This window comes from Bacillus rossius, chromosome 6, assembly GCF_032445375.1.
Source record: "Bacillus rossius redtenbacheri isolate Brsri chromosome 6, Brsri_v3, whole genome shotgun sequence".
Taxonomy (NCBI): domain Eukaryota; kingdom Metazoa; phylum Arthropoda; class Insecta; order Phasmatodea; family Bacillidae; genus Bacillus; species Bacillus rossius.
The window spans coordinates 30,259,700-30,319,105 of NC_086334.1; the positions used below are offsets into that span (position 1 = coordinate 30,259,700).

The 59,406-nt window shown below is 36.1% G+C and overlaps 2 protein-coding genes across 4 annotated transcripts; one reads left to right on the forward strand and one right to left on the reverse strand.

Moving 5' to 3' along the window:
- Nucleotides 1–3,317: 3,317 nt before the first annotated feature.
- On the forward strand, nt 3,318–30,777 carry LOC134532970 (protein XRP2-like). Its single transcript, XM_063370056.1, has 7 exons — nt 3,318–3,546; nt 4,816–5,025; nt 11,331–11,503; nt 16,135–16,291; nt 18,709–18,865; nt 23,654–23,809; nt 26,411–30,777. The coding sequence occupies exons 1-7, from the start codon at nt 3,461–3,463 to the stop codon at nt 26,534–26,536; spliced, it is 1,065 nt and encodes a 354-aa protein (XP_063226126.1). The 5' UTR covers nt 3,318–3,460; the 3' UTR covers nt 26,537–30,777.
- Nucleotides 30,649–53,106, reverse strand: LOC134532968 (conserved oligomeric Golgi complex subunit 6). 3 transcript variants are annotated; one of them, XM_063370053.1, is made up of 11 exons: nt 52,762–53,106; nt 52,073–52,476; nt 49,013–49,176; nt 48,436–48,667; nt 48,010–48,134; nt 47,613–47,833; nt 43,151–43,311; nt 41,564–41,794; nt 34,838–34,999; nt 33,227–33,388; nt 30,649–32,393 (listed from the first exon to the last, which is right to left on the reverse strand). In XM_063370053.1, the coding sequence occupies exons 2-11, from the start codon at nt 52,292–52,294 to the stop codon at nt 32,157–32,159; spliced, it is 1,917 nt and encodes a 638-aa protein (XP_063226123.1). In that variant the 5' UTR covers nt 52,295–52,476; nt 52,762–53,106; the 3' UTR covers nt 30,649–32,156. The 3 variants fall into 3 exon arrangements, with proteins under 3 accessions (XP_063226123.1, XP_063226124.1, XP_063226125.1); XM_063370054.1 differs by lacking the exon at nt 52,762–53,106 and having other exon boundaries at nt 30,649–32,342; nt 52,073–52,754; XM_063370055.1 differs by lacking the exon at nt 52,762–53,106 and having other exon boundaries at nt 49,013–49,156; nt 52,073–52,162.
- Nucleotides 53,107–59,406: the final 6,300 nt, after the last annotated feature.

The following is a 59,406-nucleotide window of genomic DNA, read 5'->3' on the forward strand; positions in this document are numbered from 1 at the left end:
TGTTAACTATGGTACCCTTGCAGGTAATTATGATAGATTAATGTGTGATTTAACTTATATAAATATATTTTTTATCTACTTATGAAAATATTTTCTAAAAAGTTCACAAGTAGAGCAATGTTTCATGTAAATATTCAATAATAGGCTGCTAGGTGCTAGATGCATTAATGTATACAATTGTATATTGTAACAACTTAAGGCCCTGCCACAATCAAAATAGTATTAACACAGTAATAGTTATAGCAATAAGCGCTTTCTTAACAAAAAAAAACTAGTACAGCAGCCTGGCTACAACCAACATAACCTTAACCTCAGTCTTTTGTTTATTTGGTTGTTTAAGCCTCCAAAAATTAATGATCCTGTAGTTGGTAGTGAATTATATATTTTAAAAAAAAAGTATTAAAAACAGAATTCAAGGCAGCACAGAAATTGCAAAATTAAGTGCAGATATAAATTTTTTCTCTGCAGGAATTGGACCAATTGGACCATGATTTTTATAGCTTAACTTCATCCTGCAAACATAACAAAATTAAATGTTTGGCACAATTTAGTAGACATATTTTATTTATTAGTAAAGTTCTCAAATTACAACATAATAGGGCATTCAGGGCTTCTGATTGGCCAAAAAAATCAGTTTTAGAAATAACAGTGTATTAAGCAATAGTTAAACCAAAGCAAACTCTAATTATTATTAATACGAAGCTTGTTTCAAGCTTATCAATGTAGCTAGTTAAGAGTGAAATACGTGGTGTTTTGTGAACAGTTTATGTTGATTGTTGCTGGACCTTTAATGTTATTTAACAATATATTTAATAGTATTAAATTAAAATGTTTGTTCCATTGGTAGTTCTGCCTTAACTTTGTTTCAAGCATGCATTCAATAAACTCACTAGTATAAAGTTTTATTTTGGATTATTGAAGTTTGCAAGTAAAATACAATGCTACAAAATCAATATGTATGATACATGCTATATTATGTTCCATGCCATTACATAAACACTATAACAATTGCAGCTATTCATCTTCACGGTTCTGTTTCATCGGAAACCCGCCAGTTTCCAGGACGCTGCTGCCTCAGGGTCCAATCCAGCCGAAGTCGTTGTCTGTACTGAACTTCTGGGAAAAATTGCCAACCGTCTTCGATAGATGCTTTCTTTGTTATTGCAACTGCACTGAAAGCAATTGATGCAAGAAAACCGGCCAATATACTCTTGCGCCATGTACCAAAAATACTTCCAGCTGCAACGGCTCCAAGTACATAGTTAATCTTATCATCCTTGTGTCGGAAATTGGTCGCCAGACAGGTGGTTGCAGTAAATGCAGCAGCCATCCCCACAAATGGAAAGGTAAAATGTCCAACTCTTCCCAAGATCTGTACAGTACCTTTTGGGTGAGAGATTAGCATGCAATCTAAGAAGGATGTAGCCAAGCCTGCGATTCCTGCTACTTTAGTAGTATATAATAACTTTTTATCACAATCTTCACCTTCTGGTGTGTCGTAGTATTCGTAATTCATTTTTATCAAATGTAACCTTATGTTGTTAATTCAATCGACAATCTTCATAAGGGTTTCCCAAAGAAATACACCTAGATAAAAAACAGAACAATAATGGGTGCCTTTAAGAGAACACAGAAATACGAGGAGTAGGGAAAGCCAACCTTTGAAAAATAAATAAAACTTTACATGCCGCTCTATGATATATTTTGAAATGAAATATTTTATTCTATTTATTTTCAATTTTATGGAACTCTCAAATTGTTATTTCTTTTAAATATTAGAACGAGAATTAACTTTTTTGTGAAATATTTTGACGCCGACCGCCAATGCTCCTCTATGTCGCATAGACCGCTATGCCTCATCAACGTCTCCTAGAAGCGTGTGCACCGAACGCGCCCGTGCGCGCAGCTAAGTGTAGTGCGTGCGACGAGGCGAACGCCGTGCAACGAGTGCTGCGCCGGCGGAAGGATCCGGCCGGGTGTGGCATATCCTTCCGCCGCACTACAACAAATTATTTTGATTATGTTTTCCACAGGGTTTTATTAAACATTATTTTTCAGTAATTAATAATTAAGTCTTTGCTAAATCATGTTTCACTGTGCGATTTGTCCCGAACCTGGCCGGTTCAGTTTCCCGCGAAATTCACACGTTTCCGCGGGAGGGCTGGCGGGGGAGGGGGGTCGCGCGCGGCGACACAGTGAGTGTCCTTCCGGGAGCTCGAGAGGCCGGCAGCCTGCGCGCACGCGGAACCTTCAACCTTTGCATTCACCGACATGTAGTTTTTCAATAGTGTAGTTTCTCTTAAACCTTTTACGTACAGTTCCGCGGTCGGCCTACATTTACCATGAGGTACTTAACTTAATTCATCAGTGCTCCGAGATGAGTGTTCTGCGTCATACGTAAGTACTGTGGGGAGATTATGTGGATTTACGTCGGCGCTTCACGCCCAACCTAGCCTACCGGCTACCTAGTTTTAGCCCGCACGGAGCAGCCAGCAGGCGACACGTGCCATCAAACTTTATAACGAGTCAGTCCCTGGGACACACCTAGGCACCCCATAGAGTCGCCGGAGACACGGGCCTACGTGTTGCTAGCCCAGTTTAATTAGAGTTAGGTCATAGTGTAGTGTATTGTGCGTCAGAAATCATGTGCCATATCAGAGTGTATTTTTTGTAACTATCGCATCACGTGTACAAGTCCGCCCCTCACGCGCATAACAATCGTGAGCCGCCACTGAGGAAGTGAGCTGCGCGTGTGACTAGTCGCGTCGGGCAAACAGTTACGGCCAGAACGGGCAGCACCATGTATTGGGCTGTGCTGTATTAAATTCACCAACTATCTGAAGAAGTTTTGTGTTATTATTCAGGCGTCCCGAGTGGCCTCAACAGCTCGGGGGGCCCTACTGCGTTGACCCCTACCTCTAGCCACAAGGCCGAACCCTCCCTGAGAACACGAACCTAACCAAATCACGTCTAAATAATCGGAGGTAGTGGGGACGGCGTCAATATTAAGTGTAATATTTACTGTGTGTATTACCTGTTATTCCCGGTGTTGTCAGGGCTGGAGTGGAATAGGATTGAGGAAAAGATACTGGATGTGAAAAGAGGAAAGGACTTGAGAGGCTTCAGAAATTGTTTTGATTAGGTGGCCGGGGGCCTCCTCCTTTCCAACGGGCAGAAACCCAATCGCAAGTCAATCAAACAATTTAACCTTCCAACAAGTTGGTCAAATAATGTTGGAAGATTGTGACGTCACCCAAAACTTCACTAACGTAGCCATTTTTTTTGACAGGTTGGCTAACTTGAGGTCCCATATTGGGAAAGTTTCTAAATAAATGTTGACGTGTGATAGAATCAACCAATCAGAATCATAGTCCATGGCGTTTATGTTTACATTGTTTTCAATCGTGCACATTGTGTTGCGTATCGTGTCAAGGCGGAAGAATAACTTCACGGTAGTAAAATGGGGTGCCTGCTCAATAAGTCTAGAAGAAGTGATTATAAAGTTTCGAAAGAGGATTCGTTTATAAAAAGAAAACAGTATTCATGGTAATAAACTAATAAATACGTAAGATAGTATAATGTAATTAGTTGTATGGCATTTGTTTTAATATTGTGGAGAATCAATATTTTATTTCTCTGTACGGTGACATGAAAAATTAATTATTTTTTGATACGAACACTTTTAATCCATTTTTTTTATATATATACTTGAGGAAGTCTGTACAAAATGTTTGTGTACCTTTTTTGATATATAAAATTTACTTAGATGTTATTTGCTTTTTTATTATTTTAAACGTCTTTGTTACAGAATGCGTCTAAAATTTCGTGATAAACACATGTAAACCATTTGAGGTGAAAAATGTGTATTTCATCATCTAATTTAGAATAAAGTTTAGATAACTTCTAATTTTACAGTTGGGTAGCATTTAACTTTAACTTTCATTCAGTGCAAAAATTATAATGAAGCTATGGCACATTTCCAACCGCATAGCAGTAACGATTATTAACCCTCACAGCAAATATAAAACTGTGCTTTTTTAACCATTCAAGAAAATAAAGTGTAAAATACTCTTTAACTTAGCAAAATTGAATTTCACTGTCTTTAAACAAATGAGTAGCTTGCTAAATATAGTTTTTAAAAGGTAAAGTGTGTACTGAAACACTATGTCATAGTTCATCACAGTTTTGTGTACTTTTAAATAGTGAGTTGAAAGTTATGCAAAAATTTTCGAAAGTTATTAAAAAAAATTACAGAACATTTTCTTGTATATTAAATGTTTACTTTGCATTACATCTGTCTTACAAAGTTGCTCGACAACTCTGTGCTGGGATCATAAATTTTATGTTTTTGCAAAAGGAATTATAGTTAAAATTCTTGCAGCGCCGTTTTCCTTGAATAAAATAGTATTCTGAAATACTTTTGCAGAACACTAAAGATGTTCCTCTATTTACCTTTAAAATAGTGTGTCTAAATTTGTACTTGTTAATGAGAAATCACAATTTATAGGTTACATTACAATACCTGTGCACTGACACGGCTGTTGCAATTTTTCGCGTTCCCATGTGGGGTCTGTGTGATTATGCTTTGGTCAAATATGTAAAATGGTTGATTAGGTTAGGTTAGCTACATTAAAAATACTTTCAAATATTTCTATATATTTGGTTGGGTTTCTTTGTAACCACAGTGTGCAGATTGGAATGTAGGCCTAACTAACCAGATTTCACTATGTTTTATGGTGGTAGATTGTTAAATACATTAATTGGAAGCTTTGAATGGAGTAAATCTGTGACACGTGTGTTTCTCTAATGTTCCAGGGATAAGAGGCAGATAATAGACCTGAAAGATTACACAGTTGAAAATGTAGAAAATGAAGAAGTGTGGCGAATGCCAGGGACAATTCAGGGACAACAGTTTGTTATCCAGAACTGCAAAAATACCAGGATGTTTATTTTTGATCATCTGAACTCTGTTAATATTGACGAGTGTACAAATTGCCAAATAGTGCTGGGAGCCGTTAAAGGAAGGTAATCAGAAATTTCTATATTCCTAGTACAATATGGTGTAATACTACATACTACTCAACTACTACTAACTAAATAATTTTATTTTAAATGATATTGAACAATACTTATTTAGACTTTTAGGTCCTTTAGAATTATCTACACAGTGATCTGCTATATATCTAGTCATATGATCAACCTTAAATTTATGAAATTGGTAATACTGTGCATAGTTTAGAATGAATATGTATTGGTATGTTGAGTAGAAATAATCATTAGAATTCAAAGTGAGCAAAAATGTATATAGTATATTATGCCAAGTACACAAGCAGTTTTATGCATTTATTTAATTTCTAATTACAGAAAAAACATTACCTTGACTTACTGCACTAATTAGAAGGGCCATATATAATTTGCGAAAAGATTTCGGGTTTAGCTGTGTCAGTAGATAAGTTTCATGCAGTTGCACGTCTACTTGTCTGCACAAAATCTCAGCCATTCAGTGTGGAAGCCAAAACTTCCCGACTGGCTTGGCCAAACATAGCAATAACTTCTCTTTCAGCTATACATTACAAGGAAAAAAATCACTAGCGCGGGCAGAGGCTGATGCCGTTGGGTGGGAGGGGGGGGGGGGGGGGCAAATAGGGGGATTTATCCCTTTTTTTTTTCCTATCTCTTCTAAAAATCCCCGTCAAAAAAAAAAATCTGTATCCATCACTGAGTGTGGACGCACCTATTTGCAATCCAATGAGAGGTCAGATTTATTCATACAAAATACCTGCCCTTAGTAATAAGCCATACAAAAATCACATAAACTTTACACAGCACATATAGGTACATACACTTAACACAATTATTACCATTGCCTTTCATAATACATTGAATTCAAAGTTGAATAAGCCAATAGTAAGCAAATTCAATGTTAAGACACTGTTACCTTTCCCTTAAAAAGGAGAGGGATGTGCAAGACATTATTCGAATCTGAAATTTCAGGCTTCCGTGTATGCATGCCTCCTTTACGGCACCAGGGGGTTTATTCTAAGTTTCTCGGAAAAGAGTTCCCGATCGTGATTCCACGATTATCGGAAGCTTTCTACAATATGGTATTCTAAGTTACTTTCATCAACTCGGAACCTTTCGATTCTCGGAAGCCAACGATCGGTATGTTTCGAGTATACAATTATTGCTGTCGAAAAGCCTTTGCCGATCGGGAATTAGCAGCCAGTTGAAATCATGGCGGATGCACGATTTATGTGTACACAAATAGTTATACATGGTCGAAAATAGTACATTTTTGGGCTTGATCTATATTTACGATATTTTACGTAGGAGTCAATTGTGTTTAAAATTTTGTAAAAGGAAATTTTTTCCCAGTAGCATTGAATATGTATGTTTTTGGGGTCCTATTCAAGTAGTTGACCTAACAGTCACGAGAGGGCAGCAGGGCTTGCGGGTGTGCGAGGCAGTAGCGCGCGCTGCGGCGAATAGGACTACTACAACACTTAATCAGAATTAAGTTTCGCGTCCATTACCGTTTCCCAAGTGGTAACAGTAATTACTGAAGATATTTGTACATTTATTATGTATAAAATATTGATCCATAATACATGTACAAATATCTTCAGTAATTACTGTTACCACTCAGGAAACGGTAATGGACGCGAAACTTAATTCCGATAAAGTGGTGTAGTAGTCCTACCGGCCGCTGCGCGCTACTGCCTCGCACTTCCGCAATCCCTGCCATCTAGTAACTGTTAGGCCAACTACTTGAATACGCCCCAAAGTCACGAAAGTATTTCTTCATATGGAAGCTACTTCTAACCATATACATATCACAATGCCGTTTTATAGAATGATTTGATATGACGTATATAAGTAAAAGAAATGCATTCCATTTTTTTAGTTTTACCTTCTTTCGGATGAGTCCTTATCATGGTTACCGCTTTAAGTTACAATAATTACGTAATGTAAGTAGTGTTCCAGATACATAATAACTAAGTGGGAATGTAAAGACGTTCTTTCTATAATAACAATATTATAACGAAGATTTTATGCAAGTAAATTGAAAAATAACCTAACTTCCAAAATACATATTCATAATTTATTCGCCTGTTTCAGATATCAAAAGTTTCAACAATAACTCAGCGTGTGTATTTTGTTGCAGTCGTGAAATTCGATGAAAATTTTCTCAGCAAGAATTGGGGGTGCTCCTCCATAAAATAAACCAACATTTTAATTTGCCTCTCACTCACACGAGATCGCCGAGCAGCCATTATTTCAATAATACAATGACCGACCACGTGCAAACAACTCTAAACATTTCATACCAAATATCCCGTAAAAATAATTTAAGAAATAAACATGTTTTCGCTTGCTCGAGCACTTTTAAAATTACTTTTTATAAATACTTTTATCAACATTGAAACATCTGGAAAGTATATTGTCTTATAAACTCTGTGTTTTTATTTATAAATTTGTTAGAAATATAAAGTGTTTTTTGTTGTTATGTTGCAGTTTTCAAATCTCATCTTCACTGCCAGAAAAATTGTAGAGAGGGAAATCGTAACCCGAACTTTGCCGAGATAGTTAGGCCTCGTAACGATACCGCGTTTATAATAGCAATTTCAGTACCTTTCGATTACGATCGTTCGGAACCGTGTGTTGCCGATCGGCCAAAGAGCTATATGTCGGAATCGATATCGAAATGTTCCGATAGAAAACGCTGGAAACTTAGAATAAACCCCCAGGTCTGTAAACATAACAAATGCAATTTTAGTAGAAGTAGTATTTTAGAGAAATCACGCACTGCGAGAGCTGAATATCAAGGCAAGCAAGAGCCTTAATGGTGACAGTGCCTGACCACCGCACTGGCGTTCACCCTGGCACAATCTGTACTCAACAGGTTAACGACCATGCTGCAAAAATAAACTAAACATGCGTGGCTCATCATTTCATAAAACAAAACTCCACATTTTATTATGTTCTACTATTGCCAGTTGAAAACTTAAACAATGAATGATTCTTTAACATTTTGCTAACTAAAACCCTCACGTAACACAATATTTACATTAGCTTATATATGCCAAAATACTATTTTATAGCATCCAAGAAAACAGCTCTGCCAACAACTTAAGAAAACAATAGGCTATTAACAAGATAACATTAAATTCTACTTTAACCTGAGAGCCTAGCAAACTAGACTATTTACATTAAAATTTATATATATATATATATATATATATATATATATATATATATATATATATATATATATATATATATATATATATATATATATATATATATATATATGTGTGTGTGTGTGTGTATACACACCTATATATTTTTTCAAAGATTATTCAACATTGATTATTTACAAATTTATAGATGTTATTTACAAGTGTATGGAATATAATTTATTAAAATATAAAACGCCTTGTGACTGAAGGACGGCCTCAGAATCCACCGTGATATGTTATTACGAGGTTGTCAACAGAATGCACCACCTGCCAATGGTGTTCCACTCATTATTGTACTTGCCTCGCAATATTGAAGTAAAGTCCCAATGATTTCTCCTCGAGCTTGTCGACGTCCTCTCTCTGGGTGCCACACTTAGTTTGAAGCCTCATCCGTTGCAGGGAATGGCTTCTGCAGCAAGTCGCCCGCGACAGAAACGCGTCTCCCGGCCGCAAACTTGCTGAGGGCGGCCTAGGCTAATTGTGGTGCTTTCAGCGAGTAACGGAACCAGCTCGTCACTCGCAAATACTGCAACTTGGTGACCAGTGTCACAAGTTGTCCCACTCTTTCCTTAGAACAGCACCTCTCTTCTGTTTCACAAGACTCAATATTCCCTGAAGTCTTGAAACTACAAAGTGTCCATCCTCTCGCGACTTCAACTTGCGGTCTGGGTTTCTACATACTAATGCAAACATAACTGGATACAAGCAATGTACTTCTTGATGTCTTCTGCTAATTTACTGGGAACATGTTCAAGGTCTGATAATGTTAGTTATTGTTTTCTTGCCTGCACCTCGCGAACCTCACTACTGCCGCCTGCCCTCGTGACCTTAACTACTTGTATGCTTGAGCACTTAACTTTAGTAAACGAGGGTAAATTACCACTTGCTACTCCTTACTACCACAGTCTTCAAACTACTGCATCATTTCTCTCACTGTCTGTGACCAGTCTACTTCTTTAACTCGAGCAATTTGTACTTTAACTCGAGCAATTTGTAGTCAACGAGGCTCACCAGATACTAAGACCAACTTCATCTGACGTCATCGGTGGGGCGGCGGCAGCAGGCAGCTTTTTGACAGTGTAGCTTGCGAGGTGTTCTGGCAGCGTGACAGTCTTCGGCGTCGTCCACTTAGCTGCTTCTCTTTGAACGGGCTGAGGAGGGGTTTATATACCCTTTCAGACAATTTCGATACTCTCGTCGACACTACTAGACTAGCCTGGTCAGCTGCGTTCAGTGAGCGCTATTTTCGCTTCCGACCACTGGGCGGGAGTTCCGAGGATTGCTGAAGTTCCCAGACCTCAACTAGGCAGTGGCCGCAGTACCCAAATACCCAGCGCACTCCGTGCGTGGCAGGACAGTATCACACTTCATAGGGGCACACACACACATTTATGTTCGGGTTCATGGGTACCTGTCACAACACAGTTACTTTAACTTTGTTCAACAAGCTTTGAAGCAGTGCTCAGAAATTAATTTTGTTATATTAATACTCAAGCAAAAATATTTGGAGCATATCTCCTGCTCAAATCATTTGGTGATGGATAATGTAACATCCAGAATTTTATCAAAACTATTAAGGCTACCTAGTATTGTCAATGATGAAGACATTGTAGTGGGATTCTGGGCTGTTTTCTTATGGGGGCTTTAATATTTTGGAGAAGTCTTACCAAGGACTTTGAGAGAGTGGAATAGCTCCCAGAGGAAAAGGATTTTTAGGGGGCCTCTACCAGAATATTGTAAAAATTTTTTTTTTTTTAAATGGCATTAATTCAACCTGGAACTTAAACTTTGACCATGATATTTCCAATTGATCTTTAGAAATTTTGATACTACAGTTATGTCTGTAATAAAAGGAACCTGGAACTTCCACTTGTAGTCTATCATTCCTCTGTGCCTACCTCTGTGCACTCTAGTTCCTAGCTCTCCTGGGGCTCCACCCTGCCTTGATCACCTTGAACAGCCTTGCCAACCTTCCTACCCTCCTCCCTGTAACGTTTCCTACCCTAGCTCTTTAACCATCTCAGATGGCCAATGCATCTCACCCTCTTGCCCTTCCTTTCTCCTCCACGTACCCATGACCCATCTCCCTGCTCTGCGCTGCACTTTCTCCAGCTTCCTTATCTCCGTCACCAAACCACTGCCGTATACTCCATCTTCAGACTGGAGTAAAGTGTTTGAATATATAAATAATTTAAATGTCACCACAATTGTAGTTCTGGTTATGACACCTCAATGAATCTTCACAACATGAAACTTTTATAACAAATGTTGTTATATACCTTCAGTATATATTAAACAAAAAAGGTTTAAACCAATCAGTTTTCCGGTAATTATGAAGTTTACTATTTCCATATTTCGGGCTTGGTTTTGGTTAAGTTTCTTAAAAGTGTGAATTTTCATTTGCTGTTGCTGTTCACAGTAGACTGTTGGTCACATTGCACAGAAATCCAGGAGGTGCAACCTTTTTTTGAGTGCCTAGTGTTGTGAAGATAAAATGTCCTTCCATTAGTGGACTTTACCTTGGCTTGCAGGTCACAATTGCTCAAATCAATTATGGCAGAACAAAACACTGCATTCGACTTTACACACAGCATTTCACAATAAGAACATTAATTTTCTTATTAACAATCCGTTAACAAATTTTATAATTTTAACAGTAAAAGTATCTTGGATTGTTCATGTTGAGTTCAGGTTTTAAGAACTGTTAAAAGTTTTTGAAATAATAGGAAAAAACTTAAAAGCCTAAAAATAAATTTTCTATGTTATGTAATATTGCAGGTGAACGAATTAAAATAAAAGTATCTGCATATGATACATATTTTATTAGTACAATATACTTAGATCACCATTCAATTAGAGGTAAGCTCTGCCAAAAGACCATTGCTTTGCTGTCTATTCATGAGTTGATATTAATTAGTATAAAATAATATCTTTGCAAATAATGTATGTAGATTGGCTACACTAAACTTATTAATGTGGTAAGTTTGGTACAGGAGTAAGATTAAGTTCTATGCTATTGTTCCCTTAAGTCTGTGCTCACTGTGTTAGCATGTAAGCGTAGACTTGAAACACACAGGTACTCTCTTGCAGCGTGTTTCTGCGCAACTGCACAAACTGTGTGTGTTTGGTGGCTTGCGGCCAGTTCAGGACTAGAGACTGCAGGAAGATGAACATCTTCCTGTCTTGTGCGACTCAGCCAATCATTGAGTCCTCGACCAATATTCACTTTGGTTGTTACCAGCTTCACTACAGTGAACTAGAAGGTCAGCTCACCGGCATGTAAGACTTGCTGTTGGAGGCACGCTCCGTGTTGTATGTGTGTGTGTGTGGTTTTTGCTGCCGCGACACTGCTTCTCTGGCTTCCCGCGTAGACCTGCACTGCCTGCATCAGCCACTGTTACGTAACATGTCGCTGCATTTTACACCTTTTTGTGTTCTTCCACCTTTGTCAATAATACACATGCGTGCTTTTTACAAAGCAATATTATAAGCACTATAAAAAAATTTTCACTGTACAAATTTAAAATGGTATCATTGCTTTGAAAAAAACAACAGTTGGTGTCACTGTCAGTTTGACAGTAATACCATTTTAGTTGAACATAAGGGAAGAAAGTTTATACATATTTTACAACGTTATAAATATGATGAATTATTTTTTCTTTTACTGTCATTATTTTGAGACTATGTAACATTATGTACCTTTATACAAAACAATGGGTCTCTCACTATTTCAATGACTGCAGGACAATTTTATACTTATTTATTTATTTGTTATTAGTGAACGCCAACAGACTCAAAAATGGCTGGCACTATTATTGTTGTAAAAACAGCAATTTTATTCACATTTAAATACTAAAACCTAAGTCCCTGCATGAAAAAAATTGGATACCCAAAAAATTAGTTATTGTCAACACAAGTCTCGAAAAATGATTCTCAACAGTAGGGATGATTCCTGTTGTTTATTTTTTGTTCATTTAAAATTTGATAGTTTGAAATCATCAAGATGCAGTCTGTTTTGTTCAGATGTGAATAGAGACCAAAAAAATCCTAAGAGCAGGTACAATTTTTCAAGGGCACAAAAGACACTCAAGTGATGTGTGGCATGTTATCAGTAAACTTGTTTATACATGTAGGTTGAACCAGAGTAACTAGTACTTTGTCGTGCGAATCCACTGATTTAATGAAATTTGGCAGGCGCTAGGGCTATGTATGTATGTATCTCCATTGTTATGTTGTACGAAAACTGAAAAATTGTTAAAACAAAACGACCTTACAACAAAGCATGCAGTAATAAAATGTGGTGTCTGGAGTAGCTAAATTTTAGAAGCAGACTTGCAACACAATAAAATTAATTATGAAAGAATTTGATTGATGTAAATACTGGAAAATAAAACACATTTTACATTTTTAAACCTAAAATAGTAGTAAAAAACATTACCTACTCTATATTAATCACCTAGGGTATGCACGTGTATAGTGGAATTGGGCCTAAATAATTAGCACATTCACACAAGGTCAAATAATAGATTTTTAGCAAAATAATGTTATAATTGCAAAACCTAATTAGTTTTAATTATTAAAAAAAACTGAAAGTTTATAACACTGCAAAGTATATTAATAGTGAAAGCAGCAAAGTGAAAAGCGATCTTCAGTAGTCGGTAACTTAGCAGCAGTACGTGCACAGCTATTTTTTATATTTCCAGCTGAATAGCAGCACAAACGTTGCTAGTTGAATTTTTTTTAGGTAGATTTAGAAGAAATTCTACCTATTGTAGCTGTTACTATGGTGTGACTTCCAGAAAATTTTTATTTAGTTTTTGTTTCATGGTCCATAGATACCAAAACCATCATCAACTCAAAAGTTTACATACATATTTATATCACATTTTTAGGAACAGGATAACTGCCATAATTTTGCACAAATCACTTCCATACTGATACATAAAATATAATCGTGGGCAATCTAGGTCGCGTTCCTTAATGGGTAATATCTGACCAAAAGAGTATAAATCCCATAGTATGATGAATATCTAAATACATTTTTGATGACCAACCATCACTGCAAGGGGTGGAAAAAACAAGGGTTGTAGGACAAAATAATTAATAACTCCTTTTGATTCTGTTCAAATTATTTGTAAATGGTATAATTTTCATCTAAAACTTTTGTCCCAAACAATTTTTGATAATGCAAACAATTATTGCAAGAGTTTAAAAAAACCAAGTAGATATAGGAAAATAAATAAATATTCACTACCATGTATGCTATTGAAACCATTCTTATTTTTGTTTAATTTTCTAAATATTGTCTAAAACTTGTTAAAATAGTTATCTAACCAACTATGTAATACTGTAAGGGGCAAAAATAACAAGGTTTGAAAGTGTACTATAAAATCCGTTATAATTTATTGTATGGATCCTAAACTTTATCTAAAACTTTGGCTGAAACAATTTTTGATGAATCGGATTATTGCTTTATTGCCATAAAAGCAGGGGTTGAAATTTAAAAAAAAAATTCTAAACTTTCTTAGTATCAAATCCATTCAAATTTATTTCAAACCAACTTATTATCTTAAACCTTGGTGAAAAGCAAATTTTTATATGACTAGGTTATCAGTGTAAGGAATGAAAAAGAGTTTTAGAAGGTCAAAAAATTGAATAATTACCTTAGGTGGCATAATATGTAATTCGTTCTGTGCTATTCAATGCTGGATGCATTGAGTTAGTCATTCATAATATTTTCGCTGCATGAAAAATGTTTAGTCAATCATTTTGTAATATTGGAGAACATAAATATGTTATGTACATTAAGTTCCTAAAATTTTCCAGAATTTTATAGAAGTTTCCAGAATTTTTCCAGAAGAAATAGGTACTATAAAATCTACCTATGCCTGTAGGCTTTGCTGAAAGGGATTTTTTAAAATTTAGGCTAATGTCTTGGACCTACATGTTCCTTTTAATTTCAGTGTACTTTATTTAGTATTTTACTTCAGTTTTATAATTATGTGAGCAAAATATTAATATATTGCAAACATAAACAAAAAAAATGAGGGCAGACATTTCAAGCGTAAACAACAGTAGATTATCTAGACTCACAGTAACAACCAAATAATAACACACTAATTACTAGTCAAAAATTTTCATGCCACACAGCAAATCACACTCAAAGTACACAAACATGTGTGATTTAATTTCAAGACCCAGTGTAAGTATTATTCATTATGTAACTCACTTCTCCATGTTTATTTACAAGCAGTAGTAGCATTCACAGACAATCTTTATATATATATATATATTTCTTGTGTGCGTGTGTATGTCACTGAACTCCTCATAGACGGCTGGACCGATTTTGATGAAATTTTTTGTGTGAGTTCACGGGGATTCGAGGATGGTTTAGATTCACAATTGGATATTTTATCTCGATTCTGAGTTAAGAAAAAACTAAAAAAACATGCTTTAAAAGCAAAAAAATCATAGGTCATAGACATACAAATAGTGAGTTAGTGTCATTTCTCTATGTCTGACACATGATCATACACATAGTAAGGTCTGGCAAATCAATATTTTTCTCCTTGGTGAGACCAATCCGCTTAGAGGCACTAATAACAGTTTTGTTCTTATCTTCGCCAATAGATAGAGCTGCCTTGAATTTTAAACGCACCATCGTTTGATGCGTTTGTCATATCTTTAATTTTCGTTTGTGCCGTATGCGTTCCTATACGATGCATCCGATTGCGATGAAATTTCGGTGATTTGTTATGAGCATGCCCATGAAGGTTACTGTGACGGTATAACTATTTTTCAATAGTTGGAGCACGAATCGTGTCAAAAAATGTGTTTATTTCATTTTATATAGCGGCACTTCGTCTGTTTTTGTTGTATAAGTGCGCACGCATGACACAATTTATTTAAATATAAAAGAGAGACAGAGATAGAGTGATATATATATATATATATATATATACATATATATATATAGAGTGAGATAGCGACTGAGAGATAAGTTGAGATAGAGCAAGGTATAGAGAATGAAATGGGTTAGATAAAGAGATATACCTATAGATGTATAGAACTATATAGACTTATATATAGAAGATATAGAGATAGTGGGAAGTATTTATGTAGATATAAAGAGATAAATATATATAGAGAGATGGATAGATGATTTGTATATGTGGAACTACTTCAAACATTTTACAAAACAAAACTGAATGATGCATTGCAATGCAGGCCAAGCATTAGCTATATAATGGAATCTTTTCAATATTAGCAATCTCTTATTATTCAGCTTTTTTCTATATTGCTTTATAAAGTCTAAATTACATACAGACCAGGTAAATAACTATAAACTGGCAGAACAACGTCTGTCGGGATCTGAAAGTGATATAAATTAATTTTCACACTTGACATTCAAATTAAGAAGACAATTACTAACTACACCCTGTGTTCAGCCCGGGCAACGCCGGGTATTGCAGCTAGTTAATTTGTAAAGTTTACTATCTCTTTAGTGTGAGTGATACGTCTGGTTATACCCATACCCTACTGTAAAACAACAATGATGACTTAGAGGGCAAGAGCCATGGTGCCACAAACTCGCAGCCAATAGCAAGTCGTTTTCAATGTTTATGGTTGCGTTTGAGACTTTTATAACTCGTAATAGATTTAAAACCAAAGTGCACATGGAAATCGGTTATTTTGTGATTTTATTATAGAAGGTGATGACTAGGACAAATTTCATTTTCGATGAATCATTCCTATTTAAAGAAACTAAGAACCATGAGTTTACTGAATCTTTACACTTTATTTGTGTTTTAAAATATGTTGTTTGACCTCTGAAATCTTCTTGTGGTTTAACATTGATGTTCAAAATAAATTTGGGTTTGAATTGATTGTTTAGACCATTTTCAAAAAGCTGGGTTGAGCTGCTTCAACAACAACTGGAGTGACATACATGACTTCACGCCGATGAGAGGAGAGACTAACTGGTGTCTCTTGCCGGACACCATCCATATTGAAGACTGCGTGCCTCTTCCGTCCTGCGACGAACCTCGCAAGTGAGTCGGCTTGTCTTCTGCTGGGTGTCTGTGTGATCAGTCACCATTCGACGACACCAAGCTCAGGAACTATATAGTTCCGTTGGCTGAAACATGCTAAGATATACCATGTGATGCTAAGCTGTGTTCTTAATTTGAAATTATTTTAGTGTTTACTGCTGCTTAAATTTTTGGAAAGCTTAGCTGATTACTGTTCTATAAATTCCAAGAAATGTATAGTGATTTGTCATTGTCACTGATTGTCACTAACATTCATTTTTTATTGAGAAGAAAATGAAAAATAGCTGAAGGATAATTGTTTTCAAATTGATTTAGTAAAATAGTTTTAAAATACAGTAAGTCCTCTATTTACGTCGTACCGATTTACGTCGTTTCGGATTAACGTCGCTAATGTTTGAGTACTCATGTTTCAATTTAAGTTGTCGCCGATTCACAATAACGTCGTTTACAATGACAGTAAATCTTTATTTTAACCAAAACACCGTATATAATTCGTTTATAATTCTTTGTTTCCTTCGGTAGTTAATTTATGCTATGTAGCGTAAGCTACACGTTCACCGCCTTATCTTATCATACATCATGAGGGATGCTTCCTGCTCTTACTTACAGTATGTACTATATATGTGTTTTTATATTTCAATCAATAAAGGTAATAAAGCAGCTGGTTAAATAACCATTCTATAAATCTGAGAAGTACTAGTTGGACTTGTTTCCCACACTGTCAGTTGTCATTTGCTGATAAAATTGCCCGTTGTCACGTCTGTATGCCAGCGCTTCCGACCGACCTTGGGCCGTGGCCGGCCGGTGGCATGAAAAATGGCTCATTTTGCGTCGTTTCTATTTACGTCGCGGTTTTCAGGAACGTAACCCCGACGTAAACCGAGGACTTATTTGATTAAAATAACATAAATTTGTTTATCTTCTAAGGGATGACAAGTAGAATATTTTATGTCCTATAAATATTTTTTTTATATTATCAATTAAATGCTTTTTTGCCGACCAATGAACAGCGAAATTTGTTTTTAATACTGAGAAATTTATTTTAAAAATTATTAAATACCAAATTTAATAATTGTAATTTGTAATAAACAAATCATACTTCATTAAAGAAAAAAACATATTAGGTAATTCATGTAAAAGATAAAAAAATATTTGGCTAGAATATCCTTTTTATGTGATGCATATTTTAGAGGTAGTTGTGTAATGTCATTTTAAGAGGGCTAATTTATTTTCAGACTGTTAATACAGCAAGTTTAGAGAAAGTTGGCTTGCATATGTACTTACTAGCTAATAACCCGCAGTTTTACTTGTGAAATTTCAGAGTATTGCTGATATTATTTCACTGTGAGAAATGGGATTTATTCCAAACATTTTTACTAAAGAAATGGACACAGTAAATTGTCAGATGTATAAAAAATTTAGTTCATAACAAAACCATTTAAGAAATATATTTACTTAAGTTGTCATGCATAAGCCCTTTTTAATTATTATAGATTATCTTATTTTATAACATGCTTTTGCCCGTGACTTCATCTGTGTGGACTTCAGAATTGGATACAGAGGTAAAATTAATCATAAAGATATATAGATGAGTCTGATTTGTACTGCAGTTTTATGTTTCATTGACACAGTAATTGCAGAATTTACATTGTTTCTTCACACTCATAATTTAATACAATATATTTCTGTGGACAACATTATATATTTATTATTTTTTGCCAGTATGAAAGTTTTGGATGCTCGATACACTTGAACAACCACATAGAGCTTAACATGCGAGAAGCATGGAGTGTCCAAATTAATTCCTGCCACTTCCAATGTTTGGCCCTGGAACTTATTGTCATTGTAAATGCTAACTTTAGCAGGAATTGCAGTCTCTTGGATTATAATGGCAAATTATTGGGAATTATTGGTATGCGGGTAATCAACACAAAGCGAAACCTGGCTGTGATTACGTTAAATTGTATGTAGTTGCAAAACAGTGATTGTTTTCAAAGGTTGATTTCAAAAGTGTTCACGTAAGAGTGAGTATACTTTAAGTGTCGTTAGACTTGTAAGAACCTGCATCACTTACATTACTTGTGTCGAGGGAGGTACAAGGGTTCACTGATCACAGATGAGTTCGGGGAGGGGGCAAAGATATTGTATTTTATCTATTTTAAATATTACAACTTTTCAGTCTGAACTAGTATTTGTTTTACCGTGTGGCAAGGTGTGCAACAATGTAATTTGTTTTTACTTTTTGTTCCAGCACCCATGTTGTAGTACACAAACCTGTATTTATTTAAATATTGCACAGACAGCTAAAACTCAAAAACTTGCATTAGTTTGAAAATCTATTTTTTGGTACATATTTGTGAGCTGTAGAACTGTTACAGGTTTTACTGGTCATTGAGATTTGACAAATGTGTTTGCAGAGTGAACATGTCACTTTCGTGTGACAAGAGTGTGATACCATTCACATGGGGCCTTCACAAGAGGCTTACAGGAGAGTCCTGTCTCGTGGCCTTTTTCTCCGATGGGCAACAAGTTCAACGAGCCAGAGAATTCATCAGCTCCATTAGGCAAGAACATGTAAGTGTCAGCACATTAGTGTTTGAAACATTTGTTGTAAAATGACAAACAGCTTTTTGTATCCAATTCATAAATTGGGAGGCATTCAAATAGCATTGTCATTAACAGTATTGAATCTAAATCAAAACTGAAGAATCAGATTCTAAACATTAATCAAACCCTATATTAAATCTGTATATTTTAGGAATAGACCCAATATTTGTTTAAGTTAAGAATTTTTTTGCCAATAATCATTGTTAATTTGTTTGTTTGGAAAGCTGCAAAATGCTACTTAGTTATTGTACTAATTTTCTGTTTGACTACGATTATTTAAAAATATGATAAATATGGTACATTGGAATGTGATTTACTTTGGGAATGGAAAGGTTTGTAACAAATATTGAAACATAAAATTTTAGCACATGCTAAATTTTTTTATTGAAAGACAAAATTTAAATTTATTCACCATATAATGTTATGTAAAGGTTGCTAAGAAATTGTGTTGTATTTTGTCTCACGGATTTGTTAGTCCAGTGCGCCAGCAATTAGGAAGTTTGCTCACTAGCCCATCAAATTTTAGCACATGCTAAATTTGTTTATTGAAAGACAAAATTTAAATTTATTCACCGTTTTATGTTATCTAAAGGTTGCTAAGAAATCGTGTTGTATTTTGTCTCACGGACTTGTTAATCCAGTGCGCCAGCAATTAGGAAGTGTGCTGTCTAGCCGATGAGCAAGCTGAATGGCACGAATAAACCAATTAAGGAATACAGTAAGTGCTTTTGATTATCTGTGCTACTCAAGGAAGCAATGCCCTAGATAAACCATAATTGTGGATAGTCCGCTAGTTATGCTAGTTTATATTCAAAAATTGGAAATATAAAACAATGATCTGGAAAGGGACATAACTCCTTACTAATGATATTTTGCAGAAGTTATGAAGAATGTCAGTCAATTTTGTTGATTAAAATCACACAACAGTAATGTCATACAATAGTACAGTATAGGATAAAGAATAATTTAATTGTAACCCCGAAAGTGTATAATATTTTATAATATAAATCGGTGGACTTAAAAGAACCATTTTCAATCTGCAATATTAGCAAGGTGCAGTGATGAAGAAACATTACTTGTATTCCAGAGAATCCAAGTTTAGTTGTCCATGGTTTTCGTAATCACTTTAGGTAAATGGAATAGCTTGATTCCTCTTCCAATAGCCCTATTCTTTATTGTTGTGTGTTTTGATTAATGAGTTGTTAAACCTCACTAAAAAAATTGGGTCTTGAAAGTTTGGGTCTAATTTCAGAGTATTCAAATACATATATTCAATATTCAAAAATAATTTGATTTTCAATTTGACATCACAAATCTAAATTTTTTTTTTATTTATTCATTACCAATAGATTTACAAAAAAAATTATTGAAAATATATATAAAACATGTATGTAGCTAAGATAATTTATTGAGAAATTTGTATTTCTTTTGTGAAACATTATAAATACAGCCATTGTTTTTATATGTAACAAATATTAAATTTTGATTTTAAACTATCAATAATACTCTATTTTTGTGCATATAATCAGTTTGATCAACAAAATAATTTTCAAACTTAAAATTTAGTGGTTTAAGAAAATGAATTGCCATTTATTTTCTTTAATTTTTTACCTGTTATGGTTTTTTTTTTAGTATGTGTGCATTTGTGTACATTTTTACATGGGGTTATGTGTGTTTGTTTGTTTTTCTTGTCATTTTGGATCTGTTATTGAACTTATGTGAAAGTGAACAAAAAGTTTTACTGTATGTAATATTCAATTTGAAATAGTCTATATCTAATTTTAAAATAATTAGTTTTTCAATTCAATATTCTATTCAAATAATAATAAAAACAGATTTCACAAAAGTCTATTTCAGTATCTTATAGCAGGTGGAAAATATGAAAGTATTTTAACTAGGGATGGGCGACCGAATCCAATATCCGCCGAATCCTAGGGATTCGAAGATTCGGCGGGTCTGATATAGGATTCGTCAAAGGATTCGGTTTTTTACTATTTACGGCAAAAAAATACAGTAAAACTAGCTTACGAGGTCCCGCATGGTAGGTTTTTCCGTATAAAGCGTTTAAATTGCCCGAGGTCTCATCATTTACGCCATTAAATGTGTGCTATAAATATAGTGTAACATAATCTCCTAATAATTGTATATTTTTATATATGTGACATACATCATGTAATCATTGATAAACCAAATTAGTTCATAGTTTATTGGAATTATTAACTATGCATTTTTACACATGAAATAAATATCTTCTATATTATTTATAAATATTTTTAAATAAAATATTTTTTATTAAAATATAACAATAATCATCACATTTTTTAATAATACGCAAAACACGAAAACTTGGCAATATCCTACTTCACCGAATTAACAGTGTTTGTTTGGCTTTTTTTTTTTTTTAAATTTGGACAATAACATTTAGTTCAGATTCACAAAATTTGTGAATCATTTAATGATTTTGAACAGAGTAACTGGACACACCAGTGTCGCATACCTCACCGAGAAAGTACTCGTGTGTCACGTGTTGCTGCTGCGGCAAGTCACCATTAATTTCCCGGCGCCGTTACTCTTAGGGACCTGCGACTCGCACCGCAGTGACACGCCCGCAGCGACTTGCGCCAGTGACACGCTCTGCAGTGACACGTGACCCATGACATGCCAACCGCGCCGTTACTCTTAGGAACCTGCGACCCACGCCGCAGCAACTCGCACCGCGGTGACACACTCGTAGCGACACGTGACCCGTGACACGCATCGCAGCGACAATCGCGAAGAGACGTGACATTGGCCCTGTTACTTATATAGCTAAAGTCACCACCGTGACACGTGACATTGCAGTCGCCGTGACAAAGTCACCGGTACAATAAATATTCCCCATCCCTAGTAATAACCGAGATGTATATTTACCGTGATAGTAATGTATTATTTATTTATGACATATTAAATTAAAGAACATTGTTGAAAAAAAAAAAAAAGATGTTAAACTTTGATATGTACGGTTGGCACATGTTGCTAAGAAATAATGTGATGTAAAAGAATGCAGTACTACTACGAAAAGTGAAAATGGTACTCCTGGATTTTTAGGTTAAGGCAGTCTCTTTCCTTTTTCAGTAATATCGGCCGAAAATTAACAAGCGTACTGTATCGGAAGTCGGCAGAAATGCCGATTCAACTAAATATTGACAAAATCGGCTTCTTCAATACAGCTCTACATTTAATGACATGAGTAAACATATTTCAGACTTCGGGATATTGAAAAAGACTTTAATTTCCATGTAGGTTTATGTGTGTATGTTTTTTTGCAAGTGTAAATTGAATGAAGTAAAATGCTTTTATTTTTATTACTTTCAATTGATTAAACTTTAATGACCAGTTACAGATATTTATGACACTAATTTTGAGGTTAAGCAATTTTACTAAAGCATTCCAGCCACGCAGGTTGCCAGCGAGAGATGCTTGTCTTCTGCTGGAAACACTATCTCATCTCCACTCGTAGAGCTAATTTAACTCCTGAACGTGCAGAACAAATTATTGTTCTGCATGATAGATTAAAGAACAGAATTTAATACTCTGTGACAATCTCTCAGAATTATTGTGCTGAAAAGTGGAAATGTTGAAACAATGTGAATGTACTTTTCAAACAACATGATTTTTGGTGCTAAGTTTGTTGAAGCTCAGTAAGGACTCCAGAAAAATTGACAAGGATGAAATTTTCCCAAAGATATGTTACATTTACACAAACATATACTTGGTTATGTTAGTTGGATGATATCAGTTACTAATGAACCAACGGAAACAGGTAAGATTCAATGGAAAAAAATGTTATTTTTTTCTAGCAGTGCAAAATGTAAACACACACTGTAAATAGTTACCCAAAATTAATAAGCCCACTTCATTTTAATACTTTATTCAAACATTATACTAAGTTTAAGATAAAAATAATTTCCCAAAAGTGTAACTGTACCACAAAAGCTCGAGCTCGGCTCGAAGTAAAATTCTTAGGCTCGCAGACCTCTAGCTTATTTATAGAAAAAATCCTAACCGCTAATCTGTACTAAAACTGAAATCTCAAGAAAAATTTTTTGTCTTTATATACACTTAGGCTATACCAGAAATGTACCAAACTACATGTGATAAATTCAAGGGACTTTTAGTGCAAGCAGAATACATCTCACTTACATTAGATATGTGGACATCATCTGTGTACCAAACTACATGTGATAAATTCAAGGGACTTTTAGTGCAAGCAGAATACATCTCACTTACATTAGATATGTGGACATCATCTGTTAAAAGATTCGGGTTTGGGTTCGAGATTCGGCAATTCCAGTCGAGGATTTGAGTTAGGATTCGGATTCGAGGAAATCAGGATTCGCCCCATCCCTAATTTTAACCTTGTATTATTCTTCAGTTGGGCATATTCTCTTATCTGGCACTATTCTTCAGTTTAGTATATTCTGTAATGTGGCACTGATCTAGCCACTCACATTCATATCTTTTTTTTGGTGGATCTAGGCATTTGTTGATTTTGACAGCCGCACTTTTATTACTAAACAGTAATGCTCTTCGTATGTTCTCTTGCCACAGAGCAGCTTATTACAACTTGTTTTGAATAAGATTTTACTGTATGTTATTTTTTTCCATGATGTTCCCGCTAAAACTATATATGGTGTTTGTTAATCAGGCAGAATTGCTCATCTCGAATGGCTGTGGTGCCGAAGAGGCTCAGCTGTATTATGTTTTGGTTTGCAGCCAGAATGTTTGCTGCTGCTGAGCAAAGAAGTCCAGATGCAGCAGGCCAATGCCGAGAGAGCATTTAAGACAAGTGCATACAACAGAGTCCTGGAACGGGGACAAGTAATAGGTCTTCACTACAATGGTCCTAGTTGTTTACAAAAATGTGAAAAGGTAAGACCCAGTTTTGGAGCGGGTTTTTTTTTTTAATTCACTACAGAATAATTAAAACAGGCTGTGACTGATGAAGACACGCTTTTAATTAATGGAAATATGCAAGCATGTAACATTGAAGTTAAACATAATATCCCAGACCATGTTCTTACCTACTGTATATCTTCAGATGTGACCAGGATGGGGAAGACAGCCTTAAGTGACATTGTTCATTGTTACACTAAGGGTTTAACTAATAAATATTAAATATATTTAGATAGCGATAAAGTCACATTGGAAACATTCGCCTTAAATTTTGTACTCCACCATACTAATAACCACATTTCTACTCTTTCTTATATAAAAAAAAAGAAAGGATTTTGTTGGATTGACAGGCATCCTAGTGGACACAGAAATAAATCCCAGTCCATCATAATTATTTTTCTTCTCCATGCTTTCCTAAATCACTCCAGGTAAATGCATTGTTGTTTCCTTTTGATAGGCCATGGCTGATATCTTTCCCGTGACACTCTTGATTTGTGTATTGCTTCCTTCTCTAACGGGCTGGTTGACAATAAAAATTGGTTGTCTGTAAAGTCTGTTTACGGACGATAGTTTAACGTGACGTCATAACAAAACATTGATGAAATGATTGCATACTTTTATGAATAAAATTGAATCATTTTTATTTTATTAATAAAAGAATAAATACAGCGAAACCCCTTATTTACGTTACCGTTATTTACGTTTTCCCGTTATTTGCACTTTATTCTTCAGGTCCCGTTTAGTTCCCATTTAGTCCAATACAATACTTTCACGCAAATTACGTCTCAAAAATCGAATCCATCCCGCTATTTACGTCACGTAACAATCATAGTAGGCCTAAAAACATTGTGAAAAACGTAACGTTTATAGTCGGCAATGAACATTTTAAATCGCCTAATATACATATTTTATAACATGAAAAGTTGCTTATATTTCTAAACATATAATAATTTAAGTCTAGGCGTGTAAAAGTCCGAGTAAGCATAGCAGGAGACAATCTAAAATGTACTACAGAAAAATGTAAACTACTCACGAATGTATAAACGTGCTGGGGATGTTGGGAATATTACGACTTTATGAGTCAAAACTTAGCCAAAATACTGGTACGAGACATAAACTTCACAAGATAAAATGAGCAGAGTCTTGGTAACTGTTTTATACGTATTTTATAATTTCGGAAATATTGTACAGTTGACACATATTTTTTAAACTAACCATTTATTTCTGAGGATCGTAAATAATTAATTATTGCTATTGGTATCAAGACATCAAGATGAACGTAAACTGTCACGGCAGCGAGAAAACTGGTGCGTATACCAATAAACTGGTATTAAAACTGGACAAAACTGGTACACGGAAGGTAGAGCTTATATTTTTTTCCGCTAATGAGCGTTGAGTGAGTTATACTGTGCATGCTCAGCTCAGAGAACAGAGAGAGTCAGCCGGCGGCTACACCGCGCCATAACAACAGCTAATTGAGTACAATGGCCTTTCTCCGCGCACGGCGCGCTATTGACGGTAAATTTCCAATTTGCGGCCCTTTTTTTTTTTAATTTTTTTACTGTGGTGCAATGCGTATGTGTAATGTAGCCCGTATTTGTTATGAACGCTGCAGGATGCGACTATTTTAATTAACTTTTAACATATTTCTTACTTTTCCCTTTATATACACTTTCCTGCTTTTTACACTTTTTTTACTTTGTCTCCATGAAAAGTGCAAATAAGGGGTTTTGCTGTACTTGAAATTATACTAGTAATCTTTAAATTACATTACAATGTAAAAAAATCACAGGCTGCATTGTTTACATAACTGGGTTTGGACATAACATTTCCTGAGTAGGTAAATTTTTGCGTTACAAAATAATAATTTTTAGTTTTTGTTTACTAAATGCATGTCTACCGTGAATCGCTGACCACCTGACTCGCATTAGCGCATCCTGGTTTACGTGAGGTAACCTAGCCTTGAAACCTTCTAGCTTCTCTCACTAGAGCTGTTGGTGATATGCGGAAATGCATATTATCAGTAGTGGCTCAACACTCGGATGTCTGTGTACTTTGTTAATTGAGCTTAAGTAAATATGCACTGAAATAAGCAACTAGCTGTCAAGGAAAGGGTAAACTATTGATTTTTGATTCGTCATATTAATGTTGCATTATGCTTAATGCTATATGAGTGTCATTGTGCACAATTTGCTTCAAATCATGCCGTAATTTATTGGCGTAGTTACTTCGAAACCACACAAATCGAACAGGTTTACTTCGAGGGATGGGTTACTTAGATATTTAGACTTAACAGAGAAATTTTACTGAAGAGTAACATTGTATGTATTTATTGGTCCAGTGCTTAATTTTTGAAATTTTTTCAAGCAGAATTTTCTGTACTTCTAATGTAGGAGGGAACACAATATTCTTTTTTTTTTTTTTTTTTTTTTTTTTTTTTTTTTTTTTTTTTTTTTTTTCAATTCCTATATTTGTCTCCATGTTTACTATGCTTACTTCTGTTTCTGTGTAATTTACCCCAAACTGTGATTTTGCCACCAGGTGCTCTGTTTTAACATTAGCATTTTATTGTTTCAGGTGGCAAAGAAAATTGCAACGAGCACAGGGTTGCCTGGATTGGTGTATGTAAGTACCAACCCTAAAACTGCCCAGCAACAGGTGAATGACTTCTTCAACTATGGGGATATTCAGATGACCAGTTAATTTCCTCATAGTAGATTGAAGACCTGGAGCACCTTTAAAAGTAATAATGGTACAAAATGACCACAAGATATGGTGCAGACACAGTATAAAGCAGTGATGCAGTGATTTTATAACACTGTAAGACAATTGAGACCTCATTGATACAGTAATTCATAGCAAGCACAAATAATGAATACTGAAAACAAGCAATGGGAAGGGAAAAAAAAAAACACATCTTTTATAGATTTTATAAGTTATTTTGTTTGTTAATTACTGAATTGAAATCACTTTGAGATTTGATTAACATATTAGCTGTATCAAAATGACAAGTGTATAGAGTTATTTCAAATGTCACATTTAATTTCTTTGCAATATTATGCAATCTTTGAGGATAGCAATATTTCAAGAAGAGTTTTTGAAACTTAAAAGAACTTCAGAAATTAAAAAATAAAACAAAATCAAGTATTAATCATAAAAATTAGGGGCTAGAAGGATCTCATATCTTGGAAAAGATGATTCCTTTCAGAGCATACAATCATAACACATTTTGACAAGTTTGTGCATCCTCATTGGTATTACAGGGTTTATCATCTCTAGCTCTGTACGTGCTACTATAAAACTAACTCTCTTATCTTTCATCATGTATTTCTGTGATGACATGAATAAATAAATTAATGGAGTGTCATTTGAGATGATGAAACAACAATGGTGGAATGAATGAGTTGAGGAAAACAGGAGTACCCAGAGAAATCCTCATGCTCACAGAACCGTCCACAATGTTTTCCCATGAGCAAAAAATAAAGAATTGCCTTGGTGGGAGGCAAGTGATGTAACCTCTTAACCACAACAATCCCAACATTTCGAACAAAACAAACATGGCAGCTGATGCATATAATGGGTGTAATTAATATTATGTGTCAGATTATTTTATAAGTATGTGTAATTTTTTTTTTAATATTTGAATAATAGGTATACCACTGTTATTGACGATGTTGCAGAAGAAATAACTGGTGCAAGATTTAACTTAGCAGTAATATAAGTGGGAGACAAGAAATAATTTTCAACAATAATAATCTCAAAATAATATGTAATATTAATTTGTATATGCTGTAAGCTTGGCAAAAATGGTTAATATTGTATGGGTATTGGTAATTCAAAATTTTGCATAGAAACAAAATTTTACAGCATGCTTCTTTTCATAGATAAATAGGTTTTATATTTACACAGTAGTACCTTATATAATTTATTCACAGCATACATTTTATGTCTCTGACTTAAGTTCATTATTTTTGTACGTTTATTATAATTTACTCTTATACTTAATTTTGCAATGAATGTATGCTAGTCATAATTAGGGAATATTTTTCATGTTGTATAGTAAAAGAATTGCATGTTTTTTTTAAAAAAGGTTCTGGATTGAAATATTATCATGCAATTTTACGAGAGAAAAAAATAGTGATTTTAACAATCAGAATTGACAGTATGAGCTTGGGTGAACAGCATTACATTCTCAATTCAAAAATATTAATGACATGTTTGAAGTAAACCATATTAAGTATAAGACTGTTGTTTTATTAAAGCAGAATTACTATTACAGTGTGGAATATCTAATCATGTAGGTGATACCATGACACATGTGCTTTCTTAGACTATAAATAGGCTTTTGCTTTGAAATTTGTGCCAGAAGCTTATCAAAGATAGTTATTTATTTTTTTAACAAATAATTTAAGTTATAGGTTAGAGATGCCTATTTTCAGGATATTGTCATTAGTAAGTTATCACCAAGAATTCCATCAATGTGCAGCTGTTGATAAATGCATTTATATACTTAAGTGGTGATTGATAAAATAGCATCAAAAGTTATAAATGGAAGGAGTACGTATTTAGATTGAAATATAAAACACTTACATAAGCATAATGCATTTGTATTTTTTAAACAACTAGCTTTTGTCTTGTACTAGAGAGACTACACATCTTGTATTAATATTTCTAGTCATTAGAACTTAAGGTTAACTATTGGCTGCATTTGTCCTAATCTCTAGTTATGTGTTTATCAATAGGGCTTTTAACTGGCAGATTTTGTAGATGAAATGATGACATTAAGAAAATCCATTTTTTGGTATTGTATCTTGCAAAACTCACCTAATTACAAAATTACTATGTTAAATACACTAGAGTCCCGTTATAGCGAGGTGTCACGGTTCCGGGTTTGATCCTCGCTATAACCGTGTCCTCGCTATAACCGAATTGGACAAATTTTGGCCTGCAAAAAATAAAAATTAACTGAAAATAGCATAAAAATTGTGTTAAAACCTGTATAATTGGAAAATAACAGGTTACAATAACGAAATCTTAATTTCTGTGAGCAGATGTGTGAATTCTCTTTAAAACGATACCCCATAAGTACGGATGCGATCACCGATTGCGTCAAAATAACCAGAATACCCTACCACGCCACGTAAGTATAGCATCTCAGCCCGCGGCCGACGCAGCATTGTCCTGCTATCTATTGCCGACGCGGGCAGTCTGCTGGCGGCCATGTTGGTTCGGGATGTTACTAACAGGTGGTGCTAGTGTAGCGCGACGATTTAATTCCTTACAAAATAGCAGGAGTGCGGCTGCGGCAACGCACGTACGCCTCAAACGAAATAGTCGCTGGAAAACTATACTTTTTCATTTAAAGAAACCTGTCCACTTTTTTAGAAAATAAATTTGGGATTAAACTCAAACCATCACCACCCCTTTCCCGGACAAATACCCCAACAACTGACCGAAACAAAAGTTACAAGAAAACTGTCCTAGCGATTCGGAAATAAATACGGTAGTGCCTACTAGAGGTGTAAAAGTAACGAAAAAATGTGTACCCGTATGTATTCGTTACTATAACTATTAGTACTCGTTACTATCGTTACGTTACTCGTTACTTCTGATACCACACAATTTGCTGTTATGTTGCAGCAACGAATCCGGTCGTATTGCGTACGCGTACAGTATGACGTTGCGTAAATAATAATAAATAGAATATAAACAATAGTTTTTGTTAACCAAGAAACAGTTAAATCTCATTAGAGCGGCTTTTTAATATTATCTCTTTTAAGATAACAAAAAAAAAAAACGTGAAAATATATGCGATTATAAAAACAAAAACATACATATTTCTAATTTGTAAAAAATACTTTCTTATGTTGTTTCTGTTCCAATATCAAACTTTGTCTACACAAGGTACAGATAACTAACGGAAGTTTGATAAAATAAAGAAAGGACGGGATTCTATTTTTAAAGCCACGCACTTAGGTGGCGATGGCACGGCTGAAGAATGTGACAGGCGTCAACGGCAAGATGTCTAGTGGCGAGCGAGAGGGGTGGAGATAAAGCAGACAAATAATAAAAGCGCGCTTCAAGCTCTCACGCCGTAAATTCCTCAAAAATACCTCGTTATAGCCGTGTTCTCGCTATTACCGTGCTCGCTATAACGAGATTCTACTGTATAATATAAGTTAGGTGAGCCAACCAATATAAATATTATATTTTGATTTTGGCCAAGATATTGGCCTTATGCAGTTAACGATCATTTCAACAATAACCATTAGTTTTGAAATCATGTATTTTTTTTTTTAAGTTGCATTTAAGGAATTTGAGTGGAGTATTTATTAAAATGAGATTTAAATATTTTTGAAGTGTTGTGAATGTGAGTGCAAACAGGGGATGACTAAATCCAAATAAGTTTGGAAAATTTTAATTGACCAATAATTCGAACACAGCTTCATTGTTTGTGCATGGCCATAACCTGTAATTAATATTAATTACATTTTGTGTGTGCAATTTTGATCATTTTAGTTTATGTACTTCACTTAATTGCTACTTTAATAGGTGGTTTACTGTGTCAATACCAACTCATGTAATGCACATGCATTTAGTGGTGGAATTAGAATCGGGAGGGATACTTGTGTACAGAAATTGTTTTTAGCAATTTTTCTCCTTGAAATACATAATTTAACCAGAAAACATGAAGGGAACATTTCCCCTTCCTTGTTTTATATATTTATTCACCACTGTACTACATGTCATTGCATTCTTAGAGAAATATTTGTTCATTGCAACTGGAGATGTATTGTTCCTTCAAGTTTATGAAATAAGGTTGAAAGCTGTATAATTTAATATTGTACATGTGATGAAACATTGTGTGATTTGATGTACACCAGTATATAGCAATGTAATTTGCCACTGTTTACACAATATTAAATTTACAAATTTTGCACACAGTTTTTTAATAGAATTCTATGTAACCCATATTTTTTTGATAACTCAGGTAAAAGTAAATAACTGTTGCATTACCCCCCCCCCCCCTTCCCCTTTTCCAACATTGTTCTGTCCCTTACACCATATCACATGGCAGTGGCCATGCCTTAGTGAATCACGACTGGTTTTTAAAAGGCTTTTGTTGATGAATACATGGTAGTTATGTCTGTATGCGTGTGCACATAATTGGGCATGCGTATGTACACACGTGTACACACATGTGCGCATGCATGCAGATGTGCATGCACTTATCTCCAATTTTTGAAAGTCGGGGTTTGCATTTTTCTGGCAAGATCAAAGAACGGTTGATATTGGTTTAAGAAAACTTCACGGATTTTTTTTAAAAAAAACTTATTTTTATAGCTATTTTGTAAAACATTTTTATGTTATAATACCAATAAAGGCTGAAAATTAACTGTTTTTGTCACTACGTGCTGTGCCAACAAAATACCTGTGCACATCCATAGATTGGACAGTATATATGAAATACATATAACTTGTTTTATCGCTTAATGGTCAAACGCGCATAATCGTCGCAACCATATTTTAGGCTGTCAAAATTGGGATGAAAAAACTTCTCGCGTAAACATCACATGATGTTTTTGGTCCTGCTAGTAGATGCAGAGCACTTTATGTAGGTATCTTTTCCGTATAAAACTATGTATTTTAAAGTAGAAATCTAATATTTATTTGGTCATTACCACTTAATAAATTAACGGAAAAATACGAAGTTGTTTGACGTGTAAATTTTCTTATAAAGACGTTTTTAAACTGTATTTCCTTTATCTGATTGCGTTACCGCGACGTATCACTTACAAAAATGTAGCCAGTACATCATTCATGTTTGGTTATGTTGCTTCCCGTATAGAGCGCGCCCACGTAGTCGAATATCAATATCTCGTCAATTGGATGCAACGCGCGCTATCATGTGATAGCCCGCATTCTTTCGTGGCAAGGGTGTACTACGACACGTTAGATTAAAGTGGCTTCCATTCGCGTTAGATTTTTGGTTTTTCTATTTAAAGTTGAAGAAAGGTTTTTGTTTAAGGAATTATTAATATAGATTGTTTGGCGTGCTCTTGTATACTCCACCTTTTTTTTAAATAAACGTACTTTCCGTGAACGAGTTTTGTTTTTATGAATAACTTTACCTGACGAAAAAAAAATTTTTTTTCCCCGCACAATGGTCGCACCCCTACTTTCCAAACTTGATTTTGGAATAAAATGTGCGACGATTATATGAGAAAACACGGTATAAACACTATCAATGTTTGTACAAAATGCAACCACTTCAGGTACACAATTCCCTAGCAGGTCCTGAGCCACCACCTGCGACAGGTGATCACGACGGCGGCAGCAGCAGCCGGCGCACCTCCTGCGGGGAGCGGGGCGCCAGCAGCTCGGGGCCCTGGTACTGGTTGGCCGGCTCGTGCACGGCCGCGTGCAGCTGCTGGTACACGGCCGCTATCACCTCGAAGGCCCGGCGCTGCACGGCGGCGCGGTGGGCCGAGCTCATCAGCAGGCCCACCTGGGGCAGCACCAGCACGTCCGGCATCACCAGGAAGCCGTCCAGCTTGCTCTGCACGCACGCGTTCCGGGACCCTTTTCAATTACAAGCACAGGATGATTTCATACATGCGGGGGGGGGGGGGAAGGGTATTTTGCCACACCTCCCCCCCCCCCCCCTTCTGAAACCTTGAAGTGGGGGCAAACAGGGGCAAAGAAAGTGCTGTGTAATCAATTTTTTTAAATAATAAAACTGCTTAAATAGGTAGCACCATTTTCCACCTTGAAATACAAATTTTTCCCGGGGGAGTAACAAACCCCCCCCCCCCCCACTTCAATAGGGGGGGGGGGAAATCGATGATTCTTTATAAAAAGATATATTGCCCCCCTCCTTTGGAAAATTTAGTTGTTGCGCCCCTGCTTACAGTATAGTCAAAATTAAAACTGAGCAAATTTAACACAAAATCTGATATTTGCAGGACTGTACTAATTTTTAGATTGGGAAGCTAAAATATTTTCAGAAATAATTCCTACAGGCAGTCAGTCTCAAATTATTACCGACTGTAATTCTAAATATGATTTGTATAGTTTTAGCTCTCTCTAGCTATAATGCAAGGTTTTTTTTTAAATTATTTTATTTATTCCTCTAAAGTGGATAGGTTTTTCAGAGATATAATTTAAAGAGGACAGACAATGAAATACAACTGTTCATAAATAATTTAAATAGTATTAGTATTTTTTTCTTATGGTTGTAAAAAAAATGCTATTTAACAGCGCTAACATTGAATATACAAATATCCTCTCACATAACCAATGTATTTCATCAGAATAATTTTACACATCAAGTAAAATATTTTGAGTACTCTGCAACACTAGTGTGTGATGTAGAAAGTTATCACTACGTACCATGAAGGTCTTGAGACTGGCTGGGTCCATGCCGGGCACTGAAGAAAGTGACCCTCTGCCTTGGTCCTGGAGGATTGTGTATATCGGGCCCAGGTTCAAATTGGCTACTAGAGAGCTGGCCTGCTCTGACGTGAGCGTGTCCAACTGCGCATCGGACTGAGCCTGAGAACACACACTTTGTGAGGGCTGCGTTCTACTGATAACACAATTATTAACACGCAACTGCATTTTGTTAACAAACCCATGAATTGGGGAAACATTCAAGCCACGTAAAATGATATAATATATAACCACTTTAAAAAAAAAAAGAGTCGAAAGGGAAAAAAAACTGAGTGTTAACAATAGAATATCAATTCCATAACAATTGGAGAGTAAAACAGTAGCAAAAACATTTATAAAACTATAAAGAACATGTTAATTGGAAATACAATTACTGCAGAGAGAAACCATTAATACATATTAAGAGATGGAGGAGTCTGCAAATGTTTGGCTCAAGTCGAGCAGTATTCAGAACTTTGAGTCGATTCCACACTTGACAATTCTTTAGTCTATTCGAGTTTAACATTAACATCAAGTTCATGTATGTCTTCAATGAGTGACTCATTTGTATCAAGTCAATAAGTAAAATATAACTATAAATCATACCTACTTATAATTTCTTTAAAATGTAGTGTTTTATTCCCACTGGATTCTGGAAAACTCAGTAGATATGAAGGCCTTTCAAGTCAAGAAAAATTGTGCACTAAAGTGAATTAAACATGAGAAAATATTGTTAGAAACGAAGACAGGACTGTGATGCGTGTAAGGTTTTGAGCTGGCTGGTGGCCAGCGGCAAAAAGCATTTTTTGGGCAATGTAATTGCGCAGTTTTCAAGTACGGTTAATTTTACGTAAATATAAATACGAGATTATGTTGAGAAATGTTTTCGAAAAATAATTGTACATGATTGTCAAGTCTCATCTTCTAGAGTATAAAGAACTCAACTTTCGAGTTAAGTCGAGCTTTAGCCACTCGCTTGACTCGGCACGAGTTTTCGAGTCTCAGTCCATCCCTTGTACATATACATATCTACAAGTAGAGATGTTAGTGGCAAAATTTTCCATTTGGAAAAATATAACATAATTTTCCATAATTTTTTTTTCTCATTACCAGCATAAATTTATGGATATACATTATACAATTATTTATTTTCTCCAGATAGGTAGGTACTGTTTAAACAATTTTTTGTTATCAGTGGGCAAGGTTAGCATGGGTACTATCCAACTCTCAAATGTTAAGTGAGCCATTATGTAGTAAAGAAAAACCAAATATTTATTTTATTTGGTTCTGTTTTTATAAAAAAGTTGATAAAATCTAATTGTTTTTGTAAAAGTATAAATTGGAAAATTTTACAGTTTTGGAGAAAATTTTCCAATAGATTACCAAAATATTTTCCCAAAAATATAATTTCGGAAAACTTAACATCTGTAACTACAAGACAAATGAAATGAAAAACCGTAGTGGAGAATGTAAGTTGATGCTCAATAATTTTTACGAAGTGTGATGTCAAAGTGCCTCTAATTAAATGAAAGCAATTGGTTTCAAGCAAGACCGAATGTAAAAGACTATTACCTGTAACCTTTCGAGCCTTTCGTCCATGAACTCATAGAGCGACAGAGTCGACTGGATCTGGTACAGACAGTTGAGCAAGTAGACGGCCATGTCTGTCGTGGACAATCTGGCAGCACTCTCGTTCACTGCCTGCAGTAGTGGGTCCACCACACACGACACAATCTGTTCACAATATTCACATCACACTAAAGCACTGAAACATGTGGAATTATTTATGTACAAACAATTGTATTCTTCATAAGTAAGTAGGTTATTGACACAGAAAATATACATAAAATGGCACCTAGTGATGCTACCCTTAATACAATGTGGATCCTTACATGCTCCAGCCATATCGGCTCTTTCGTGTGACACATAAGATAACAAGACTTTTTACAGAAAAAAAAAAGAAAAACAATTACTTATTTTGAAAATAATCACAAAAATTAATAAAAAACCTAATTTTCTGGAACATCATTTTCCATAAGAAAGCACGGAGTGGAACTTATCATACCATTTTATGGTCGTTGACTTACAAAGGTGTGGTTTGTTTGGCATCACTTTTTCTAGCACCTGCGCCATCTATCTGGACTTAAACTTGGTACAACTATTTCAAACACGCTTAAAATTGTAAAAAATTTTCAACACTTTACTTTGATTAAATGATCGTAGTCATTGCCACGTGTACAAAGAGACGTATGTCTGTGACTTAATACACTTGAAGTTTAATATCCGAATTGGTAGCAGTTAAAAGGTTATATTATTATTTTATACAATACATTAATAAATATATGCACAGAAAATTTATATTAATGTTCCCAACGTATTTGTAGCTTTGCATGACGTTGCATGGATTCAAGTCATCAGAAACTTGTTAATTTTGACATGCAACTAGATAATATAAAATTATATTAAGTAAAGGACATATTATGTGAGGCTCCCAAAAATGTTAATTTAAAAGCCAATAAGCTGCAGGCACCTATAAGTCAGTTGTATCATCACAGTATAACACTGCAATTAAAATTTGTTCTCTAGTAAAGTTCAAATAATGTCATAAAATTTATCTGAACAATTTCAGCTATTGTACCTATCACTCTGAACATTAATTTACTTTGCTGATTTTAAAAGTTCACAATTAGGTATTATAAGAACTGGATTACTTCCAAAATTTTCCATCTTGTAAGTTGATATATTATGAGTTTACATTACAGTATATTGATGAAATAATAGTGGCTAGTAACAATATGATACTGAGTACTTAAATTTCACATTAAATTATCCCAGATAAAAAAAAGTGATTTGCCAGAATATGTAATCCATACAGCTGAATTTAACTTCAATGCCTATTTTTTCTGGAATACAGTATTTCCTCACTTAGCACAACTAATGTGTTCCTAAAAATGTTTGTGTTATTCAAAATTGCATATTCTGAAGAATTAGTCTCCATAAATAGCAAGGTTAATTTACTTAAAATGTTCCGAAATGTGTACCATTGAATCCTTTCTATGACATACAATAGAACATAACAGGAGATAGGTGGTTATGTACTTAAAAATTAAAGTGCTTTTTCGTGTATCACCGCTTGGTTTACACCAATCCTGTAAAGTTGTGATTTTTTTTTCATTACACCATTCATTTAACCTTTTCCATGTGAATCATCTATTCATTTCTGTTCCGTTATAGAACGTGAAATATATTCCCACTAGTACAACTAAAAGCATCAGACTTGCATAAATGTTTGATAGAGTCCTTACTTATGATATGTACGATTGTGTGCACAGTTAACTTGCTTAACCCCTTTACATATTAACCCGAGTATATTCGTTTTTTTACATTTGGCACGTAATTATTAACCCGAGTTTACTCGTTCGACTAACAAAAACGTGCGTCTGATTATATTATTTCGAGTTTTCTCGAATGAGTTACATGAGCTCTCGCTAGATGTCGTGGTAGGTATTTTCAGTCTTTGAAACAGACTTCCAGTAGTTTTATGTTACCCACTAGATGTCAGGGCAGATTCGATCCATCACGGTACCCTACTTACACGCGTTCGCCGTTTGTGTTTGAAAAATTGTACATTAGATGTCTCTAATAGTACTATTATGAATTTATGATGTTCCCGCCAATGTTTATATATTTTAACTGAGGTGTCAACATTACTGTAATGTGAATAATAGAAATTGTTCAAAATGAGTGATTCCGACAGTGAAGGAAGCGACTTGAGTGAGTGATCTTGATAAATTGGGATCTGATAGTAGCGACAATTATAATGACATTTCAAGCTCAGAAGAATCAGGTAGTGAAGAGATATCTGGCAGAATGTGGTGTGAGATAAACTGTAGTTTGCCAACTATCTCTCCTCCAAGATACCCATTTACAAGTAAACCAGGCGTCAATGTAAATGTAAATGTTGACGATAATTTTCTTCGTTATTTTCTCTTATTTTTTGATAATGATTTGGCTGAACTCATAGCTACAGAAACGAACCGTTTTGCATCACAGTACATTCAAACACATCCTCAAACAAAATGGAAACCAACAAACAAAGAGGAAATCTATGTTTTTCTTGCACTAGTTGTGGCTCAAAGCATAGTCAAAAAACCTACATATCAAATGTACTGGGCTAAGAACCCAATATTTGACACACCATTTTTTAGGAAAACCATGCCATTTCGCAGATTTGTTCAGCTGAAACAGTTTCTTCATTTTGTGGATAATGAGTCATATGATGCAGCCACCCATCCAAACCCTAAACTGAACAAAATATGGCCTATATATATTCATTTGCAAAATAAATTTTCTGAACTTTACACTCCAGAAAAAGATGTCACAGTAGATGAAAGCCTTATGTTATATAAAGGGCGTCTAGGTTGGAAACAGTACTTACCTCTCAAAAGGGCGCGGTTCGGAATAAAGTCATTCATGTTATGTGAATCGTCAAGTGGATATGTATATTCCTTCGTAATTTACACCGGACGAGGAACCAATTTTGATGATGAATACAAAGGCTTGCCAATGTCGTCACAAGTAGTTATGTCATTAGTGAAACCTCTTCTTGGGAAAGGTTATTGTGTCATTACTGACAATTTTTATACTTCACCACAGCTATCAGATATGTTGCTATCACATCGAACCGATTCTTATGGGACTGTGAAAACGACAAGAAAAGAAATGCCACCAGAATTGCGGAAACAAAAATTGCCGAAAGGCAGTGTCATTGCTTTCCAAAGAGGTAAACTATTGGCATTGAAGTGGATGGACAAAAAACCAGTCACAATGTTGTCTACAATCCACAATTCTGAAATGAAAAGTGTTACAATCTATGGACAACAGCACATAAAACCACAAGTTGTGTTAGATTACAACAGTACAATGGGAGGTGTGGATATTGTTGACCAGCGCACAACAGACTATGCAGTACCCAGGAAGAGGGGGAAAAAATACTATAAGAAGATTTTTTTCCATTTAGTGGACCTAGCAATATGGAATTCATTTTTGTTATATTCAAAGTTGGGAGGGAAGCAGTCACATTTGGAGTACAGAGAGGCTGTTGTCAAAAATTTGATTGAACAGTTTCACAAGCCAACAATGTCGCCAGGACGAGGTAGGCCTGGAAAATCAACGAATCCACTGAGAATGACTGAACGTCACTTTCCAGCTACGATCCCGCCAACTGACAAAAAAAGCAATCCTACACGCCAGTGTGCAATGTGCAGCAGGGTGACAGATGCACGGGGGAAAAAAATACGGCGTGAAACACGGTACATGTGTGAAGACTGTGGTGTGCCACTGTGTGTAGTGCCGTGCTTCAGAGTTTATCATACAACAGCAGACATTTAGGCAGAAATTAGTTAGGCTTACAGTCAGAGTGAAATGCATTCAAGAATAACTTCACAAATGTCAATACAGACTCGTGACATTATTCAGCTACTGTATTCAAATAAAAATTCTTCTATTTATTGTGCTGTGAAAAAAACTGAATGTCTCACATAAAAACTTTGTTTTTTGTAAAGAATGACATCCTTGACATTACAATGATTTTTTTTTTGTATTTGTGAATGTTCAGCTATTGCAGTTAGTGTATACTGTACAAACCTTGTGAGGTAAATTTTTATACAAAGATCTATTCGGACTGACAACATTTACATATCATATGTACATATTTTGTTTTTCATGTTATTCAGGCAATTTTATAAAAGTAGATGTAATTTTGTAAAAGAAATATGGTATGTTGCAAAAGTTATTTCATTGGTTTCTATGTAAGCTTATACTATATCTGGCTAATGTTATAAATATTTTTAGTAATCTTAGTGAATATTAGCACTGACGAGTATACACGGGTTAGGAAACCAGTGTCCATTCAAAATGACATGATGGTGTGATAAATGTAAAATTTTAATGTATTTTGTGTGGTATGTCCATTTGCATATTGAATAGGTAAAATATATTGCTGCACAAATGTGATTTTCAGATAACTACTTTTGAGAAATAATTCTAACCATGCTGAACATTACTAATGTTGTTATAATAACTTCCAATTTGTGTTAAATGTTTTTATCTAAATATTTATCTATTTAATTATATTCCATAAATATTTATAATGTATTTACATATATTTCAGCAATGACGAGTATACTCGGGTTAGTAAAACAGTGTGCATTAAAAATTACATAATTTTGTAAAAAATGTAAAAACGTATGTTTTACATGTGGTACGTTTATTTGCATATTAAAAACAATAGATTACTGCAAAAAAACCAATTTTAAAAAATGGTTTTTTTAGACACATATATCTAGCCATAATATATATGTTAAGGGGTTAAAACTTAAATGTGACCAATGTAACTGTGGCCTTCATGACATTATGCACGCTTGCATATTTCATGTTTCCTCTCAAATACTTGAGCACGATGCAGTATGCTCTCACTTAAACATGATTCCAATATGATTCCAACTGCATGTGCTAGCGCACGCACAGTTACCGGCAGACGAATAGGCAGACGTTGTGTTTGTGCATGCGAGTTCTCTGCCACTGGCTAGATTGAAGTTCATCACGGCCCGGCATAATATGCATGGACATAAAAACATTTGGTCCTTTACACCCAATAGATGCAACTGAACTTGCCATAGCTGATGTTTGTACAACAGGTGATAGCACAGTCAGACCTGCACACACATCTCTTCCCCCCCCCCCCCCCCCCTCGTGTAGCTAACAATATGCTTTTTTTTACCTGTGGTGATTTTGTGCTAACTGAAATTTACAGACATGCTATTCAAGACTGGGACTGTAAAATTAACATTGTGCTAAATGAATTCACGCAATTTGAAGACATGCTAAGTGAGGGATTGGTGTATTGTATTGGTGTTAATAAATTCATAACTTCTTTCCTAAAACACACTATGCTTCCTTGCATTTAATTTTATAGAGAGTTAGCTGCACTTACTCAACTGGTTTACTGGTATCTAATTTATTCTGTACTGCCTGCTGAATTACCAGACAGTTTGGCCTTTCAAAGCAGATCAGATGCCTTATTCACAATGTGGAGCCATGGTGATTGAATGGTCAGATCGCCATGGTTGTCCTTGTCTCGTGCAAAAGTGATTCGGGTTCAATTCACAGGTCAATCATGGAAATTTCTTAAGTGGGAAACATGGTGAGCTTTGCAGTGAGCCTGTTTTCTTAGGAGTAGAACTCCCCTCTACCCTCAACCCATGCATTACATCAATGCTGCATTTGTTTTTTTTTTATATTCAGATTTACACCTGCAATGGGCTTCCACCTGGTGGCCAGGCAGTGGTGGATCCAAGTTAGAATGTTGGAGAGTGAATGACTGAAGAGTTTCAGGTGGTGTGGAATACCTCACAGTTAAATGGAGAATACAGAATTTTGAAGGAATAAATATAGTACCTTAAGCTGCTATTTTAACACATTTCTGACATCTTGAAAAGTCATTAGAAAAACACTGGGCATTTTTATAATTTTTAAGAATGCTACGTTTAAAAAATTACACATAACATAATAACACTAAAAATGTAAAATAATATTATACTACACAAAAACATTCACCCGACTTCATTGGTCAGATACTTTTTTATTCTAGGAAGGGTTTTGTGGTTGGGGAGAAGGGGGGGGGGGGATTTCCCCATCACCATTCCCATGGGACTGCCACAATGGTCGGGAGTCCTCCTTTCTAATCACTCTCCTGCACATTTAAGCTTACTCTATGGTTCCCTCGCCCCTCTTACTTCCAATGCCTTCTAAGCATTTTGAAATATTTTTTTTATCCAAATTAATATCAAATTATTCACAAATTTCAAATCTTTTTTCTAATCTAATTTAAACTTTGTGCTTTTCCCTTTCTGTTCTCCTCCACACTCTCTGAATCTTCCACCCATGGTCTCTTCTCTATCGGTACCCACATTTGAGCAACTTATTTCCCAGTTTTCCCCATTCGCCCCTCCAGGGGCGCAACAACAGGGGAGGGGGCAAGGGTATTTTGCACCTCCCCCACCCCTCTCTCTAAAACCTTGAAGTGGGGGCAAACGGGGGCAAAGAAAGTGCTGTGTAATCAATTTTTAGATAGTAAAACTGCTTCAATAGCACCATTTTCCACCTTGAAATACAAATTTTCCCGGGGGGATCGATGATTCTTTATAAAAAGGTACATTGCCTCCCCTTGGGAAATTTATTTGTTGCGCCCCTGCCCCACCTCCCCCCTTGACCATCTCAAACAGCCTTTGCACGCACCTTGACGATGTCCTCCTGACGGCCCTCCGCCATGCTGGCCACGGACAGTACCTCGCGCAGAGTGCCCAGAGCGTGCGCGAGGCCGGGGGCCGGGGAGAGGTCGGAGGGGGGCACCAGCGCCCGCCCGCCCAGCAGCTGCTTCACCTGCTGCTGCAGCGCCGCGAGGAACGCCTGCCGGCACTGTCGCTCCAGGTCCGCCAGCAGCGACTCTAGCGGCCCGCCGGGCACCACCTGCCGACACACTCAGCTGCACATCTTCCAGGGCAACTGCCGGCAGGGTGTCCACCGAAAATAACACCGGAGAGTCACTTGATGTAAGTTTTTGGACATACGCCATTGCTTAGCAATGGTGTATGTCCAAAAACTTACATCAAGTCATGCACTCCCATTGCACAAATCCTTCAAAGATAACACTGGAGAGTCAGTCACAAAAGTCACGAGCAAGTAAGGAAAACTGAAGAGCTGATCATGAGGAAGTTGGAAACTGGAGAGCTGGTCATGAAAGTCAAGAGAGAGAGAGAGAGAGAGAGAGAGAGTGAGAGAGTGAAGAAACTGAGGTCTGGTCACAGAAGTCATGGGAAAATAAAGAAACTGGGGAAAACTGGTCATGAAAATCAAGAGAGAATGAGAAACTGGAGAGATGGTAATGAAAGTCTCAAGAAAGTAAGAAAACTGGAGAGCTGGTCACGAAAGACATGAAAAAGTAAGGAATTAACCAATAAGTCCTAAAATATACTTTAATGATGCTGAAAGTCACAAAACTTTAATTTCAAGCAGCTGTTTGCTAACTTTTTTTTTTCGAAGCCTCAATTCAGTTTATAGTTGCACATTAGATATATAAACAGTGGAGACTATCCACTTAGTTCATATGGTAATTGCTCTTGAAAAGGTTTAAGTTTTTTCGAAAAACATTCCTGCGAGTAGTAGATCCATTTCATATTACATTTTTTCATGTTTAATTTTGCTTATAACATAAAAAAAATTACTTTAATTAATTGTATAAAAATGTTATTAAAAAAGTTATTCCTGAAAAAGTTCTGAAATTAGTTCACCAGGTATTCATACAAACACTAGTTGAAAAAAAAAAAACACTGCCTGTAGTCAGTTATATATCCAACTAAGATAACAGTTTGTCATGAAGAGTAGTTTAAAGACTTAATACAAATTTATGTGTTTGAAACTGAATGGCTTCCGAAACCATTTTATTTTCAGTACAAAATACATTAGAATAAGATTCAGTATGATAGCAACATTGTTAAATTTCTGACAACGCATCAGTTTTACCTAAATCGACGCATGACTGCACTCTACCGGTACTGTGCTCATGATAATGACACTATCCATATCTTTCATTTACAACATCCATTTTGTCAATTATGTACAAAAAAAATTTTAAAAAAACTTTTTTACATTCATTCATTCATTGCATTATTTCTTGATTCATTCATTCAAACTGTTATCAGAAAACATTTACAGTAAAAACTTAAAATACAAAGGAAATTAATGACTTTATAGAGATAAAGCATGACATTGTTGATGGTTTTCAAGACCTGTTCACAAGAAATTCCAAAAGCAACCAATACATACCTCACAAATGACCTGCTTGTAGAAGTACACTAAATTAGTGATGCCGTACATAACAATGGGGCCAATATCCGAGGTAAGGATGTGCTCCACACGCACTTTCAGGGGGTGACACACGCCCTCAGTGATGTTTGCAAGAGCCTCCTGCTGGTTTTCTGAAACATCTGACAGACAAATACCTATAATTATTATTTTTCTTTTTTTTTTTTTTCAGAAATTACACTCAAGTGAATACTTTATACTATTACCATTACGTAAAAATTGCATAAAATAAAGTTGAGTAAAGTCATGTTACAAGTGGCCAATAAAATAACTTTCTGGAAGACCTGGATTTGAAATCTTTTGTCTCCCAATCTTATTTTATCTTGTCCTTAGCCAAAGCTTTAGTCTTATATATTTCTTTGATTAGTGTTTTTTTTGTCTCTCAGTCTAAAAAAAAACCTGGCTGTTGACAAGAATATGCAAAGCCATATACAAAAAAAAATCACAAATTTTCTATTAATTTTAAATCTCAATTAAATTTTTTTTATTCAATTTTACACACAAGGGCACTTACAGAAAAAAAATTTCTAAGGAGATGTATGAGCCAAATCTTAAATTTGAGTAAATTCTATAAAAAGTAAAGCCAGGTTGGAAATAGCAAAGAGACACAAAATTATCAAAAATACTGCCAATCACAAATGCATAGGTAATGGTGCAGGAATACATAACGTTATTTCACCTGCTACAAATTGGAATACTACCTAGCACAAGACCTTCCATATTATCACTTGGATACAGATGAGTGGAGCCAATAAATAGTATTAACGTGTGCAGGGCTCGATTTTAGCGCCTGTCCGCCTGCCCGGGACAGGTAAAATCTCGTCCGGGCAGGCAAAATAAAAAAGGCAACTATCCGGTGGACAGGTGCAACTTGTGACACCGAGGTTATTCGCACGCACTAATGCAGCAGAGGTGATTAATAACATTTATGCGACCGCGACCGCAAATAAAACATCTTTGACAATATCTATAAATAAACAATAATAGCTGCACTTTTGTGACGGACGACTCTGGCTATTGTATACCGCGGGAAAAAAAATAGGTTTTGTACAAACCGTGCTGAAATCTTCTGAATCATAATTCTTAAAATCTTACGTTCACGTCATGATTCACATAACATAGTCGTATTTGTATGCTAGAGATGCAAAACGTCTCACACCGATTATGTTTGTTTTTGTTGCCATGTTTTAATATTAATTTCGTTGCAGTGCAGCCAACAATTACGTAATTTACCGTTGTTTACTTTCAAAATATAATTTTAAAATTTATTGTCTTTATAAATCGCGACTTTACTAATTACTTGCTCTACTTTAATATAGTTTGTTAACAGAAAAGCGTTTTCGCGTGGTTAACATTTCACGGCGTACTCCAGATGCAGCTGACAGTGGCCGCAGTGACTGAGACTGCTTGAAAATTCGCCTGTCAACTGTTGCATCAAAAAATAAACATTACTTGTTTACAGAGGACACTGTAATCTTTTACAGTTTATCTTGTTACGGCGATTGTTTAAGTATTTAATTAACTGCGTTACACAATGTGGAAATTCATTACTGGTGCTTAAAAACCACCAGAAAAGAAAAGAAAAACGGACGAGGACAAGTCAGAATATAATGTTAAATATGACAAAATCGCCCGGTCCCGTACCTTTTTAACGTCTTGGTGTTCCGAGTTTCTTTGGTTCGTTACGACACAGAAACAAAACAAATGTTTTGCAAAGTCTGCGAAACGCATTCAAAATCATCTGGATCAGAAGTCTATAAAGACAGACTGGCGAAACTGTCTAAATGATGATACACTGTCTGCCCTCATGCGTGTTCAAATACAGTCACCTTCTGAAAGTGAGTTTGATCCAGCACCAGCAATAAATCTCTGATATCATAATGTTCAGAGAAAACGTTGACCCTTTCAGCCTCCTTATCGAAGATGTTCAAGACAGAATCAGCCAAGTAATTCGTGCAGTGACTCGTCTGAAAATGATGATTAAATAAGGATGTTAAGTGTGTGATAAAAATAGGTGCAAAATATAGCAAAAATCCTTTTTCCTCACTTTTTCAGCGACTTTGAAATTTTTTTTATTTGGGTAAAACAGCGGACAGGCAAATTGGATGGCGGACAGGCAAATTTTCGATTACACCTGTCCGTTGGGCAGGTTAAAATATTCCTTAAAATCTAGCCCTGAACGTGTGTCATTCTACTGGATCAAACAGTCACCTTTTGCCGTGACGCAGGCCTCCTTTGACAGCATTCAGCTCACCACCCATCTGCTCGTGTGATGTCACCTTCGGAGTGTATTGGTGTTAAATAAAATAAGTGTTAAAGAGTGTTATTAATTATTAATGTTATTAATAAATACTCTAAATTGTTACTATTTTGTTACTATTTATTAAAAACATTAATAATAACCAAATAGTAACAATTAAGAATACTGCTGTGTTATGTACCTTGTTTAAGTACTAGTACAAAATGGTAAACCAGCCGACGGCCATAGTGGCTCAGGGATGGCTGTAAAGTTAATTAACAGTAGTTGTAGTTTTTAATACACATTTTAGAATAAATTTAAGTATTATGAAGGTTTAAAGAGTAAAATATTTTTTGTGTATTAACCATGTAACAACTATCTACATGTGAGTAGGAACGCTTGGCTTCAAGAGGTCGAGATTAAAGATGGTAGAAACTGTTAGTTGGAGACAAGCGACTTGAGGAAGTGGACGCGTACCATGAGACGGAAGACATTAGTGTATTTTCTTGACTCTGAATAGCTACACTAAACAATAAAAATATACAAAACATTTTTCATTTGTCCGCTGGAAGTGTGTCCCATTTCCATTCTCCCATTTTTGGAGGACGGCTTAAGTAGATTATATATTTATATCCTTCGGAAGTTTGTTTAATTGATGTAAATCAAGCGTGTGCAAGTTTAAATCATAAGTATTATTTCGAACCTTGGCTCTTCTGTAATTAAGATGTGGGCAAAGCCTGGATATCACCCCAACGGGTATGTGTTAAGGTAGGCAACAAGCAGCAGGGTCAATGATAGGCCAAGCACTGGAGACGGCCTGGCCGAACGATTCGTGTACACTGAGGTATCTTCACTGCTCTGCAGTTGGCGCCACAGGCAACATTTCTTAAACAATATAACACTTCATCTTAGCCCTAAGTTCGGTGTTTAAAGTCGCCCAGCCCAGCATGCGGCCGTGTGGATGTGTTAGCCGTTGAACCACAACCACAATCTGGTTGCTGATTTTGAATCTCCATCATAGATTATTTATTTTGTTTGTTTAATGTTAAGAACAAGGAAGTAATGATACATAATTGATTGTTGCATGATATATAATTATAGTTGCATTTAATATTTTCATAAGATTTTATTCAGGCTTACTCTTTCAGTAAATGCAGAAAGACTGAAGTGAATGTAAATATTTATGAACAGTGGTCATTAACTGGGCATGCTTTGGTTCGGTACACTTTGTAATCTGGCACCACTAGCTTGAAAAATTAATTGAACATATTTTTGATAGCTAAAATAGTTAAATTTAGGGGTTGTATTTTCACTGCCCTTGATTTAAACCTCCTAGTACATTAAAAAATTAATCAACAATAAATGCAGTTGACGTAGTTTATAATGACTCTAGTCAAACTAGTTGGGCCACTCACCCGCCTTGAAGGCAGGTCCACAAGCGACATCACAGGACAATGGCTTTTCGTTCTATTCTCTCCCCTCTTTACCCAACACAACACCACACACAAGGGGCTACTTGAGTCGCAGATAACCACACAAGGCACACTCAAAATGCATAGCAGTCAGGCAGAGCTATGTTCATGCTTAGTTTTTACTCATGAGTAGAGACCGGAAAAATTCGCGAATTAATTTTGTGACAGGCTAAAATACAAATAGTTATACATCAGTGCTGCCTCTGCCATTGGCTCACAACTCACCTGGATGACTCTGGGCCAATGAGAAACGCCCGACCAAAGCTTTATCGAATCACAGGCTGCTACGTTGGGACGTCTCACAAGACAGCAGCCAATGAGTGGGTGACATTTGACCGAGTGTACGTAGAACTATGGAGTTCATCCTGCAGGTCATTGAACCCGCAAATTTTTCCGGTCCCTACTCATGAGGTAGTCTTTTATTCCTGACGTCTACCTACTGAAACAAAATGTTTATATTCATTGAATATTCATCAACTTTATTGTAAGAAGCCATTAAAAAAAACTTCCCACGCACATTCCTGGAATAAGGAACCATCCTTGCATTTGCCCGGAGTAATTTCAGGAAACGTTAAAAACTGAAATCATGACGTATAAACTAATATTTGAACTCAGGTCATCCCGAATAAGTGTCTGTTTGACCACTGGGCCACCTCTCTCTGTTTCAATTAAAAATTATTAATAATGCAGGGAAGAAAAAAAATTGCCGCACCTATTCTGTCACAGCCTTTCAGCAAGACCAACAAGTTTTCTTTTTCCGTTGGAATTGTTTGATGCAGCCACGCCAGCATGTCCCCGATGTATCGCTTCGGGTCATGGGCGTGCATCTCGATAGGTTTGGGAGTTCCCCCGGGCCCACCCTGGGTCAGAGCGTCGATGAAAGCTCTGACGAGGACCGAGCGCCTGGAAGTGCAGTATTCGTCCACGACATACCTGGGAAAAGAATCAGAACATATAAAAACTGTGAACACGAGTTTGAAACTGATTTAAAATGACAAAAAAAAAAAAAAAATACATCTACTTAATATAAACTTTTTGCACAAAACTGAGTTTGTTCTAACTCCACATAAAAAAAAGTATTAAACAGTTTGATAAGCTAGTGCACTCACTTGAACAACACTGGCCTGTCTTGCAGATAAGCCATGGATTGAGTCAGCAGGGGGCTTGTCTCAGCCGACTCTATGTTTCTACAATTAGTCTGAGTCCACCTGTACAACCTCTCCAAGGCAGTCTCCTGTAACACACCATGATTAACAAAATTCAGCAATCATTGTAGAGTTTAATAATAAAATGTACCCAATTCCATATTTATTAAGTTATACTTCTTTAGGCACATTATAAACAAATTATGAGTGAATTTTTACGAAATGCAACATAACTTTCAATCAATCACTTTAAAATGTACTCCCAAAACTGTTCATAAACCACTATAAGAACAGTAAAACTATCATTTTATTACAGTCTGTTTAAGCAGATGTGTAAATCATACAAACAGGAGTCGCAACTTTTCGCATAGGTAAGGACGATAACAGCACCTGGTACAGCGACATCTGCTCCATGATGTCGAGAGCTGCGGTCTGATGGCCCGACTGCATGAGCGTGCGGCAGTCCGTGTGTATTTTCTTGACACGTTCCAACACGACGAAGAACTCGTGTGTGATGGCTGCATCTCGCGAGACTCCCCTCAGCGCAACCTGTTCCGCCGGCGTCAGCTGGAAGCTCCTCAAGAAAGCACTGACCACCTCTTGCTGCAGACTCACCTTCTGGCTGCAAAAAACACGTTCCATGTACCGGTGTTACACTCACGTTACTTATGTGTTTTAGTCCACACCCTTTAAACATTTAAAATAAAAATATTTTTGTCTGTAATTGTAATTAATATGTCATGAAAAAATGACCCAATCTAACAATTTTTTACAGTACTAACTAACAAAACTTACCATTTCTTGAAATGTAGCAATTCTCTTTTACTAAAGGTTTAGAAAAATTTCAGGAAGTAAACTTGTAACTTTATATTGTTATTGGCTTCTTTAGTCGAAAAAAAATGAAAATCTGTTTTACTTTTAACTAAAATATTATTTACTAGGTTTATGTTTTTATAGTTTAAAATACCTTTCTGCTTGAAGTTTTGTTGTTTGTTCAATAAGGTCCTGTGTTTGTGTCTTGGTAGACTGAAGGCGTGATGTCATATTTTGGACTGAGTTATTCATGGCAGATACATCATTGTAGATATCATCCAAAGCATCTTTTACTTCTCTGAATTCAGAAAGAAAATCCTGCCAACAAAAATTATTAGATGCCTAGGAGTAAAATTCTGGCGTTGCGGCTTTTCCGTGAATAAAAATATAAAATTCTGAATATACATTTTTCGAACACTAAAGATTTTCTTCTATTCACCCTGTAAATAGTGTTTCTTAATTCCTACTGGTTTAGTAGAAATTACAGTTTGTAGGTTACAATAGATAGCCCATGCAGTGAAACTGCAGTCGCCATGTTGTGCTTTAATTGTGCTGCCAATCCTGTGATTTTCCATACATAAATTTGGATATTGTCACGCAATGTAACGTAATGACTTGAAAAATAAATTACGTGAATCCTTACTGTGCATCCAAACCCAAGTGTCAACCCTTGTCAGGGTTTTTTTTTAGCAGTATTGAGGCTGAAAGCACCAACTTGTTACGTGCTATAGCACGTAACTTGACGAATAAAAGGAATTATTATGTTTCAACACGCAATGAAAATTCCTTTTAAAAGACATTTTATGTGCTACCGCACATAGCATATTGACGCTTTGTGCCTCCTCAGTACTAAAAAAAATCCCTGTCAAGGATTGATGTCTGGAAATCAAAAAATTTTTTTGGTAAATATGTATTAAACGGATTAGCGCCAAAAAAAATCGTACAAATATGAAATAACTTTCATTATATGCTATCTTACGTACTCTCTTCAGAACCGCCTGCGGAGATAAAAAATTCCAATTACTTTAGGAGATATCGAATTTTTTAATCTTCATTTTTTGGCGATTTTTTTTTTAAAAAAATTTAAAAATCCGAAAATACCTTTATTCTGTGCTCTTAAACTTCCTCTTTTCATTAAACCCGGCTGAGATAAGAAATTCCAAATACTTTTGGAGATATCGAATTTTTTAATTTTCATCCTGTGCACTCGTGCGGCGATAACGGTTGCTTGTTTACAAGTATCATTTTTTTTTTTTTGCGATGTTCCCGAACGGAGAAACCTAAGATGCACATAGAGTTCTGCCATTCCCGATTACACCCGAACAATTCACCTTCGGCCAACCTCGGGTTTATTTATTAATATTTCTCTGTTTATTTTAATGTAGCTATACTAACCTAACTAACCATCCAAATGGTTTTAAAGTGTTTTAATGTAGCTAACCTATCCGACCACTTTTAATATTTCAATTCATTTTTCCTGCGCAAAAATAAATAAATCCCGAGGTTGGCCGAAGGTGAATATTCGGGTGTAATCGGGAATGGCAGAACTTTATGTGGATCTTAAGGACTCTCACGTAAACGAATACATCATGTAAAAAGAAACTTACGTGAGTTTATTCTGTTCATCCTTTTTCCCGGTTTGTTAGGTCAGGTCAGCTACATTATAAATACTTTAAAACTAAACAACCAATAAAATTAATTTTATTATTTTTAATGTCTGTTCAGTTTCAAAGTATTTATAATGTAGCTGACCTGACCTAATCTACCTTTGTCCCATTTTGTTAGGTCAGGTCAGTTACATTATAAATACTTAAAACTATACAACATGTAAAATAAATTGATATTATTTTTAATTTCTGTTTATTTTGAAGTATTTATAATGTAACTAACCTTACCTAATGGAAAATTTATGTTATTTAGACATTCACGCGCACACGGCAAAATATAAAATGGCGACGGTCAAATTATTACACACGTCTGGTATAGCAAAATAAGAACGGCCATATCTCCAAAAGTATTTGGAATTTTTTATCTCCGCAGGCGGTTCTGAAAAGAGGACGTAAGATAGCATATAATGAAAGTTATTTCATATTTGTACGATTTTTTTTGGCGCTAATCCGTACAATACATATTTACCATTTTTTTATATAAGTTACATTGCATTACAATATCCAGATCAAAAATATACACGTTCTTATGCATGAAAAACCACAGAATCTGCAAAGTAATTAAAGCAGAACATGGTGACGGCCACTTCATTGCATAGGATATATAATGTGACCTACAACTGGTAATTTCTAAGAAACCAGTTGGAATTAAGAAATGCTGTTTACAGGGTAAATAGAGGAACGTCTCAAGTGTTTAAATAATGTATTTTCCTAATTTTATTTATTTTTTATTTATGGAAAAGCCACGACGCGAGAAAATTACTAAACATCAATGTAGGCTACTTACAATATAATTCTAAAAAATTCACAGCCAAAACAAAAAAAAAAGATTATTAAAGACTAATAGTTGAGATTGCACCTCCTTGGCCCACGTCTTAACATGTCAACTCAAAAACATTACAGCACAGTTCTGAAGTACAGTAAAGGATTGTTAAGTAGTCATTTTCAAGACCAAAGCTGTGCTGGATTATTACTTCTGAGTATAGTTTTAAAAGGAACACCCAAGAAACATTAATATAATGTAAAATTATTTATAAACTAAAAGCAATTTGTAATAAACTGATCTTTAGCAAGAAAAAAATACACAAAAGCATAACTTTGAAATTATCGCATTTATATACAAATGCCCCAATCCGCAAAATATACATGTGAACATCTGTGCGTGATGACCGAAAGTGTTGAACCACCGAACGCAGGATTAAAGAAAACTGACTACAGAACTGTACTTCTGAGATTAATTATTTTTCAACCCCTCATTACAGTGGTATCAGTTTCCACATACTAGACTCACTAATGCTTGCATTTATGAACCATATTTAATTTATGCAATTTGGAAGCATCTATCATATCATGTTAGGGGCGCCGGAAATAGATGGAAGGGGGTGCAAGGGTACATTACCCGTCCCTTTAAGACCTTATGAAAAATTGTACTTTTGACAGGTTAAAGGAGGCACCTTCTTTATATTACGCTGTCATCCTGTGTCCAACATGGGCATTATTCAATTAAATAATTATTATTATTATATTGAGTTTAACCTAAACCTTACCTCGTTAATTACAATACTTCTCTTTTCAATTTTACTTCGCAAATTTCTTCGAGAAAGTAGAGTATTTTCAGTGAAAAATGTAGATAACTCCTTCAGAGCTTCTAGAGTATCCTTGTCATTTTCTAATCTTGTTTCCAGAATTTTATTCAGTCTCTTCGAGAGTATATTGGGTTCCTTTTCGCCCGCTTCATCGATATTAGAACTGTTTACCGGGCCCGCCATTACTTGATGGAAATTTTTAAACGTCACTATCACACAAAATTAATTATTGTCGATCATAACAAGTTGTAAAACTACTTTGGGGTTGGTTCGACATGAACATAACCTATAGACATTGGATGATAACGTACGAGCACGAGGTTGGCAACAGCTGTTGAGTTTAACAGTGGCTGCGTTTAGCGTTCCTAGCGGGAGCCAAACAAAATACATTTAAGAAATAAACATATAAATAACAAGTTGAAAGTTAAACATATTATTCCTTTTTTTATTTGCTCACTGAAAAAAAAATTGACTCTTAAAACTCTACACTGAACAAAAAAAACCAAAATCTATTAGCTATTTATTACAAAAACCAGTAAATAAACACATTCGTCAATCACGTTTACAGCGCTTAGGCGCCGTCTGCCCGGGCAGCGAGCAAAGGGAAGCCTACGATTCACACATCCTTCTGGACATACCCGAATACTCACGTTGGCAAGCCTTCTTTTCTTAAAATTAGCAAGAAGTAATTAAAAATACTTTAAAACACCGTGGATGGTTGGTTATATTAGGTAAGTATAGCTACATTAAAAAAACTGTAAAATCATTTTATGATTGCTTAGCAAATAACTTTTTAATATGTAGCTATCCAGCGCTAGGAAACCGTTTACATGATTTCACAGTATTTTTAATGTAGCTATCCTAACCAAATCAACCATCCACAATGTTTTGAAGTATTTATAATGTAGCTAACATAACCTAATTGACCATTAGTTTTCATGAGTTGCATATTTATTTACAATAAACAAAAAAAAAAAAAACCGAAGATACACGATCGGGCGTTTGCCTCTCGTCTGTTGAAAGAAGGCTTGCCAACGTGAGTATTCGGGTATGTCCAGAAGGATGAGTGAATCGTAGGCTTCCCGCGAGCAAAGCGGTGCGTAAAGTTCCAGGATAAACGCGATTCCAAAACTACTCGAGAAATCCGAGTGGGGTCTGTTCAAGAAAAAGCATATATAATTCGCTGAGGGCCGAAATGTACCTAAGATTTCGGATTAAGTTTTGAACTTTTTTGACGTGACGTCTAATAAATCGATGAACGCCGGCAGCACGCACGAAAAAGTGTCCCACTACGGATGTCCCACTACGGATGTGTCCTATTTGCTCATTGTACGCATGCGTGGCATCTCTCTTCATGCTCATTAATGGCCTACGCATGCGTGGCATCTCTCTTCCACTCGATTGGAACGACCATCGATTTGACTTTTCAATCATATTTTCGTCGTTTGAATTATTAATATTATGTAATTTAACGATTGTCCACCGATTTTCAGCACAATTGGTACAGTTATTTAAAAGTATTGTTGAATATTCAAATACGTTTTGAACCAACAATGGTGTTTTACATTTACACATAATAATGCAAATTACAACCGGGATCTTTTGCACAATGTTTTAAAAAATATTTGTAACATATTATAAATAAGTTTGGTGTATTTGGGATGCGTATTTGTTATAAAATCGAGTTATAAAAACGAAATAATATTCCCCTACCGTGAACAAAATTTTTATAAATGTATAAATAACATCTGAAACTAATATTTATTGAATATGGCCTCGTGGGTGAGCGATCAGCGGCGCTATCTTACCTTGTCATTGGTACCATTGACACAACAGTCACCCAAACTGCCACCTGCCTCATCTTTAATTATAAACTAGCTGACTGGAAACAGTATCGAACAGCTATGGACCAGAAGCTAGATCTGCAACGTAGAGCCCGCACGAATGAGGAACTCGACCAGCATGTTCTCCACTTCGCTGACACCATTATTACCTCAGCCTCACTACACATCCCCCAGGTCAAACCCCATCATCATGGCATCCCATTCCCAGACCACATCAAGGCACTCATCTCACTTCGCAACAAGGCTCGGATCCGATGGCAGCGTACCCGCCTGCAGCCGGACAGGGACGGCTACAATGCACTGTTCCGACGGTGCAGAGTGGCCGTTGCTGAATGGACGACGGCGAACGAAGTCAAAAAGCTCCAAGCCCTGTCACTAGCGAATGGTTCAGTGTGGCGCTTTGCGCGCAGCCTTCGCTCGGCCAGGTCAGCGATCCCTCCCCTGGAGGTGGGCGATGGCATGGCGGAGTCGGTGACTGACAGGGCGGAGTGCCTGGCAGACCATTTCGCAAAGTCATTTGCTCCAGCGCCAGTACCACCACACATCTCCAAACTCCCCACCCACTATCATTTCCCTCCGCCACCTGCACCTGGCGCTCTTGACCTAACCACGCCTCGGCAGGTCAAGAAAGAGATCAACCGTGTGCGCAGCAATGCTGCACCTGGCCCAGATGAAGTCACCCCACGCCTCCTCAAATCCATTTCACAAAAAGCACTCATATATCTCACCAACATAATCAATAGCATCCTCACTCTAGGTCACTATCCACATTCATGGCGCGAGGCCACGGTGGTACCCATATTCTAGGGGAAAGGCGCCTCCAGCCGACCGGCGTCGTACCGCCCCATCTCCCTGCTATCGGTGATTTCGAAGGTAGCGGAGCGCATAGTTCTGGCCAGGTTGGAAGCGGAAGTAGCCCGGCTACGCCCGCTGCCAGAATTCCAGTTTGGCTTCCGAAGTCACCTATCAACACAACATGCATTAGCTCACGTCACCGACCAGATCACCTTCAGTTTCACCCAAAGGACCCATACCGGCATGGTGTTGTTAGATCTGAGTCGTGCATTCGATACAGTCCATCACCAAGCCCTAATCCTCAAGCTAGCCTTTCTGGGATTCAACCCTGCACTTCGCCACATCCTTCACACATTCCTGGAAGCCCGCAAGTTCCACGTGCGGGTGGAAAGGTCCACCTCATCCTCGAAAGAGATCACCGCAGGGGTCCCACAAGGGTCTACGCTCTCACCCATTTTATTTTCCCTATATACTTGTGACATTCCCAAGCCCCCTGAATGCACGATCGTCATGTACGCGGACGATACCGCGCTGATGGTTCGCCATCATGACTCCAATCAAATTAAAGCCAGGCTGACCGCGGCCATCAACCTAATTAATAATTATTTTATGTCCTGGGGCATCCTTCCCAACCCCAGCAAAACAGAAGCCATCTTTTTTTACCAGACGACGCCCCCGTCTGCCCCCAGCGCTATTTGTGGGAGGCGCAGTCATCAAGTGGAGCGATACAGTGAAATACCTTGGTGTGACACTGGATCGCTCCCTGCGCTTCTCACCGCACTTCTCATCTGCCACTGCTCAGGCCTACCGCGCATATAACTCGTTGTCCTCCATTCTTCGCCCCCACAGCCCCCTGCCAGACAAGGACAGAGTGCGCCTCTTCAAGGCGTACATTGTCCCCATTTTGCTATACTCATCCGTAATATTTGCCCATGTACCCGACATCCGCTTCCACCAACTAAACACATGTTTCAATAAACTACTCAGAGCAACACTCGGCAAATACAAATACGTAACTAACATACAGCTACATGCCCTCGCAGACACACAATCACCCAGATCACTTGTTATACAATACGCAGACAGATTCTTCAAGAAAGCAGCACAACACCCGTCCACACTTGTACAAAACATTGGCAAACACGACATCAACAGACCTTACCCTCACACACTCATCACCGAGTACCATCCAGGCAGACCCCCCTGAAAGAGTGGCAAGCAAAAGATACCATCCCAGACCATGAAACTTAGTGTAGTGCACCGGACCCCCCCCCCCCCCCCCCCCAGGGACAGTGCGACGCAAAAACCAATGGACGCCCACCACAGTGCCATTAGCTGAAAATAATGTATATAGTGTATATTATGTGAGTTTCCCACCTAAAATTATGTAATATCCTCACCTCATCAAAACTTATCCTATGTATATATTGAACTGATTTTTCAAGAGTTTTTCCTGATGTGTGCAAAAACTCACCACGAAAATAGGACTGATAGCCCCAGAAAAAAAACAAAGGTTTTTAAACTTTCCTTTGAATAATATCTGCAAAACTTATGTAATTTTCTGTAAATATTGTTGTGTTTGTGTTTGTAAAGTGTAACCGTAAATAATAAATGTATTTTTTGGCAAAGGAGTACCTGGTGCTGGCATGCCACACAGTCATGAAAATGTAAAATTGTGTCAATGCAAAATAAAAATCTTTTGAATTTGAATTTGGCGCTATCTTCCAAATGTAAGGTTGTCGGTTCGAATCCTGGCAAGTGCGAAATTTTTTTTTTGTACTTGTAAAAATAAATACGACGCACATAACATTTCAAAAGTAATAAATATATTTGAATAATGAATGCAAATAAAAGTGAATTTATTAATTAAATTGTACATTTCATTTCACTCCTTTGTATCCATACAAAATAGTGATAATTCAATAAAAATGATTCAATTTTATTAATAAAAGTATGCAGAGGTAGATTTTATCATACAAAAGATAGAAAAATTTAAAAAAAAATTCTTCCTCAAAGAATATAATATTTTTAATGCCTAAATGGTTTGGTTGCAAAAACCTATTACGGCTCAGTCTCAGGCCGAATATGATATTTCCTTTTCTTCTGGATCAATCATGTTTTGTTATGATGTTGTCACGTTAAACTATCGTCCGTAAACCGACTTTACAGACAACCAATTTTTTTTTTAGAAGAATTAAAATAGCTGGGACTATTTCTATTTGGCGATACCGTAACATGCACATACGTCATTACCACCCCCACTTTCTTTCGGCACAAACGCGGAAATAGGCAAGGAACTAAAAACACCACATTCTTCACATATTTCATTTTTCACCATTATGCTGTTTTGGTATAGTAAACTAGGCTACCACAGTATCGCAAAATATAAATCAGGTGGGACTGTATTCTACTTTGTAATATCAATAACATATTATTTCAAAATGTCTCCCGTTCGTAAAATTCATCAGTATCGCAAAATAGAATGGACCTGGTAGGACTGTATTCTACTTAGCATACCGAGAAATTATTTCAAAAAATTAAATACTGGTATCGCAAAATAAAATAGCCAAGGTGGGTCTGTTTTCTACTTCACAATACCGATTAAAATATTATGTAGAATTTTCATCATGGTAATTATTTAACTCCCATTATCACAAAATAGACTAGACCATAATTTCATAATAGGCTGTCTCAAATTTTTTATCATGAAAATTCTTATTTAAAACAAATGAAATATCACTTTCACAAAACAAACTAGACATTATATAACTCCGTGATTTACAAAAATAATATATGCAAAAATATTTTACTACCCAACCAATGCTCACCAAACTTTTCGCTTTGTGATAATCACTTCAATAATTACACTACTAACCTACAGGAAAACGAGCCATTTTAACATTACTTAATAACTTTTGAGATTCACCTAACCAAAGCAAATAAAACACACAAAACCAAATTCACATAAAATTACACATCACAAACATTTAAAAGCAATAAAAAAAAACCACTTACCTTTCTCAGCATTTTGGAAATAATCATTTTCTCTCTATTTCTTTCGTAGATTATAAATATACACCAATTTTCCATTCCTCCTTTTAATTTATTTGTTATTGCAAAACACAATCCGTGTCCTCCCTGATCACTACTACAATCACAACCACACATTCTTTCTCTACACTGTTATATTATTTCAATATAAATAAACATGAGTTCCCTATTCTCTCATGACTACTACACTCATTACCCCACATATCCAATAAATTTCTTATTACCTACTTAATGCTAATTGTGTACTTATTTATTCAATTTATAATGATATTCAATTCTACTTATTAATAATCGTATAACCGACTGCTACAATCTCTCCGAAACTAAAACAATCATTAGTCTTTTTTTTTCCACGGTGCTTTTTTGTCTTTCGCTGTTGGCAATACTACGTACTATATTTTCCTTTGCTCCACTATTCAATTTACAATCATTGGCGTAATTTTTGGGCATTAAAGATTCCTGAAAGCACTTAGGGAATTGCATTACACCTTTATCTTCATTTCTCAGCCATATAATGTTACGGTCACCGCTCAAATTTCACAGTTGTCCTATGAACGACGAGAAGACTGCGCACCAGTTCAGAGCCTTGTGCTTAGAGGCTATATTACGCCAGAAAAACCAGCAAGCATTGTGCTTATCCCGCCTCAATAACACACATACACCCCAACTAGACAGTGCATCACGATTCCATAATTACATTGATTACATCATTACCACCCCTACATTCTTACGAACAAGCATGGGAATGCGGGAGATTAAGCAGGGAACTCATTCTGATGAAATTTGTTTATTAAGGAAATTACATTTCGGGTTACCGTAAAACAAAAAAAAATCCTACCTATTCTAGCATGCAACACGATACAGCAATTATTTTGCTTTGTGTATTACATTTTTAACTTGAAACCAAACAATTCTTGTATATTTTGCGATACCATTTATTTACCATTTAAATTTTTTAATTATTACATTTTATTAGAGTTTTTCATTTATGATATAAAAATTACTATAATTATATCACCGGAGGCCGGCGTCGCAGCCTAAGTACCTAGGGGCACCCTTCTCGAACAGACGAGAGGGGCTGATGACGAGTCGCGACATAGCCGGCCGACCCGACGCCTGAACAGTTGAGAAGTGCGTCGCTCGCTCACGTCACTTCACACGGCGGCTCGCGTTGTTCCCAAGGCCGCTCAGCGACAGATAACTGCGCAGAGGCAGGACGATACGCGGGGAGCGGAGAGGGAGGGAAGGGGGGTAGCGAAAACCCCTGTAATCTGGCTAGGCACGCGTGGCATGCCTTACGTCAGTGGACGGCGCGTGACGCCAGTGGCCGTGCTGGGCCGTCAGCCAGCTCCGAACCTGGCATCACGGTCTGGTCTCTCGTGTTCACAACAATACCTACTATTTAATTAATGTTCTATAAGCAAATACAAGTCAACTACAGGGTCATACACAGAAGACTAAAGGATCCCATACACGCTCAGTTTACCTGTCAGGTTTCCATCTTGTCTGAACGATTTAACTGAAGTAACTGAGCAGTTCTGTCCGGCAAGACCTACAGTATTTGACCCGAGCCCCGAGATCTCAGTTGCCACCGATCAACTGACA

Excerpts from the sequence above, each read along its gene's own strand:
- LOC134532970 (XM_063370056.1), top strand. The coding sequence starts at position 3,461 with ATGGGGTGCCTGCTCAATAAGTCTAGAAGAAGTGATTATAAAGTTTCG. Across the intron at positions 5,026-11,330 it reads CTGGGAGCCGTTAAAGGAAG|CGTGTTTCTGCGCAACTGCA; the intron begins GTAATCAGAAAT and ends ACTCTCTTGCAG. Across the intron at positions 11,504-16,134 it reads TCACTACAGTGAACTAGAAG|ACCATTTTCAAAAAGCTGGG; the intron begins GTCAGCTCACCG and ends TTGATTGTTTAG.
- LOC134532968 (XM_063370053.1), bottom strand. The coding sequence starts at position 52,294 with ATGGCGGGCCCGGTAAACAGTTCTAATATCGATGAAGCGGGCGAAAAG. Across the intron at positions 47,834-48,009 it reads GACAGGCCAGTGTTGTTCAA|GTATGTCGTGGACGAATACT; the intron begins GTGAGTGCACTA and ends TTCTTTTCCCAG. Across the intron at positions 35,000-41,563 it reads GTCAGGAGGACATCGTCAAG|ATTGTGTCGTGTGTGGTGGA; the intron begins GTGCGTGCAAAG and ends TATTGTGAACAG.